Raw genomic sequence first — 72,089 nt, forward strand, 5'->3', positions numbered from 1 at the left:
CGTGTTGGTGGCCAACTGGCTGGGGTCACCTGAGAAATTTCAGGGGGGGGGGGTTCCAAAAATGCAGGGAGGGTGTACACCCCCCCTGGGGGGAGTGTAGGGAAACCCCTGCTTGACACCTTTCACATTTATACAAATCTTTCACAAATATACCAACGATTTGTCATGTAATTGCATGCGTACAGCGTGGGTGAACGGTGAACCCAGCTAATTAGAAGGTATGACAAAAATTCTTCGAAATCTGCCGAGCGGTCGCATAGCATGCTCTGCTGCGGTTTCTTGTGTTAACCAAGTTGATCAGTACATCATAACTTGTCACTTCTATCCACTAGGACGTCGGAACCATTGAGTTGATTGTTGCACTATGTTGTGCATGACACAGTGTTTCTCTCTCTCTGCTCTGACTGTGGCGTTTCGTTTTCTTTCAACGAGGGAACTCTGCTTCGTACTGCCTATCCCCTCCTTTTTCTTTCTCCTTTTTTGCTTTACGTAAGTGTACTGTGGCAGCCTGTCCGATTCAGTCGTGACTGTCCTCCCCATTTGTTACTTCTATACATTATCATCATCATCATCATCTGTCACAGCTACGTGGTATTGCAGCAAGAATTCACGGTATATAGCTCAGAAATGCTCTACACGAAATGAACAAATACTCAACGCATGCACATGAATACCTACCTCGGTATGACAAAAAAGGGAATCATAGAGTATTGGCGGAAACAATGTATCAAATATCAATGAATAGGCACATTACCGAAAAGCGGAAGGATCAAGAGCCACAACATCTCGGGAAAAGACGTATGATGATAGTGACGTGTACACTCCGTACTGTCCCAACATGCGAATTTATATGTAAAGGAATGAAGAGATCCTGTAACATTCTATTTTTTTTTTCGTCTGTTGTCAGCTCCATGCTGTAACAAGGAAAGGTAAGATTGATAGATCGTCCCAGACAGGATGCTCTTCCATGTATAAACTGAAATGTAAATCCTGTTTCAACTATGCAACAGAAAAGTGTAACGTTTAAAGATATCAATGCACATAAAACTGTGTGGACAAGTTAAACAATTAGGCAGGAAGAGATCACATCCGTTCCAGCATCTGTCTGTTGAAAAAGGCCGTGATCTTTGGTTCATTTTGTTCACCGAAAGAAAAAAAAAGATATAAAACGCTTCAATTTTCATTTGCATTGATCGGAAAACTATATATTCTGGTGCTTCCCACAACCGATATTCCCGATATCCGATCCCATAACCCCGATAAGTAATATTTCATTAATTTTAGTTGAAATATACCACATTTCTACTGGATGGATACGATCCAAGAAAGGAAAAAAAGAAGAGTAAATTGAGTGATCACAGCTCCTAGTCCCTAGATTGGAATTACTCCCCACTATAGGGCCTTGACCCTGAAAATTTCTCCCAGCACACCAACTACCACCCTAACCTCCCCAAATACTTCCCCGAATGGAGCAGTCTAAGTAAATACTCGAATATTCTCTACGGGGATCTGATGGAAGGGGATATAATGGATCAATCTTCTGCCTGAGTTTGAGGAGTAACACAAAGACATGCAGGTGCAGCTCATAATTCTACTAACAAGATCATTCGTTGACACGCTGAATACTCGATCAGGTACCAGACTGGTTCCCTGCACACGCACGAGGAAGGTATGAAATCTAGGAAGGTTTATTGTAAGAACTGTACTCTTTTTCTGGGGTTCGTTATATTTTCTTTATGTTCCCCTTGAGATTATCGGGGACATGTAGTCGGCTGCACTTACGCACTTCATTTCACCGTCATTCCGCTCATATATTATCCCACATGCACTGACGTATGGTACCGCTGTTGTTGCGGTGAAGCACCTCATCCCATCGTTATTCATGTAGTTGTTTCATTTACGGCTCTCGGCGAACGGTATATAAACGAGCGCGGTTCAATAAGTAACCCTAAATTGTTTACTAACGAGCAATGAAAAGAAATATTCTGGAAAACAATGTATCATCTTTTTACGTACTCCCCAGGTGCGCCACCGTTTGGGAAGCGCCTGTATTCCATCCCTCTCGGCGATGCACAGAATGAGAAAATCTTGCTCTACAAATTGTTCCACCTGTGACGTACTATCGGACACTGAGCACATACTCCTACGCAGAGCTGCATGTCAATGGCCGAGATCCTGTTCACAATAATACGAGAACCCAGAGACACACACACGATCTCAGACACAACAACCCTTTTACTGAACAAGCATAGAAAGACAAGTCCCCAACAGTGTCCGTATGGGTGGCAAGGGTGAGAAGGGTGGCAAGGCTGCTTGAACACAGAAGGAATGCGCTTTCACTTTCCGCGAACTCTGAACTTGTTGCCCATTTGAAGCTGTGTCACAATTGTGAGCCCCTCTTGGAAGAGACGACTGTCCTTTGGAAAGTGCTTGACCCGGTTGGCCGCCTTTTAGCGGAATACAAAGAGATTAAGGCGAGAGGGAACTGTGTTAGTGTTGCATCTATTTCACCCTTGCCACCCATACGGACACTGTTGGGAACTTGACTTTCTATGTTTGTTCAGTAAAAGGGTTGCTGTGTCTGAGATCGTGTGTGTTAGTGTTTTCTTTCCCTGTCTTTGGGTTCCATCGTATTCTCATGTACCAGCTCGCCTGTGCCGTTGCACTTCTTCCGATCCTGTTTACACTTAGATTTGCGAAAGATCACTATCGGCCCATTAAATTTGAAAGTTGTGGCGGCCTCTAACAATCCAGTACCTCAACGTTTTGTCATAGACACCTTAATGCGATTCCTGACGGACACGGGCTGAGTTGATCGTCTTTGGCTGTGTCGTCACCAGTCTATGGCCGTCGTCGCCTTTGCACAAAAAAATAAATAAATAAAAGAAAAAACACAATCTCAATCACAATCATCGCCAGTGTTCCAGCGACACATGCGCTTCAGCGATTACTGTCTGCAGCCACAGCAAATGAATGCAGGGTAGCAGGTCCTCATAACTGCGATCAAGCTCTCCGCGTAATTAACTTTACATATCTCCCCTCCCGCCGGGTCTGCAGCCATTCATGCACCGCTGTTTTCACAGAAATTGCATACTGCAGCTTTTCCCGTGTGATGTCTAATATCTATGTGGGATCTCAGTGTCTGCACCCGATATGACATCGACCGATAGGATATGACCGATATGACCCTTGACTTTGCTGACCAAGAACGAGGGAGGCTCCGCCTCCAAAATGCGTGCCAATAGGAGGACTCGGAAGCCGGAGCCCTGCGGCCTCTGCTCTTGCCTAACAGATGGCGTACCGGTAGCGCTCGGCTCGGGATATGTGAGGCGCTGTCGTCTGCTTCTTCCGGTAGAGCTACGAGCTTGAAGCTGACCCGCAGCATCTGCTCTCGCGACATTGGCGCTCGGTAAGGGCACGTGTGGTCACGGTAACCTAAATTCCGATGACGCGGCGATACTGTGTAGTTTTGACGATTATGATTTATGGAAATATCATTACCAAATTTTTGGCCAGTTCGACATTTCGCTCTGGTCTTATGCGTGAACATTGCCTCAGCCGTGTCTTCCCATTTTCCCTATTCCCATGCGTTTTAGCGGATTATCTCGCCATCCCTTAGCAGGTTCACCGACCTTGAACTACAGGGGGTCCCATTTGGCCTAATGTATGCTGCAGACAGTGCCCCTTCGCCTACTAATTCGTGTCACGTGAGGATAGAAGGCGGTCCCCTGACGTCCTGCCAAATGTCACTTTCGCATCTTCAGATAACTCTACAACCTTGTTGATTTTACTCAAGCACAGCCTTGCGTTGACTTTTTTCTTTTTTGTTTTTACGGAAAAGTGAATGTGTTATTCTATATCGGGAAGTCGGGAAGTTAATTACGCATCTCCACATAACAACTTTATCCCTTTGCTAGTTAATCATGGACGACGAAATTGTAACGGAAATACTTTTTCCCAGTACCACACAAACGCCGATTAAAACATTCGGGTTCAGTATCTCCAAGCAGCAAAGGAAAGCGCGCTGTGGCCACGGCTATAAAAAGCAAAAACGACGGATTGTCGGACATCTAAGAGTGTCATAATTTGCGTTATCGAAGCCATTACTTCCACCAAGGGAAGACCGAAACTGACCTTTTTTATATAAATATCAGCTGTGGGACGATGCTGTCGTTTCTAAAAGGTTCGAAAAATAAAATTGACCTGGAAAATACAACGCTTACTATAATTCACTGTTTTACACAGAGGGAAAAGATGAAAATAAATTAGAAAAAAATAAAGAGATGAACTCTCAGGGTGGGCTCATGGTAATAGAACGGGGTGAGCAAATGTCCGGTCTCTAGGTCTGAACTGGTGAGTAAATGTCCGGTGAGCAATTGTTCGCTTTCCATCGCGCACACCTTCATTAGCAAATGTAAAGGGTCCTTGTTTCTGGCGGCATAAGGTTGTTGTTGGACAAGCGCATTCATTTCTTACAGACGTCACCATCGGGGTGGGACGTGTAAGTAACGCCCACTTGCAGACAGTCCCGTTTCGCCTAATGAGATTGCATGGCAGTCCCACTCCGCCTAACGCCTGTTACCCCTCCGACCTCTTTAATCCGATAATTCAGATTAGGCGAAATGGGATGTAACCGCCTCAGCTCATGAAGAAGGAAAGGAATGTTGCTGCTTTTGTTCTGCTCCTCGCACTGAAATAAATCATATAAAATAATTGCACTGCGTGTGTGCGTTTCGTTTTTGTAAGTATTACGCAAGTATGTAAAAAGGAAAAATGTTGCTGCTTGTTCTACTCCTCGCACAGAAATAAATCATTTGAAATAACTGTGACTGAACACTACTCTAAACACTTCCTTACTTAAATTTAACTTCACTCAGCACGTACCAATGCACACAGTTGTACCATGTCTTGATATGATTGCTAAGTAACGTTTTCAATGAGAGCGGAGGGATTGACCATGAGCAATGATAAGCTAGCATAACCTCAGCACAGTGGTAACTGGCATTAATGAAACCAGGAAGCACTAAACGCAGTAAAAGCTTACGGTTAAAGCACTGTGTCGTGACAGCTAAAGGCATGGCAAAGGTTTAACCCGCAACCCGCTTGAGTCTGTCGGCCGAGTGACGAAGACAGTCCTTTGTAACCTTTTGTAGGCCGTAGTTTGTGCACATTGATAGCTGTTTCCGCGCGTGAACAGCACCTGAAAACGTTAGTGCATTTTTAGCTATCAGCACACCCTTGCATGTAAGGTGACATTACGCATTATAATGTTTGGCAGACGAAGGTCGCGGAACACATTCTTCCCCTCACGGCCTTCCCAGTTCTATTTTTCCGCGACATGGTCGGTCATGACGTATTCCAGGATCTGCATAACGGCGGCCTTAGGTGTAGCTCCATCTGGGAGTGTCAGCTCTTGCACTTGGATTATTCTAAAGCGTTGTATTTGCCAAGATGGAGTGTCGAGTGCAGGCATAATTGACACGGTGACCAAAATTTACAAATTGTTTCTCCAGGGCAGGGGTTAATGCGCTCTCAATCTGCTCGACGTCTTCAACATGACCGAATGGTTGTGCGATAAGCTGCTGGACATCACCGACAGGTTCCCTTGAAGGCGGCGTCAGTTGTAATAGCAGATCACTTTGTTGTTGTATGGCCATTTAGGCCTCGTAAGACCTGGAGTTGAAATTATGAAAACAGAAAAGACTATGTGAAAAGCACAAGAAAATTTTCGTGATGTTACACATTAACCCCATACGGTGTTCTGGCATAGCGTGACCAGGAGCTGCTTGAGTGCGCCTAAATGATGCACCTGTGAAATTTTGTGTATATCATGATGGAACTGAAGTTGTGCCGTGTCTTATGTGGAAGATTTGCACAACACTGGGTTATTGGGAGTTGGAGCGGAAGTATAGCAAACGACGGCACTGGTGCTGTCGTCTGCTATAGAATATCTTCTGACTGAACTGTTGGATATTTCGCACGGTTAGAACACGAAAAGCCACCACTCACATCAGACGACACCACTGGTGCTGTCGTCTGCTACAGAATATCTTCTGACCGAGCTGCAGGACATTCCGCGCGGTTAGCAGAACGCGAAAACGCATGATGCTCATACAAGACGACACCGGTGTTCCTGTCGCCTGCGAAGGAATATCTTGTGACTCTGCCGGGTATTTCCTGGGGTTGAACAGCACGGAAAGACATCCCGCACATCCCGCAGCTTAGTCACAAGATATTCCGTAGCAGACGACAGGACCAATGGTGTCGTCTGCCATGTGAGTCATGCATTTCGTGCTTTTCTAACCGTTTGGAATATCTTGCAGCTCAGGTGAGCCATGCCTTTTTTTGCTATTCTAGCTGTGCGAAATATCTAGCAGTTCAGTCAGAAGATATTCTGTAGCAGACTACAGCACCAGTGGTGTCGTCTGCTATGGGAGTCATACCTTTTCGTGCTCTTCTAACCGTGTGGAATATCCTGCAGCTCAGTCAGAAGCATGGAGGTAAAAAACTAAGGAGAGGGCTATAAGATCGGAGGGCCGTGGGACCCCTCTAGCGGTCGCTCCTGGCAATACCACGCCCATCTAGTTGCCCAGTCACGTGATCCCCACATGTTTCGGCGTTATGGCGGTCTGCGCGGAGACTTGGAAGTTTAGCAAACCTCATCTTCAGGAAACCTCTTACCTTCAAGAAGTCCATTCGCACAATACTTTGAAGGTTATGAGGTGTTTCAACATTCGCCGCGTGATAAATCACATCAAAAGTTGAGCAAAACAGAAGAGAAGCCAGGCAATGTCACGATGACGTACGTACGTCTTCTAGCGATTTAGTGATCCATTGCTTCCACACTGAGATGATCTATCTTGTGTTTCAACGGGTGTGATAACTTCTAACTCCAAAGATGTTATGAAAGCGAAAACAAGTTATTCGGCCGCAGCTCGTGTCTGTATTCAGGTAAGGTACGCCGCGGACATGGAGGACGCCATGTTTTATGACGTCTTGCCGTGACGTTTATGGGTCACGTGTGTGGGCAACTAACCACAATGCCATGCGCGGGTCACAGCACGCTCGCTTGCATTGGGAGAGGCGCTTAGGGCATCTCCTTAGTTTCTTACCTCCATGGTCAGAAGATATTCTGTAGCAGACAACATGACCAATGGTGTCGTCTGCTATGATTCTGCTTTAACACTCGATATTTCGGTGCCGTGCGAATGCTCAACCTAAGACGCAGCAGAATTTAAGTCCTGTCAGCAGCTTTTTACTTTTCCTTTCACTACATGTCTGTAGAACATTTTGCGGGGATGTACCTCGTGTGAGTACACGGTTATAGTGCTTAAAAACACCATGGATTTTTTCAGATGGCGCCCGGATTAAATTGAATGGCGCTCGGGTTATTTCAGTTGGCACCTTGGACTAGTTCAGATGGCACTTGGACTAAAATGGATGGGGAAACCTGTAGTAAGGCCTATTCGTCGGAACGCGTTCAGATTGTGTGGAGACTTGCCAGGCTTTAACAGCGGAATGACCAATGCCAACTTCCAGTCGTGTGGGACAGTGCCGCTCTGCCAACTATCGTTATAAGTGGACAATAGGATCTCATGAGCGATCGGAGGAAGGTTCTGGAGCGGCTTGTACGTAATTTGGTCGTGTCCAGGAGAAGTGTGAACAGGGGAGTTTCGGATGGCAGTCATGATATCTGTTAGCAAAAAAGGAACATCAAGGGCTTGATCTTCCGACGACTCGAGGGCTAGAGGGGTGTCACGTGGCAAAGCTGGCACCGCCGCAGACGTTGCAGTAAGGCGGACACAGTACTCCTCCGCAATCTCGACTTCCGAGCGCGCGGTGGCCACAGACAACGACCTGAAAGGGTTCCGCTGAATGACAGGTGCAGATAGGCCCTTGACCACACTCCATATTCGAGATAGCGCCGCCTGCGGAGAGAGAGAGAGGGCGTAAAGCTTCTCCAGCTGTCTCTTGCAAGCCTGTAAAGATGCACTTGAATAGCCTTCTGTATATGGCGACCCTCAGCGACATGGCAGGGAAGACCTGAACGACGAGCTCTTCATTCGGCACGACGACGAATTGCCCGCAGTCGCTCATACTTGGCGTCGACCGCAGTAAACTTTACAGGTACACGGTACTCCCTTGTGGCAGAACGGGTGACATTAGCGACGGTCTCACAGAAATTGGGCACGCAGTCAACTTCTCCTTGAACGTTTGCAACTTCGAGAGTCGCACGAAAATAAGTCCAATTTGTCTTCTTGACGCTGCGCGTGAGATGGGGACCCATGGCACCACGAAGGCGGACCAGGATGGGAAGATGGTCGCTTCCAAGGGCGTCCGCTCCGGTCAGCCATGATATGTGCTGCGCTATCGACGATGATACAACTATAAGGTCCAAGCACGATGACATACGGGTACTGAATGAACGTTGGAGAGACGTCGTTTAGACAACAGAGGTCAGTTCGCAAATAGCGCAGAAAGACGAGCACCTCTCGTGTCACAGCAGACACTGCCCCACATAGGATGGTGCGCATTGAAGTCGCCGCATAGTATGTACGGATGTTTAGAAGTGCTTCAAGGTTGTTCACGTTGCAGGAAATTGCAGGTGGGAGGTAGAACGAAATGATCAAGATGTCCAGGCGGCCCAAGCGAACGGTACAGCAAACGTACTCGCCAATTCCAGTCAGCGGGATATCTCTGCGAGTTGCAGCATTATCGGAGCGGACGAACAGAGCAGCTCGGCTTTTCGCACCAGGCGGTCTCGAAACAAAAGTCACATAATTGGAGAGGCGGAAGTCCTCGGTGGCCCCACATTCAGCGATGCACATAAATGGAAACTTGTGCCTCCAAGCAAACTGACGAAACTCCGACACCTTGAATCGGAGACCCCATGAGTTTCATTGGAATATAGTAGCAGACTTGTACTCAAGAGAACATGAGGCTAGCGACCCATTACCCGCCATAGAGATGCAAATAAAAGAACAGACACAGAGTCAAACAAACACAAGTTCCTTTGGAGTAGCGCATTGTGTACGTACAGGGCTGTGACTGTAGTCTCACTGGGTACTTGGCTCTGCCTGGGAAAGAGGCCCCTCGGCCCCACTCTTGCTTAGACGACCGTTTCTAGTGACTGCCGCGCTCAATTGGGACGCTGCTTTTTCCGACGCTTCACCACACGGTTCTAACCGACCTGGCTAGTATCCCTACGAACCGGCTGCGGCCGCTCCGAGGAAGCCTTTTCGTCCATGCTAGCGTCAGCCCAGGATCTCACATCAGCAAGCTCTTCGTTGTCACGGTCGCTACGCTCTAACGGTCGCCTTTATTGCTCTTAGATGTAGGCCTAGTCTCCGTGGCATGGCTTTGCGTTGATGTGCTACGACCTGTATATTTACAACATTTATAGGAGATGGAGCAACCTACCCTGAAGGACTCATGCTCAACAGCGCTGACGTCGATGCAGGCACAGTGATCTTTTCCATTACACCCACCAGCGCAGCGCAAAATTAGCTGTTTATTGTAAAATCTCCCGGAAGCCTTTGCTTTCGCTTTTGCTGAGCGCTTTGCTTTCGTCTTTAGCTGGCGCCATCTTGCTCCGAATGTGCCTATGTTCTCGGTATCTTTCTGCAATGTTGCAGTATGGGTCGGTTTAATTGAAATTCAGCAAGTCCTGTGTGTCACTTACTAAGTATACTATATCATCATTCAGTGCTGAATACAATAAGGGAGGTAGCCTTTCAAGAACTATTTGCTGGCAACCCAGGCGAAAATCTGGACTTGTCACAGAATGGTTTCAGTTAAATCTGGACAGGTTCCAGTTGGATATTTGACGGTCCCGGAATGGTTCCAGTTGAATGTGGATGGTCCCAGCTGGATTCCCAAGTGAGGTGGCTGGTTCCACTTTGATGATATCAGCGGTACCACCCTCTGGTCTCAGATGGTTCCAGAAGTTCGAACTGGAGCCTCACAGGTACCATTTTGTTTCCAGAATGGTCAATAAACCCACTTGAGATTCCAAGCTGGGCGGCTTCCCGGCTTCTTCTGAGATTTAATATTGTCCTCACTTGCCATATATCCTTCTGGTTTTGTTTGATCTATTACTCTGATCGATTTTAGCACGTGCATGATCTCTTTTTATCCAGGTGCATGCTTCTGCGATAAAATATACAGGGCGTTTCACTTTAGAGTGGCCCCTATTTATTAAAAAAACGTACTTGAGATAAAAATTTGAAACCTTCTGCGTCATACTGGTGAATGTTTTTGTCGCCCAAACAGGTGGTCTCCATCAGTATACCTAATTTGTCTAATTAGCTTAACTGAACTCCAAAAATTCTCAAGGAAAGGTAACTTTTTTGCGCTAATTAGAAAGCCCATGGCCACAACACCCCATTTTTACATGCAGGATCTTTCCACAAAAATTTGACACCCGAAAACACGTAAAAACGCCCGAAAAACCGTCGCTCGTCGAGGCGTTCGTTCGGCCAAATTGCTCCGCCACGTATGGGGAGGAGGAACGGACTGTTTTGTTTCTTCGTTCATTCAGTCTCGAAGACTGACGTTTCCCTTTTGATCACGGCGCTATTTTCTGCAATGCAGTATGTGCCAGCCCGCAGTGTATGAGTTCGCGACGTCCTGGTTCCATTATTCAATCGAAGAAAAAACGAATACGATACTGGCGCTTGGAGCGGCGGACATGAATCCAAATGTAGCTGCCGTTTTGTACAGTGAACGATTTGGAAGCGAACACCCTCCAGGAGCGAGTACGATCAGACGGGTGTATAAACAGCTCAGAGAAACGCCGGCGCCGGCAAAGTCGTATGCGGCAACTGTTCCAGCGTCCGACGCATTGCCAGTGAAGTTGGGGTTGGTGCTTCAACAGCGTAGCACATCCTCCACCGAGCGATGTTTCACCCTTACCACCTGAGTCTTCAACAGGCACTAAACTAAGGTGACTTTGCCATGCGGGTGGACTTTTGCAATTGGAGATTAAATATGCAGAAAGAACAGGACACCTTCTGTGAGCGCGTATTGTGGACTGATGAGGCTCATTTTGCACGGGATGCGCAGGTAAACCTACACAGTGCGCATTATTGGAGCACTTAAAACCCGCGTTGGATTCGTGAATCCAAGCACCAGGTGCAATGGTCGTTCAACGTGTGGATTGGAATCTTCGACGGTGTAATCATTGGTCCTCACTTCTACAATGAGAACTTGACGGGCCAGGAGTACGTGAAAGAGATCCTCACAAAAGTTGTGCTGGATTTTCTCAATGATCTGCCTTTATAGAAGCGTTCTACGATGTGGTTTCAGCACGACGGTGCCCCACCAATGCATTTAGTGGGGCAAGACCATTTCTCAAAAGGCAATTCCGAGACAAATGGATCGGTCATCACGGCCCTGTGCCTTGGCCTGCAAGGTCACCAGATTTGACCCCCTTAGACTTCTATCTGTGGGGCGGCATTAAAGACGCGGTTTACCAAAGTGAGTCCACACCGGCAGAGGAATTACAGGGGAGAATAACCCACTTCCGTCGTGCGATTTCTCAAGAGGAACTACGGATGGCCGCAAATCATGTATTGTACAGATGTCAGCTGTGCATCGGGGAAGATTGGAGGCACTTTGAGCACCTTCTTTAACTGTTACATATTTTACATGTGCTTTACGTGTAGTCTTTATGTGGAATAGAGAAGGGATTGAAAAAACACCCAGGAGGGGATAGCCGACTTCAGTGATTATCAGTAACTCACGGCTGCGAACAGATTAGCTTGTCAAGGCAAAATACGTGATTGCATCCGGTCCCCGCCCTCCCTGTTTTCTCACGCTGCTTCCGTGCGCAGTGGGAGTGTCTTCGGGCCGATGCGACAGTCCTGGCGCCGCGAAATCCGAAAGCGCGCATGCAGGGATGGCATGTTTTCGGGTGCCGAATTTTTGCGGAAAGATCGTGAACGATCCTGTAATTGTGACTGAAATGGGGTGTTGTGGCCATCGGCTTTCTAATTAGCGCAAAAGAACGTTACCTTTCCTTGGCAATTTTTTTTAGTTCAATTAAGCTAATTCACAAATTAATGAGGTACACTGATGGAAACCACCTGTTTGGGCGGCAAAAACCTTCACAAGTATGACGCAGAAGGTTTCTAATTTTTACCTCAAGTACGTCTTTTCTTTAATAATTAGGGGCACCCTTAAGTGAAACACCGTGTATGATTTAACTTCAGTTCGTGCACATATTCTCATCTTAAGGTGAATATCATCACGAGCGTAATAAATAAGTACCAGCGAAATGTCAAAAAATACATTTCAAAAGCGACAAAAACTAAGTTAAATAATTCGAAGAAAGAAAACGAAAAAACGAAGAAAAAGTACTTGCAGAGGCTGATGCAATGCAGAACCATGAAGGCGCCACGGCGGCTACAAATTCAAACGGCGAGAGCCGAGAGTGCGAGAGTGTGAGAGGCCAGAAGACTGACAGTTGGGAAGTGGACGCGTCGTAGCAAGTTGGTCTTGTCTTCGGTTGCTGTAGTAAGGATCGTATATCTTCTGTGCAGTATTGGCCTGCGTTTTAGTGCGCTTCCTAAGACAATGCGATGACAGTGGTTCCTGTTCAACACATTGTCGATTTCCCGGAAAGGTTTTGACGCTAAGAAGACGTACACTGCGTACGGGGAAGAAACGGACGGTGAAACGCCAACCGCACTGCACGTAGTGCTTCTTCTGATGTTCGCAGGTATGAGTAATGACCGTGATGTTTTGATTACTATTAATTAGATGTTTCATTTTAGAAACTTAGGAGGAAGAGAAACGGGATAAGAAGATTTGGAACGTATGGTGAAGAGGAAAGGGTTATATCAGGGGAACGAACGTGTAGTATATTTCTATTGTCGGGAAAAACTCACGTGACCTCAGACGTCGGGCCAATCGTTGGGCCTCGGTAGAGTAGTTTTTTGCTTTGTTTTATTTTGTCTCCATGGGTGACGCGTGACGTAAAGCGACGCTGCCGAGGGGTTCTCTTTCCCTTTCCCCTCTGTTCTCTCCCCGCTTTGGCGGTTCTGGATTTTCGTTCGCATCCAGTGAAATAAATAAAACGCGGAAGCGTTCGCTCTTTCTGTTGCACAAGGTGCTTTATTTTTCGGGATTGGTATTTCCAAATCACACATATGCAGTCTTCTGTATCTGCGCCAAACACGAACTTGACATGAACATTGTTTCTGAAGTTCGAGTAATATGCCGAAGCAACTTCACATTCATTGTTAGCTGATGTCTCAAGTGGAAGACTTCACAGTAGATCAGTAAATTCACTGCACAGGCACACACAATCACAAATCCAGCATAACAGGAAACATGTCCATATCCCATTGCTGCTTGTATAGTGTCACATGTCAAGGCTGGCCCGTCACAAAGGAACCTGTGCAGCTGCTAAGCCAAAAGATGATGTCCCAACCACTCAGGGTGGCATATCCATTCTATTGCGTCCATGCCGATGCTTTTCTGAAGCAGATATGAGTTGAGCAGTACCTAGTTGATACCTGAGCAAGAAAGACCAGAACAGGGATCAGAAAACGTGAAAACTAAAAATTCTACCGGCCGAAATGCTGAGTATATGCCACAGGTGCGTTGCTATGCTATGCTACGCTAAGCGGCAGAATGGAATAGGAACTGACTTACCTGCCATCGAGTGGAAAAACACAGTATTGATCCTTCTTGAATCGTTGTCGCGCCAAGCAAGCGAAGCAGACCTGCGCCTTCCCCTTATCTATCACTGAATTTACTTGCAGAAGTATCCAAGAGGATTCGAGTTTTGCAGAGTCGGTATCGACGGGCACTAAAAGCCATCCAAAGCGGTACCGGCAAAGATGCTTTGCGTGCGTCCCTGCTGCACCATATTTCGAAACTTTACGGCGAACTGCTCCGGCACCCCAGACACGGCGGTGCCCGCTTTCCCGCGCCACGAAAAGGTTATAATTTCAAACCGACCAATGAACGCTCGCATACCAGGGGAGCGGCCGCAGGAGCCAATGGGATGCTCTCGGTAGAGAACTCGCGCTTCGACGTAAAAATTTTGACGTTTCGTGACGTTTGATGACGCGAAAGGCTCGCAGCGCCTCACTTTAGTCCGCAAAGGAACTCGCGAGTTTCATCCCCTTGGTTATATATCGCGACCTGCATGGAGAACAGATGTGTCATGTGTCATCTTCTCTGAGAAAATACAAGATGTGAGGTGGCCCAAAGAACGTAAAGCTCCCTGTGGTCCATGAGTACATCGTAGAGTCAGGCATATGCCTTGTCTAGATACAGTGAGTGATCAGCCTTATACTACGTAGTACGTACTTATATAGAGATGCATTGAATATTTCTTTCTGATCAGTGTATTCTTTTAGCAGAATAAACAGCATTTACTGGAGCAATATGTGCTAGAAGTGCAAGGGTGCAGGCGAGCTGGTACATTGTAAAAACGACGATAAAAACCAGAGACAGTTGTCTTTTTCTGTTCCGTGTCTCTGGTTTTTATCGTCGTTTTTAGAATATGTGCATCTCTACGCTTTATTTTCCATCATGCATTCAGTGGTCCCAGCTGCTAAGTGGCCGGATCCCGGAGCACTTAGCAGAGGGGGCCACTCGGTCAGTTCCACCGGTTCCACTTCAAGTCGGACCATCGTGAAACTGTTTCCACTTTCAACTGGTCCCAGTCACTAAATGCTCCCACATTCAAAGTGGGACCTGTCCAATAAATCACTTTGAAGTGGTCCCACTCCAGATCATTGCCTGAGAATAAAGGGTTTAATGGAATGATATACAGGGTGTCCCAGCTAAATGCTAACATATTTTCTTAAAAATATATAGATCACTTTTTCCGATATTAAATCAACTGCAATATAGCATTTGCTGAATGGCACCCCTTATAAGGGCATTAGCAAACTCATAAGGCAACGTCTTAATTCACTTTCAATATTTAACTTTTTAATTATAAAAGCTACGAAGTTGTTCCAATGAGAACATCTGGTCCCCTCGGTCACATGTACAGGAGCCGTTTTCAGAACAAATCGTCTGCAAAAAATTCGTGAAGGAACACATTTTTTTCTTTATTTTGTTCATTGCGCATCTTCGGAGACGCGACTTTCCTTAACCCACAATGTGAGATGGTGAAAGAGCAGACTATCGCCTCTTGCGTCCTGGAAAAAGATTAAAAGAAAACAGAAAATGCAACCCAAGGTAAGGCCAGTTCCGATAGAGTCACCTGATAGATTTGTTTTTGTTTTGTTTCCGCAAGTTAAAGGTCATCTTCGACGCATGAGGCAGCACTGTGCTTATTCACCCTCTCACATTGGGGGTGAAGGAAAGACGCATCTCGGAAGATGCTCACTCAACAAAACAAAGAGAAAAATGGCGTTCCTTCACGAATTTTTTGCGGACGATCTATCGAACTGATTTTTGTTCTGAAAACGGCTCCGGTATAAGGTGACCGAAGGGACCAGATGTTCTCATTGGGACAACTTCGTAGCTTTTATAATTCAAAGAGTTTATTGAGAGTTAATTTAGATATTGCCTTAGGAGTTTGCTAATGCCCTCCTAAAGAGTGCCCTTCAGCATATGCTATATTCCAACTGACTTTATCTCGGAAAAAGTGATATATATATTTGCAGTTAGCTGGGACACCCTGTATATGAGTACAAAATCAAGCTTCCTTTCAGCACCAGTCTAATGGTCCCAGAAGCTATATCGCTACTTTTTGTGCCATTTAGTTGTGAACCAATGGATTGGGACCAAGACGCTCCCAATCCGACACTAATTTGGGATCGGGGCCTAGACGGGTCCCACTGAAATCCCATCCGTCAAGTGGTCCCACTTCCTGACTGGTTCCAGATCCCAAGCAGTCCCCATCCCAGAGTGGTTCCCTACTGGGACCACCTGGGAGTGGGGACCAGCATGAGACGTGTCTCAAAATCCACTTTGGACTGGTCCCACTCTAGATTTTTGTCTGGCGTGGTATGCCAGGGAGCAGTATTCTCAGAATTGACTCTTAGCATTCAGCAATGCTTGGCACGTTTGTTTATGTAACCACCTTAGTATGCTTGGGTATAAACATTAGGCTTTGCATAGGAAGTTTAGATAAGACTAGTTATGACACGAAATGCCGAACGGCACTAAAGCACTTCCAAATGACTAGAATGATATTAAGTATGTGATATAAAGGCTATATGACGGTAAAAACATATCGACTAGAAATATGTGCACTGGGGAGGTAAATAGCGATAAAGACAGTTCAAAATGACTAGAGGTAGAGTGAATAAGTCATAAAAAGGCTAAGTAGCAAGGTCTTGTGGTGAAAGCTCCAACGTCAAAGTATCACAAGTCCAGTTGCAACAGCAAGTTTGAAGCAGTCAACCAGGTAAGCGGGCAGAGTGCATGAGCGGTTGTTGAATATTATCAACCTTGACAATTTCTTTCGCAGATGAGGCCTGGCTGTCACCTTCTCTGTATATTCCTTGGCAAGGTGGTACAGTCCGATACTGCTGTACACTCTAATCCCGGTTCCGTCGAGAGATACATATAAGAAGCACGTGCCTTATGACTTATAGGGCACATCGCTGACGCGGTGCCCCATGCAGACGGCGCAATACATTTTCAATGGAAGAAGAAGGAATGTGATAAACGGCACGCTCTTGTAATACGGTGTACTCTGCTGTTTCGTTTTCTTTTTCTTTCTTAGTATACGGCACAGCGCGGCGAAGACTTGCCGCGTGAAGTGATCAAGGTCATACTGTTACGGATACGTGCCTTTGAAGCATACATGGGCGGATGCAATGTTTTTCTGAGAAGGGGGGGGGGCGCTATGGGCCAGTGTCAGGTGCATGCTGGGATTGGTCCACTAAACGTCATGTTAAAGTCGAGAATCGAGAGGGGATCAGGACATCTGGACCCCGCCTAAATCCGCTGCTGGGTTCATGTGCGGCCGCCTGGCACGAAGGGCGAAAACAGCAGCATTGTAAAGAACAGTTGGGAATGCATGAAATCAGGGAAGTATCTGCTGTCAAGGGCACAAATACTTCTGGGCACAGTGCATGTTGTTGTAACAAAAGAACGCTGAGACGCGGCTGCGTCGTGTCTCATTTGGCAACACAGACCACTTCACAAAGCGATAAAAAGGGACGCGCTATTATGGTGGTAATCGTGTTGGGAATGAGAGCTACATGAGAAGTTCCACCTGCTTGTGACACAAATGCCTCGACACACACACACACAAAATAGTAACACAGAAATACAGAAAAACGCTGCCGGTCGTCTTTCATTCCCTTTTTATGGCCTGTTTTGTTTCCAGTAACTAGACACTGTGCTGAAAATGACTGGAGAATTGTGCTAATGCATAATTCTGACAGACGAAACGAGGAAAGAAAAAAGAAGCAACAATCCGATGTCCAACACAAACAAATGCGAACAAAGGCGAACTGAAACGGTGACTTTGTGCGTGAAATGTTTCTGAACGTCAAGCTCACTCACAACATCTATCAGAGACATGCGAGTATGTACACGAGCTGTTTCCTCATAGGAATGACGTTCCAAACACCTGGATAACTGTAAGCGAGAAAGAATACGCGTTCCGCGCGGAGAAGGTTTCGCTTTCGCTTAACCGTCTACCAACACTGTGCGTTGGCGCCTTTTCGCTTTGGGAGGTGAACCGGTGAAAGCGTGCAGGACTGTTGCTTCTGTGGCCAACAGCGTTTTGAAAGCACGACACTGTTGCAGGTGAGCTGCTAAGCTAGCGTGGCACGTTTCAACACTGTGCACGGTGCAGCGACCGTCATGTGTGCGTTTATTTCTGTTACAGCACAGGCTCAGCCATGCCGCTGCCGCCTGGGCTAACGAACGTGGATCTCTCAGGAGGAATGCGGGGCACGTGTAGCCATCCAGACTGCACTTGCGGTGGATTCGTCACGCGCAAAGATGCATCGGGTTATCCAGAATGCCCGACGGGATGGTGTCTAATCTGCCGTCATGCCCCAGCGGAGCACGGACTTCTCAGTAGGTTAACTGAAAGCGTTGACGTAGCGTTCGTTGCCGTGGCTTACTGCTCTGTCTCATATCTTCCGTTGGAAGTTTTAATATTCTCGCTCCATGTAACTGAATTGCATTGTTTACATTTTACGCATTTTGCATGCGCAGTGGACATGAACAGTATGACGTACGCAGATCCCATACGAGGTACAGTTGACAGCTCTAAGTGGATGTGTTTGTGCCCCCCGCTCATATGTCGTTTGTTTTGTCAGATCATGAAACTGAGGCCGTGAGGTCAGATCATGAAATGGAGATTTCCTTCGAAGAGGAACTTGGTAAGACAATACCGAATAGGCGCTGTGCGTGTTTTGAAGGAAATGAATTGTGCAGTCAAATTTTCTAAGGGTAGTTTTCCCCGAGCGCAACAGTGCTATGTTGGGCAGTCCTGGTACTTCCTCCTTCAGGAAATTTGCCCTACATAAATTTTGAAATTTACCTCACATTTTTGCAATCAATAAGCTAGTAGATTAGTGCTACCAAACACATTGTGCTTAATCGGTTGTTGACACATTTTGTTCTCGAATAGGAGTTTCCATTTCCTACTGATGACACCAGAGTTGTATCGTTGCAGGTACGTCTATTGTTGCAACTACATCTTCTGACAACATACACGTGGACCAGGAGTCCTTTCACCCGACTCGGATCGTCCCGAGAGGTGTGAAGGCTTGTACATACTTGCCACAAACAATTGGATAGTCTTGTTACGTGCTCCTGAATCTGTTATGGTCACAGTGTGTGCTGCACTTGCCCTGCCCATGCTGTAGTTTGTTGTTTCACACCTTATTACAATTGCAAATGCTGCTACTGAAGCACAAGTATGTCCATCAGTGTGGGAAATGCCACGGTTTCTAACATGAGGCAACAATTGACAGTTATTGTTCTGCGTGAACCAGTCTTTTCTTGGTTTCAGCTTTGTTCAGTAGCGCAAATCCCACTACCAGGCCTCCTCCCTCAGCATCATGCACTCCACATACGAGTCTAGAGTTAAACACTCTAAGTTCGTCTGGGGGAGCATCATCATCTGGTATGCTCAGCATTTATTTCCGTGATTTCTAACACGAGGCAACAGATGACAGTTATTGTCCCGCATGAACCAGTCTTTTCTTGGTTACAGCTTTGTTCAGTAGCGCAAATCCCACTGCCAGGCCTCCTGCCTCAGCATCATGCACTCCACATACGAGTCTTGACTTAAGCACTCCAAGTCCTTCTGGGGGAGCATCATCTTCTGGTATGCTCAGCATTTATTTCCCTAATTTCTAACTCAAGTGTGAAAAATGAAAATAGAACCAGAAGACCCATTCTAAGCTAACTGCATGCCTTTGCAAATACTTGCTAGTGTCTCTTATGTATGGCCGAGCCTTTTTTATTTTGCAGGTACACGTGGTACGCCATTGTCTTCGCCTGCACCGACACCTGCAGTTACCGGTCAACCATCTGCACCTTCAGACATGGTGGGCCTTCACCTCTGTAGCCTTTGCGGTTTTGGTACAAACAAGTTTGGTGCCTACAGTGAACACATGCGTACATCTCATCGCGGTATTAGGCTGCATAAGTGCTCAAAATGTGACGCAGAGTTTGTGTACATGACAGAGTACAAGGAGCATTTTGGATGCTGTTTCTCCTTTAATGAAATGTCGAGTGAAGTGCCATCCAATCACCATGAGCGTGATAACTCTGAACCGTCTCATTATGACATTAATGCGCCAAATGCTGAGGCCCCTGCTAATGAAGATGAACTGCTGCGTTTGTGTCGATTGTTAGAAGGGAAACACAGGGCATCAAAGGTGCTAGTTGACACTGTCGTCGCATCTGTTAAGTGCATGTTTCAGAACACAGGCATAGAAATAGACGTGTCCTCCTTCGACACTAACAAACGGCGGATGAGGTACTATAAGGAGAAAGGCCTTTATGTTCCAGCTAAGCTTTGCCTGCTTGATGGTAGAAAAAAAGCATATTACGTGCCCCTGAAGGAGCTGCTTGAACACTTAGTGAAGCATCCCGACTACGAGCAAGCATTCAAGTCTCCTTTGCCTGAAACTAAAGCAGGGGTTCTCGCAGACTTTCATGATGGACTCAGGTGTCAGACGCACCCTGTGCAGGCCGTCCACAAGCAAAATGTAATTCGCATTATTATTTATTGCGATGACATTGAGCTCACCAATGCCTTAGGAATGAAGCGTGGCCTAAGAGGCAAACTGACAATGTTCTATGTGATGTTCCTCAATGTAGCTCCTCTGTATCGGTCAAGGCTGGACAGTATTTTTCTTTTAGCCGTGGGCTGCAGCAAAGACTTAAAAAGTACAGGGTCAAAGAAAGCACTGTTAAATGAAGCTCTGGCAACAATTGAGCAGCTTGGTACCAGTGGCATTACTCTGAGCACTGCCTCCGGGCCAGTGGACTTCCATGGATATTTGGTAGCCTTTGTGGGTGACACGCTCGCGTGTCATAGTGTCGCTGGATTTAAGCAGTCATTTGGACCGTACGTGAAGCGGCCGTGTAAGACTTGCAATGAGGAGCGTTCACGTTTCTCACGTATACTCTTCCATGGGCAGTGTAGCTTAAGAAGTGACCACCAGGTCAAACAACAAGTAAGAGAGTTAGAAGGAGCCCCAACGCTAGCAGAAAAGTCACGCCTGTCCTCCGAATATGGCATCAATGGTGACTCTGTTTTCTCATCTGTGTCGCACTTCTCCCTTACAAGGGACCTCCTTTTTGATCCGATGCATATTCTGCTCGAAGGTGTGATTCCAAAGGAGATTACACTCTTCCTTCAAGATGCTATTCACGTGAAACAGTGGTTTACACGAAAGCAACTCAATGACTCGCTAGCCAGCTTTGCATTTTGTGATGCGATAAGCACAAGCGATTACCCAAGAATGTTTGAGTCAGACCTCCGCACCATTACGTCAGCGAGTGCAGCTTGGGTACTGATTATTCACTTACCACTCATTCTTGAACGGTACCTGCCTGCCAATGAACCAACTGTCACCTGCCTTGTGATGATTTCTAAGATAACACAGGTTGTTCTGTCCCCGTTGCTAATGATTGACAGTGTGTCTCAGCTCGAAGAACTTGTTGCTGACCACAACAGCTTGTTCCGCGCTTGCTATAGTGATAGTGCATTTTTTCCCAAGATGCATATGCTTGTACATATGGCTGAACAGATCAAGCTGCATGGACCTGGTAGGCACCATTGGGCCATGCGCTTTGAGGGGAAGAATGCTCTACCAAAGTCAAAGAAGTTCTTTAATTTTAAGAATATACCTTTGTCCGTTTCTGAGCTATTCCAGCTGAGAACATCTCATTCACTTTGGAAGGGAGCTGGTGAACCCATACTTTTCTCTGAGCAGGAGTCACGTAACGCAAAGCATGTTGGCACCATTGCACTGGATTCTGCATTTGTGCGAGCCGGTATGAGCCCCGAACATGCAGGCAAGGTTGCCGACTGCATGAACAGTGCAATAGCAAATGACGTTATGCTGAAGCTTAATGACATTTTAATGAAAGGGACACCAGGTGATCCAATTTCTTTTGTGAAGGTCCAACAAATTGTTGAGGTGCAAGGTGAACTGTTTTTTGTTTGCACTCTACTTAGTCAGCCTGAGTACAATTCACAGTTGAACTTGTTTTCTGTCACTGAGTCATCCCACAGGACTGTAATTACAACTAAGAATTTATTGTTTCCATGGCCTGTTCCAAGGTACAACCGCAGCAGTTCAATTTGGTGTATCCCAAAGTGTTTGCACTTCGTTCCTCGTTGAGTATTGAGCTTAGTTTAATATAACTGGCACTGCCCAGTTTTTGTTGAGGAACTACTGTACATGAGCCTGCGTAGTATTGTCATGACCGAATAAATGCTGCTGTAATGTTCAGATTGTCAGTCTGGGAAAATATATCTCATTCAAAGATTGCACTAGGTTTTGCATGTAAATTTGGATGTAAGACGGTGTAAATTGCTTGTACAACTCCTCTCAGAGTTATTAATAACACAGATTTGCATCCCCAAGCAAGGCCAGAGACACACTTGTGGTCCTTGGAGAATGTTCATTGAACAGAACTTTAGAACAGGCTCGGCGAGAAGATTCTGTTCAACAAACATTCCCAATTTCCTCTGGGCTTTCCCTGACCTTTTCAGGTGATGCAAACCCATGTCATTAACTCTGAGAGGAGCTGTACATGGTTAGTGAATTGATCAGCTCAGTCAGTGTGCTGGAAACCAACTTCAGTTCGCACTGTAATCCCTGACCTGGTCATGCAAATTTACTGTGTCATGAAGTTTACAGATCATATCATAGTTTCCAAATCATACACATCATTTACCCTTGCATCTACAGCATGATCTAGGACCTAGATGGAAGCACAGTCTACCAAGGTTTCCTGTTTGCATGAACCCTCTACTCTACGGGGAGGAGCTGGATGCACGTAGAAGGAAGGTCTTAACAGGGCACCTGAGAGACTACCTCATTCGCTTCCTCGAGTACGCTCTGCCCAGCAGTAAACTGTGGAAGTCTTATGGGACATGATACAATGAGTTGCTTTTCTTTTGTGTGGGTATACTTGCCAAGAAAATTTTAACTTGTCTATCTTTCCAGCCGAAATGACCTTATTAACAACGGGACAACAGCTGGAAGAAGGTGGGCGTATAACGCTCTGGGGGAAGCGCTTCACCATGCCTACCCAGACATGATATTCGACAAAGGGAAGCCTGGCACCAAAATTGCTACACTCGCCAGCAGAGAATGGGCAAGAAACGCTTTAGTTCTCCCTATAGTATTGTTCCTGAATTGCCACAAAAGGCTGCAGTGCTGGTATTCATGCGCAAATTGCGTCATTCTGCGCCACATATAATTTTTAGTGCCAACTAGCACCTGAACAAGAAAACTGTGCCAACATTTCTCAAACCAGCTGTGTGTCTGCTTTATTCTCTCACTGGCAACCTTGGGGCCATTGATTTGCTAAAGATGCAATAAACCAAGGCAGATCAAGCATGCCCATGGTAGTAATTTGCGCCGAACTTGCAGAGCGTTTTCATCCACCGTTTGTCGCAAGCTAGAAAGATGCAGCGCCTGCGTCGGAAGAAGACTGTACAAAAAGGACGTGGCAAAGCAGTGTCACCAGCGAAGAAATCCCCCACTAAAAAAACGCCAACAAAGAACTCGCCGGCAAAAATGACATTTGCTGAGGCAGCTGCTGAATTGCAAGTATGTTTCTGACTGTTCCTTTCACTGTCTATGCACCACCCACTTTCTTCTATGTTTTTATTGCATTATTTAGATGCTTGAAAACTCAAGGGGCAGTGTCATATATGAAACAAGCCGCATGAGGTCCCTTTTCCGCGCCACCCTATCACACCGCCGGCAGCATCCCATTGACGTGGTTCCGTTGTACTTCTTGCAACAAGATATTGTGAGTGCATGGCCTTTCGAAAACGTGCCAGCTAGTCAGTATTCTTACATGTTTGTCGGGAAAAAGAAAGCCATAAGCAGCACGCTTATGTATGCAGTCATTGAGGTCTCCTACAATAATGTTTTTGCAGCTGACAATTGAGATGGAGCTGAGGTTTGGGTGTAAAATAGAAGCACTGGTTGAGAAGATGAAAGTGATACTGCAGATCTTTGCAGACGCCTATTCCGTACAGAATGCTACATTCGTTGATCTCGACTCACACCTGCGACCAAGGGGATGCCGGTACCAGCTCATATCTTTGGTGAGTGGAGCCATCTGTTTTCTAACCCCAGTGGAATCGAATCACCATAATTAAAGGCCCTTCAACCGGGTGTGTAGTTGCTGAGAAAAAAAAATGAACTGCAGCCTGCATGCTGTTTGCAAGGCTACAGGCTTGAAGTGTCCGACATGGGCAGCCTGACCAAGTCAAAAACCGATAAAAGTAGTTTCTGTCATGAGTGGCATTATCCAACTTCTGTGTGTTATTCCCTGCGCATGCTGTTGCCTCGAGGTTCTCACCGACGCCTACTCTGACATTTCGTCTCAGCGTGCGATTTCCACATCACTGCTGTTTTGAGCACGCCAAATGTGCAGACAAAAAGCAAATTGACACGTGCCGTTACTTCACATGGTTTACTTTACATGGTTTCTCTTTTCGGCGGTACGAGAGACTTCAAAAGTGAGAAACTTAAATAAGACCAGCGGCATAAGCACAACTGTTAAGCAAATTGATCGGGTCTGGCAGCAGGGGCCCGTGCAAACACATGTTTGGGATCAACAAGAACACTTGCCGCCCCAAAAAGGAGGCGCGTTTCATCCTTGTGTTGTTATTTCCATAATGTTCAGGCCTTGTCGCTTGTTGTGAGATGGGAATGGTACAAGTGAAAACCGAAACCTTCCATGATATTTTACACAATAACTTGCAGTTTTCAATTAATTACTTTCGAACAAGTCCTCGCAGCTACGTATTTTGCGTTGCCATATTTCCGAATTGTCGGAAGCTGCTCTCAAGTGGATGGCTATGCGGAGATGTATCTGCTCGTCGGCGACGCTGAACCACGAACATTCTCACCCAGATGCGAGCATTGAGAGCAGTATGCAATGACTCCGGATTAGATGATATTTACTGGGTTCCTCTTTTCATGGCTCAGGATGGCTTTTAAGGGGTTACAATTCCACTGTGTCTGTTGTTCCCCAACCTTGTGTTCAACCACCGGTTTGAATTTAATTGACGATTTAAAAAGCAACAAGTGCTAATGCATGAGACAGGTAACTTAGTATATTCTGTTTCTGCAGGAAGGTGGGACTGCTGTGCCAGGACCTATGGTGGTGTATGGAACAGACAAGCTTATCCGTTGTGGTGGAACGCCGGAACAGAAGTTACGTCTGACTGAGACAACAGCATTGGAAGAGGCGCTCATCCTTTGTTTGGGCGTCTACTACATGAAAAGTTTAACCTACCCGTCTGCATTCGCTCAGCTACTTGGCCTTCTGCAGATCAAGGTGCTTAGGGACCGGAACTTTCACAAAGGTTGGATAAAGCCACAAATGGCAGCCTTGTTAGACATAATTCCATGATAAGTGCCTGTGGTAATCTCAGTGCAAATGCGCATTCATGTTTGGCCATGATGCTCCTAGTGCCTATTGCGTGCTTTTGTTATCTTCTATATACAGGGTTCGTCATTAAAAACCGACCAGAGCACTTCACAAAGAGAGCTGTAGGTGGAAAGTGGTGGATATCTTTGTGGTGCTTGAGTTAAGAACGTGCTACTTTTGATGCAGCATGTCTTTCTATAACTCAAGTGCCACAAACATAGCCTCTGATTTCCATCTGTCAACCCGTTTGTAAAACGCTCTGGTCAGTTTTTAATAACACACCCCGTGTAGACTTTCGGGTTATATTGACGCTCGACATACCTTTTATGGCAGTTTAAACACAGCTGCTTCTGTGATAATGGACGTGCGAGGGACAGCCCATGTTCTTTCCATTTTTGAAGATTCTTTTTAAGTTAGAGAGATACATATAGTATTGCTCTGTTACATATATTGCTCCTCATTTTATGTCAAATGTGTGCTATGTATTTGATTTCTTTTCTTTTTTTTTTTTTTTTTGTGGTTCAGCTTGCGCTAAAAGTCCATGGAACACGCAAACGGCATCTTTTCCCGTGCCGCAACACCGTAGCGGTGGCCGGAAGTTGACGAAAGCAAGCGGGCGGGCTCGTTCACATTGAGGGGCGCAGCACGGGCAGTGGCCCACTGTGGTGTTCGCTGCAGTTACCTCACCAGAGCAGGCACGAGTATTTCCCCAGATAACTGTCTGTCACAGTGAAGAACTGAAAGATAGCAAGAATGACTAAGAGCGAACGCAGTTGGGCTCTGCATTTTGCTTTTATGTTGCTTTTAATGTCTTGTCCTTCTATTTTGGCTGAGGATTCCAATGTTGTCACTCCGGGTCATTCCTGTTATCTTCCAGTTGTGCACGTCGATAGGTGTCTGGTGAAATGCTCGAGGCTGTGGTGTGATTACTGCTGCGAACACCACGGTGCACCGCTGCCTGTGCTGTGCTCCTGAAAGTGAATGAGCCCGTCTGCTTCCGCCAACTTCTGGCTGCCGCTAGGGTGGTGTTACGCACAAAAAAAAAAGAAAAAAAGAAACGCTGTTCGTGCGTTCCATGAACTTATGACACAAGCTGTACTTGGAAGAAAATGAGGTTCTGTGATAATGAATGTGCAAGGGGCAGTCCATGTTCTTGTCATTTTTGTTTTTTTATAAGTAAGGTATATATACTCCTGTTCATTTTATGGCTAATGTGTGCAATATATTCAACATGTTGACATTTGATATGCTTTTTGTGCTACTTGTGGTACCTTGAACACAAGTGTTACGGTGATAATGGACGGGCAAGTCCATATTCTTGTCATTTTTGAAGGTTTTTGTAAATAAAAAAATATATATATGCTGTTTATTTTATGGCCAGTGTGTGCTATGAGCTTCATAACTGCCCTTAGTATGAACAGTATATCTGCTTCCAGCTCCTGATAACATTTTCCCCCTTTCTTGATAATGGCGGGCAATTTTGTTGGAGGCGAATTTGCTTCACCGTATGTTCTCCATGCCAGCATTCCGAACTGGCCATACATCGGGCGTGATGAATACAGCACCTCACTGTATTCGAGGACAGCTATACAGCTTGGGACAAAAGTTTCTGAAATACGAGAACTTTGTATTTAACATCTCCTGTCCTTCCCCGCGGCCTTTGGGGAACAGATGTTCAGCAGAATCCTTGGTATAGATCAGCTCAAGGAATCTGTTCAACAAGTGTTCCCCTAAGTCCACAGGGGGGAATGGGAGATGTGAAATACAAAGTTCCCGCTGTTCACAAGGTACATCCATCAACCCAACATTCACGTGGATGCACACTTTCCTTCCATTGCAAAAATGTTGTCGTCGCTACCGATGTTTTACATTCCAGCTGAGCGCTGCTGCGAAGAATTTACAGTGCTGTATCATACTGATTTGCCTTTGTCATATGCAGCTTTGTACAGAAGCTGGTGGAAAACGCGAATTTTGTAGTTCCATTCTCTCAGCCTCTAAAGAATGCTGCTTGAACAGAATTCTTGGGATTGGCTGGCTCGAAATCTCTGTTCAACTAGCACTCCTGAAAGGCTGCCGCGTGGCAGAGAGAATGGAAATACGAAATTCGCGTGTTCCACAAACTTCTGTCCAAAGCTGTATACCATTTCAGTCCCGTACCATATACACGTGGTACCATCTACGCTTCGTGTCTTCTAATCGCGTGCCGTCTAATTGCGTGCCATCTCCGCCTTGTGCCATCTGTGATTTGTGCCGTCTGCGCGGAGTGCCGCATAACGTGCCAAATAGCTATACGGCAAAGAATGCCCCCTTTTTTGACTTATATAGTCGGCACAGTAGATGGAACCGGGATTAGAGTGTAGCACTGGGAAACTTCTTTGATCAGACGGATGACATCGTTTTCATTTGGGCTGCATTCAAACATATGTTGTCGCAAACTTAAGCAGGGAGAATAAAGAGTAGACATTCGGAGGTTGAAAAATTGTTTATTGACTCTAAGTAAAGTAAACATGCTGGAACGCACCAAAGAGACATGTGGCTGGTGTGTTTGTATGCCCCACTAATACGAGTTTGTATGTTACGCAAAATTTTCATGTAATACCTTTTTCTTTATATACTTTTGCCCATCTTAGTACTGTCCTATCCAATATGGAGTGGCTTTTAACTGCATATGAATGTTCCAGCCTCAGAACATCAGTTCTCTCATGAATGCATTATTCAGGAGTGTTTTCATATATAGGACTAGTTGCAGCTTTAAGATGCCTTTCATGCAGTGCTGATTCCAATCATCAACCATCGCTTGAAACTCTTAGCTAGGGAACTTGATTCATAGAGGCTAGATTTTCATGCAAATACACACTTTCAACCAGAGTTCGAGGCAACTCATTACTGTAACTAAGTTCTTTTTTTTTTTTGGTATCTTATAATTTAACTCGCTACTTTTGTGCCGTGGTAACTTTCAGAGGAACTCTTTTCTTTTTCAGGTAACTTTGCCAAAGTAACTTAAGCTAAGTTCCAAGTTATTTTTAATTCGCTTTTCACTCACGTCCACTTGTTTTCTTGCTTTCTCTCCGGTTCTTCCATGGCATTTTATGTCATAAAACGTGATGTTCAGTCAATGACAGTACTCTGTTCAGGAAGTAAGAACCGCTGCTATTGAAATGAAGCTGAACCATTGTGTGCCCACAGGGAATAAGATGCACAGCGTTCGCATTGTTGGACATAAACGAAAACTCAACGCAGGCAACTCAGGGTCAAACTCAACTGCTCACACGCGCTGCACCTGTGTAGTGCTATTTTGTGTCCGAAGTAACTTGGGAGTAACTTGTTCTTTTTTTAAAGTAACTTCGTAACTGCGAGTTACATCTCTGGCTGAATAACTTCGTTATTAACTTAGTTACATTTTTCACATGGTAACTTCGTAAGGAGTTCCGTTTGATGGGTAACTTCTCGATCTATGCTTTCAACTTTGCATGCTTTTTGTACACTGCATAAAGTAAGATAATTTTGCCCCAGTGAATTTGTTGCGTGTTTTAAATGCATGCAAGTGAATTTCTAGAGGTGCATATTTTGAGCAAGATTAATGAATTTTTCATGCATGCGTGTTCAACCAGCTTTTAGTGCATATAAATCGAGCCTCAACATATGACGCATGCATTATTACATTGGTGACCGTACCGGTGACCGGTGACCGTACGGTTGCACGACCTACTCTATACTAGAGACTAGAGCTCTACATTAAACGTTTAAACGTCAAAACGTTTAGACGTTTTCTTAAGAAACGCGTTTCGTAACACGTTTCACAGATTAAACACTTTCTTAAAACACGTTTAAACGTGTTCTGTTAGATAAGCGTTCAACAGCACGTATACGTATTTAAACGTTTTCCCAGGATACGCTTAAACGTTTTCGTTTGCATAAGACGTCTCACGGTACGAATACGTACGTAAACGTTTTCTCAGGAAACGTTCCCTTTTTTTTCTCTCTTTTTTACACGTGTCTGTCACATTTCCGTGTTTGACACGTTTCGGTCCGAATCTGACTGTCAAACCAGTCCTCTGAGTGATATCGGTGCATGTCTTCCCAAGCAGCACGATGTACTGAAAGTCGAGTTCAATAGGGGTGGACGGGTAGGTGGAAGGCCTTGAACACGCTCATGAAGCTGAAGAACATTGTTGTAGATACATACCGTCCACCCCTATTGTACTCGACTTTCAGTGTATTGTGCTGCTTGGGTTGTCTACGTTTTTGATAACCTAGATGACCGCACGCAGTGTGCGCATTCTCCAATCGGACATAGCTAGGTGCGTCGTCTTACGCTGAGCACATTCGTCGTTTGCTGGCACCTGGGTGAGGCAGGAACTGCTATTGAATGTTTTCCTGCTACGTCTATAGCTCAGAGCTTTTCCAACCCTGAAAGGTCTTCCTGCCTTCCCAATTTCCCTCAACCCTATAACAATCTAACAGACGCTCATGGGGCGATCCTGGGTGTGGGTCTATGCGGAGCGATATGGTGATACGGCAGTTTGCAAACTTTGCGACAAAGGAGGCAACAATGCATTCTGCTGCACTGGTGGAACAACAGGCTCCATTGGAAACCACTTGAAAAATATACATAACGTCTATCGGGCGAGCCTACAACACACAGGCGAGAAGAGAAGGTAAGGAAACGCTAATTCAGCAATGTTCAGTAATACTATTGAAATTTTTAATTCAGTAATATTCAGGAAAGCAAGCTCATAGCTGGAACTGTTGTTTTTGGTGTGGTCACTTACGACCGAAGCCGCACTTAAGCTGCTTAACAGCGTTACGTTGGTCATTTATTGATACAAGGGTGTAAATCCGATTGGTGGGGTATTCTACTAGGAGAAAATAATAGGATAACAATTAGTAGAATGTGTTCATAACTAAGTGCTCTCTATAAAGGTAATTACACCATTATTATGTCCTGACAAATTAAAAATTATCAATGGTAAACGCGAACAACTAAAGTAAGTAACAACGCAAGTAAGTAAAAATTTCTATACTTCTGTTAAACAATTTCGGTTAGTACTAAGGCTAAATCTGTAATTGATGACATTATAATTATAGGATAATTGTGGGTTTACAGAGAAAACTATGACCATGAGCGACGTCACGGCGGATAAATTTTGGACATCTGAGCGTTTTTTTAATAAGCTTAGAGTGACTCTTTTGGCTTACCGCAAATACTTCATTTGGAATTTTTAACAGGAAAAAAACTGGAGAAGTGACTGATGAGCCCGATGACGCACACGCAAGTACTTCAACGGCCTCGCAAGATATTCAGACCGCTGAAAACGTCACTCCTCATAGTTCTTTCGAGGGCAATGCATGTTCACCGTCTCCTGCAGCGGAACCACTAGCGGAACGTGGGGCAAAGCGTCGTCGTTCGCGTTCGGGCCGCGGTTTGCAAAATGACGAGGGCATCGTGGGCTCCATCACACCCCAAAAAACAGAAGCCCTTCACCAGGCTGTTGCCAAAATGATCGCCGTAGACCAGCTGCCGCTTTCTTTTGTGTCAAATGAGGGGTTTACTAGCTTCCTGGGAACGGCTGTGCCTGGATACAGAGTCTGCAAAGAGACTGCGCTGAAAAGTCGACTGAAGGCTTTATGTAACAGTGTCGGGGAAGATATTCGACGAGACCTTCGCAATTGCACGTCTGTTTCATGCACCTCTGACTGCTGGACGTCCATTGCTAACGACAGCTATATGACGGTCATATGTCACACGATCGACAATGAGTGGGTGCCTAAAACATGCACCTTAGCTACGAAGGCATTGGAAGAGCGCCACACCGCAGAGAATTTGACGGCAGTTCTCGAAGACGTATTCACTGAATGGGAGATTCAGGGGAAAGTGAAGGCCGTCGTGACAGATAACGCAAAAAATATTGTTAATGCAATTAACAGTCCGATGGTATCGGAACAAGGCCTTACGTGTGCGGCGCATACTCTTCAGCTCGCGGTGAAAGAAGTCATGCAGTACCCTGAAGCAGAAAAAATTGTTGCAAGAGCCTCAAAACTTGTTGGACATTTTAAGCATTCTACAGTCGCGACTAAGGCTTTGCAAAACGAACAAACTATGCGTTCGATGAAAGTACAGAGACTGGTGCAAAGTGTATGTACGCGCTGTAATTCAATGTACGAGATGTTGCAACGCCTCCTCACTAATAGGTTGCCCGTGTCTAGCGTTCTGGCAGACCGGGCAGTTACCGCCGCAAGTACTGCCCTTAGACTCGAAATCAGAGGAGCGGAGTGGGAGGCAATGCAGGAACTGGTTAACATTCTTAAGCCACTGCAAGTAGCCACGACCTTAATGTGCGGAGGCAAGAACTCGCCTGCTTCGATGGTGCGACCGTTGATGAAAAAGATGGTGGATGAGTCCTACTGATACTGATTCCCCATTTGCACAAAATGTAAAGGTCATCGTCGCAAGCGAACTGGAACGCAGGTTCAAACTGTATCCAGATTTATGCGAGTTTAGCGAAATCTCGGCCCGACTGACAGCGTCTTTCTTGGATCCGCGACCTAAAAACCTAGAAGATGAGACACCTGAGACCAGGAAACAACTGCATCAGCATATTTTGAGTGTACTAAAGAACGGGATACAACCAACGTCATCTGAAGATGTAGCACTGGAGGAACGCAGAGAGCGCGAGGCGGCGATCGAGTTCTTGTTCAACAAGCCTACAAATTCAGGTAGAACTGTGGAGGCGCAGTTGGAAAGCTATATTGCAGAGCCGCAGCTACCCTTAACTTTGGATCATTTAGAGTGGTGGAAAGCTCGGGAAACCAAATTTCCAGCTGTAGCTTCTCTAGCCAAGCAATGGCTAGCAATACCAGCAACATCTGCAAGTGCGGAACGCACTTTTTCGACGGCGGGCAACATCGTGACCTCCAAAAGAAACTGTTTAGCACCTGAGAACGTTGACACGCTTGTCTTCCTATACCAAAACAGACATTATGTTATTTAGGGGCTGCGCCAATTTGCGATGCTGTCCCTGATTCGAAAGAAAAGGGGACTGTGGAAGTGAATATCACAACAGGGGGTAAAAGTTTTCGTTAAAGGCGTGTTTTTGAAAGAATGAACATAACAGAATAACACACAAAGACATCTCCTTTTAGTCGCTAGTACAGAACTGTAGTATGTTCATGTTTTCCATTAATAAAGATAAGAAGTTGCTTAAATAGCTATCCGTTTCGAAAGGCGTTGCGTTTCGTATTAACAAGACGTTTGAATGCTTCACCTTGACATAACGTTAAACCGCTTCATTTTAACAAAACGCTTAAACGCTTCACATTAACGACACGTTTAAACGTTTCTTATTACCAAAACGCTTAAACGTTTCGCATTCACAAAACGTTTAGACGTTTCGCATTAAAGAAAACCTTTAAACGTTTCATAAGGAAACGTTTTCCAGACTATACGTGAATCTAAACGGCGTATAAAACGTTTAAACGGAAACGTTTTAAACGAAAATCGGAAAAACGTGTTAGATCCCGAGCCCTACTAGAGACCTGGACAACTGGCAATCGCCTATGGGAGAGCCGGGTCATGGGATAGTTACGGTAGTGGCCACTGCAAGCGCCACATAGCATTATTGGGGAGAGGGAATGTTGCTGTCGCCCTTGCCACCGTCTTTCGTGCTACCAAGCTGTTGCTAAGCACGCGCTATTCTCTCTCTCACTGCTTCGTCGCCGTTGTCAACACAGCCCACCATGCATTGCCGCGGTTTCGGCAAGTCACGTGGTAACGAATAGTGCGAACTAGCGCCAAATCCCATAGCCAAGCGGCGGTTGCCAGAACTACTACCTCAGCGCTGGGAGCTTTGCGGATGTCCAGGTCTCTAGTATAGTAGTAGGTCGTGTACGGTTGCACCATCAATCCGCTATCCAGCCACATGCGTCTAGCCGCAGATTTATTCCGCTCTCCAATTGGATGCCAATGCGCAGGCGCACTATGCGTCTTGGAGCAGACGATTCTCTCCTCTCCCGGTCTACACAATGGTCTACACCTCTTTTCCTCCCTTCTGCGTTGAAGACTCCCATGCCTCAGGCGTACCAGACAACCATCAACGTCCCGAGGACATCCATGTTTTGTCATAACGTCCAGATCCATGATGGATGTCCAGGTGACATTCCATGGATATCCAAAAATATCCATAAATTTCCTACATTCATCCAGGGGTGACGTGGCAAGAGGGACGTCCCCTGGATGTCCTGTAGATATATATTTTGGACGTGTCCTGAAATTGACAACGAGGCTAACAGTTTTATGTTATCTATGCTAACAGTTAACAGTTGTGCATTCTGGTCACAGCTAATATTAACTACATGCCTGAAATTACATAATGTAACATTTTGTTGCCCATATTAGCAGCTATGTTCAGTTTGGATTGGCGTCGTGCGAGAAATACTACTCCAGCTTCATTTATTCAATACCTCCATAAATGAATGTGCATACAACTGCGACAGTATCAAATCGGAATACACGCTAGGTTCGCTGGAATCAAAGAGCAAGAAACGTTGCCTGCTGTCCACTGCTGAGCGTCCTCTGCTATACTAACTGCTAGAGCACTGCACGGGCCGACTTTTCCGGGCCCGACCCGGCCCGGGCGCATCGAAAAATGGCCCGGCCCGGCCCGACCCGGGCCCGGACCTTCATATTTTTATGCGGCCCGGCCCGGCCCGGTGACCCAGTGACTAGAGCCCGGCCCGGCCCGGCGTCTAAGCAAATAGAGCCCGGCCCGGCCCGTCCCGGTGACCCGGCGAGTAGATCCCGGCCTAGTATTTCCAGCCGCGACGTACGCGTTTCTGGCGATTATCAAACAAATTTATAAGTAAATTTATAAGGAGAGAAGACAAACATACAAGTGATGGCGGTTTAACACCGTAACCGCACGAGACCAAATTAAATCCAGAATGCACGGGGCGTTATCGTTACACTGTCAAGATTTTGCGGAGATAGAGCATGCTGTCGACAAACTGCTTCTCCCAGTCCCTATCCCTCTCACCAAGCTTTGCCAAAGTGATTGTGAAATATGTGAGGAGCAATGTAAAGTGGCTTGGAGAATGTTCTAGAGGGTCGAATCATATGCATAATGCAGTACCCTTTGCTTGTCTTTGCAAAATATGCACAGGAATGACGCAAGCGCATGATGATATGAACTAATGCGTCTCCAATGTGTGGAATTAGCTGCGTGGCCCGGCCGGGCCTGACTCTCGGGAACATATTTGTCGGCCCTGGCCCGGCCCGGCCCGCGGTGGTGGCGTATTTTAACGGCCCGGGCCCGGACCGGCCCGCGGTGCTGGCGTATTTTGTCGGCCCGGGCTCGGCCCGGCCCGGAGCACACAGCCAATAACAAGCCCAGCCCGGCCCGCGGGCCGGGTCGGGGGCCCGGGCCCGTGCAGTGCTCTACTAACTGCACCGCCGCGACCAAGGCAGAAAGCGCCATGGATATCGACAATAGCGCCGACATTCATCATCATCATCCGCTCGCCTGTGCCGGCGTGCTTTCTCCAGTAGCTCTTTCCGTTGTTCTGTTCCAAGTTTGAAGATGGGCTTATTAAATGTGCACGAAGTTGCCGTGATGCCGAAAGTTAAGGGTAAAAGGTGTGTGTACGTGAAGGCACTATACGGGCTGAAAAAAAAAAAAAAAGGCTCCATGCGATTTCGGCTGACGCCCTGAATACGCTACGCGAGCAACACGAGTGTCGTGCGTCTTGTTCACGGGATCAAAATCAAGACCTTTGTGTACGTGGTGATTGAAAGTGATGAGAATTGTGTTCTCAGCAGTCCCTCCAGTCGCCGAGGAGATTGAGGAAACTTATTCGTCGACGTCAGAGAGTGCTGAACAACAACTTGATTGTGAGATGATGAATGGCGTCCGAACAGTTTGCTGTTCAACAGTTTGAAACACAAAGTACTCAATGTGATTTCCAAGGCAGAAGAGAATCGAGCCCGGCTGTACATGGTACGTTCACGCCAAATGTAAATGAAAAACCGCATATTTTGACTTCCTTGAGGAAGTGGGCCGTTGAGTGTATAGCATACATGCTTTACATTAAGCATATGCTATCAGTGCCATATCAACTCGAATGATATCGTTTTCGCTCGTGACTTGGTGGGAACGGGAGGCGTACGCCTTTTTTGTACCACTTACCAATTGCATAATTGATACAAAAAAGGTCACGCCTCCGGTTTTCAACAAAATCGGGGGCGGGAACGCTGTCATTCGGGATTAGCAGGCTATGAGGTAAAGTTCGTTTTTAAGAGTGTGCTGGTAACAATCTTGTGTCAGATTTACTTCAGTCTCCTCAAGACAAATTATTGTTGATGTAATATTGTAATAATGTTTTGAGCCGATATTCTGTGAATAGTGGATTGAAATTTTTGACAAAATTCAGTTGGAGCCTGTCTAGGCAAGGGAGCGTGCTATCAAGCGAAGTTTGTACCGTAAAAGTTGATTTGAAAAATTCATTTGTTACACTCTAAAGACAGAACTTCACCACATAACACGCTCTGCGCCAACCATGACCACGAACGATAGGGCTAGCCTCTAATTCCAAGAGAGAGGAGGGCGTACGCCTTTTTGTGTCAATTATCATATATCCAAATTGACACAAAAAGGCGTACGTACCGCTCTGTCCTCATATCAGAAGCTACAACCCTATCATTCGTAGCAATGGTTGGCGCAGAGCGTGCTACGCGGGGAAGAGATGTTTTTCGAGAGCGGAAGGGAGTATGTCTACCAAGACGTGGCAAACATAAAATGAAATTCAACGGTGTCCACCCTGTGTTCCTTTCTACTGTGGTTTTTTGTGTGAAATTTTTGATTTGGAGTATTATTACACGTACCAATAAAAGAGAGAATGCTATCTTGGGCTGTAGAGTTAAAGAAGCAAATGACGTAGGGTACCGTCATAGGGTGGTGATTTTCCTACACTCTTAGAAATGAACTTCACCGCATAGCACGCTGCTAGCCAACCATAATCTCGAACGATATCGTTATCTGCCCTGATTTGTTGAAAACGGGAAGCGTACGCCTTTTCTGTGACAATTATGAACATCATAAGTGTCACAAAAAAGGCGTACGCCTCCCATTTTCAACAAATCAGGGCAGATAACGATATCATGTGAGAATATGGCTGGCTAGGAGCGTGCTATGCGGCGAAGATCCTTTTTAAGAGTGTATATCTGTAAATATGCTCACATAATTTCAACTTCTTTTTTGTTTAGCGAGCTGTGATAAACAAGCTACAGTGCATTCTGCACTATGTTACAGTTACTTCATTGAAGTGTTCCTTATGATTACAATCTCTAAGAACTTTATTTATTTATTTATTTATTCATGTTAGCACAAGCTGTGATATTTACTCACTTCCATGAAGTTTATAGAAGTATGTCACAAGGCTATAGTGGCATTCCTAGGAATGTGATGTCATGTGTTTGCTGAATAAATTTGACTACATTCGTTAAATACTTTTGGTGTGTCTTGTACTACCAGTTATATTGCGAAACATATATTGCAGACATTACAACATTATACACAGAAACATGATTGTCTGGGAGTATTCCGATCGGCAATTGTGCATTGTTTCAGGATATGCATATAAGGAGTGTAATACTAGAGCATACTTCCTCGAATAACCTAGGTGTAGTTCAGTGGAGCCAGCATGTAATTCGGCAACATACATAGGTTGATAGTCACTGTAAATCCCATTTGTGAGGGTGGGCTAGGATGACCGTACAACATCCTTGAAGCGTCAGTGAGGACATCCACTGGACTGACCTGGGACATCTATGGATGCAACTTTGGCAGTAAATTTGACGTCCACGAGACGTCATAGGGATTTCTGTGGACATCCCTAGGATGTCCAGATGTCCCAGAACGAACGTCCACAGGATGTTCCTGGAACGTTGGTGGTTGTCTGGGGTGTTTCTGGTTTCTGGTGTATTTTACCTGACGGTGCCCTAAAGACAATTCCTGATGAGAGTTACATTACTCATAACGCTATCGACTGATAAGCGGTGAAATGTATCGGGGTTAACCATGTGACAGAGTGTGATCAGTTGATTTTGTTTGCTGATAAGAAGTTACTGACTCATGAGGGTTGATAATGAGCGATAAAGGAAACCGATAAGGTAATCGTTTTATACCCTGTAACGGCTGACAAGATCATTGATGCAAAAGATATGCCGATCGTGACTGTCAACCTGTGTGCGCAAAGTGAGGGAGTACAATATATCTGCTCTACGTACCGCACAACCATTCTTACTTTTCGGCACACAGCCTAAATGTGAATGCCGAAGAGATAGTATACGTATGATAGCGAGACGCTCTTCCTTTCGTTATCAAGTTGGAAAGGAAAATAATTATAAGCCGCCAAATGCAAAAATTAGAGTATATAATTATAGTATAGTACTATAGTTGTGAATGCATGCATGGGCAGGTAATTGAACTATGGATGCTCAGGGAAGCTGTGCTCACAGACGTGTAAGAAACGGAATAAATATTAATACGAAGTAGAGCACTGCACGGGCTAACCCGAAAGCCCGAGGCCGGCCCAGTCTTCCTTTTTGCGGGACTGGGCTCGGGTATGACCATTATGGGCCCGGTTCGGGAACGGGCCTGAACCTTGCCGGCCCTAGGTCAGTCTAGAGCCTCCTATGTTACCCCTATGTTAGGTACACCCAGTCAAATTTTACAGCCTGATACACTGGGCCGGGTATCCTATAAATTTCTTGGGTTTGGGCCGGGCCAGGTATGCAGCCGTCAAGCCGGGCCCGGGCAAACATACACATACGCAACATAATTGCTATAGGGAATGATAATCCATTAAAACGGTGATCTTATACAGAAAAGCTAAAGACATATAGCTTATAATGTTTGCTTGAAATCCCCATCCAGTGATTTAATGCATAAAAAACCAAGAACTCTCAGAACAGGCAGCTCGTTGTTCTTCTAAATCAGCTTAATGAAATCTGCTGAACAGCGGCCATAGTTGTACCGTTCAATACTCATGATCATTCCCACTATGTATCTTTAGAGTCGCAACCCCTGGGAAGGTAAGCAGCGAATCTCTGATTTCCTCTTTTTGCCGTAGTGTGGTCCTCACGAAACGAGAAATTGACACCGGAGCATTGGTCGCAACTAAAATTTTTGCGAAACGTCTGTACGACGCCGTGCACGTTCTTAAAATGCTTCACTAAATTGAACTTTGCACGGAACGCTTTGGAGCAGAAGGCACAAGTGCGGTCATCGGTACTCTGCCCCCGAACGCTGTCATCGTGCAGCGATGCCATTCCAATCACACACCCTTTGGGCACCGGCAGGGAAAATGCGGCAGAGACACGCGTGGACAACGCATGGACCACGGTGGACGATGGACGTCTTCGGCTCTCTAAGTCACGCTGGCGTGAACTCAAGAGAAGGAACGGAGAAGAAAGGAGATGGAGAGTGGGAGAGGACAGTCGTCTGCTCGAACGCGCATAGTGCGCCTGCGCATTGGCATCCAATGGGAGAGCGGAATAAATCTGCGGTTAGACGCATGTATCCAGCCTATTACTATAGAGATCAGTCGATGATGATGATGTACCTTTGGTCACAATGGCCATTACGCTCGTTCCATTTGCAACTGATTTCTCGATTATTGTAGTGGCGGTAAAGTAACATGTTGGTTCCCATTAATCCAATTGGAAATACACAACACATCGGAGTCGGCTTTCACACGTTGAACGAATTGTCAGTCTGATTTCCCATTGAATCAACCAATGTGATTCCAGTAGGGCGTCTTCCACCGGCTGTGGCTTTCTCGATATCACTTCAAGCGCTCTGAGCACAACACATGTGCAATTCGTTACCGCTGTGTCTTCGACGTACACAGTCAGCGTTACTATGGTGAGCTGTAGCGTTACTATTCAACTTTGACGTGAGACGCTTGAGCAGATGGTCGTAGCAGACGACGTTTCGTCATCATAATGTTTTCTCTGATGAACATATAAAAAGTAACACAAGTTCAGTTACATCGGGAATTAAATTCTTCGAAATACGTGTTACACACAGCGATTTTATTGTTCTTGGACATATCATTATATTTTATCTCTTTTTACACTTAGCGTCATGCACATCATGCATCGCAACGACATTGACACCATTGTTTCATTCTCATTCTTCCATGACATGGCGGTAAGTAAACGAAGTAAACATGAAAGAAAGAAGTCACTGAAAAGGTACAAGACGCTAGATCCTGAGGGGTATCATTGCCGCGTCACTCACTCTTCCAGGTGCTTCCGCGCAAAAATGTAGCTGCTACTTCTCATTGGCTGCTGTGTGGGACGCCTTGCATTCTAGCTGCCTCCGCGGGAAAAATGAAGCCATTATTTCAACATCATCTATTTTTGTTGTGCTGTTTATTAATAGGCCTGTTCTTTCACACGAGTGTTGCACGGACGATCTTTTTCGCGTTGTTGAAATACTGGGAACATTTTGCCTGCTTTGTAGTTTGTTGGGTTTGTGTGTTGAAGGTTGAAGTCATTGAAACCGGTTGAAGCCGTCATGGCTATAGAAGCCCGCTCATATTCGAAACGTTGAAAGTGTATCTGAAGCATGCGAAGCACTTTGTAATTTGTCAGGGGTACTGTGCATCACCGCTATGTTTGTCATGGGTCATCATGAGGCACCTCACGCCAGTGATATGAATTTGATGAAACAAATGGGATTCAAGTCAACTCTTTTTCGAGAAGCAAATGAAATCATTATGTATCCAGAGTTATAGTTTTTTTCTGTATTTATTTATTTCTGCTATTACGCAACAACGCCTTACGACATTACTGTGGCGGGGATACATACAAATAAAAGTAAGCAATAAGTACAGCATACAAAAAGAAAAACTGAAAAGCACACATGTGTAAAAGAACACGTACTCAGGTCCCGAACAAATCAGCTCTCTACATCCGTTGGGCTAAATTTTCCTGTGATGATCAATCTTGATTAGATGTACGATGGAGGTTCCAAGTAATTAGAGGAGGTTCCTTTGTCATACACTAATTTTATAATTAGTAATCTTATCTAAAAATTGCAAACGTAACTGTTGTTTCCTTGTCGACAAACTATCCCAACCTAATCTTGACTTTATCTCGCTTATACTAACATCTATGCAACTCATCTAGCCGCAATATTCTGAACCCTCTCTAGTTCCTGCATTTAAAATATTTCGGGCGGATCACGTACTGTACATGCACAATCCAAAGTAGGGCGAATCTGTATGCACCCCTTTTAACTCGAGTACTATGCCCGTTTAATATTTTGGAAAACAAAGTGAAAGCATCTTTCTTGCTTATTTGCCGTTTTTCATGCCAAATCAAATCCCATTTCAAATCCGGGTTTGTCAAATCCTCTGCAGAATCCAGAAATTTGGGGAATTTGATAGAAAACATGGCCAGGTGGTCAACTTAACAGCATCCTGCTGCTATTCACTGAAAATATATCGTGTCAGGTTAGCCTGAGAGATGAATGACAGTTAGTTAGAGATGAATAATGAAGCACACGAAGTTTCAAATTTACAAATGTAACCAAACTAACGCAGACACTTGGGGTAGATGGTACGGTGTAAAAACAGCACAAAGAAAGAGAGAGATACACACCATGACGCCGAACGTCTAACCGATTTAATAAAAGGAAAAATATACATATACAACAATTATTGCCATTATCTGATTCTTCCCGCAATTACAATTTTCTGGCATCTTCCACCAAACTACGCTTTCCTATTGGCTTTCCTACGCTTGGGAACCGGTCCTGCAGTAAAAATGTAAAGATATCAAGAAAATATGAGGAATATTTCAGATTTCGAAGAATACAAGTTGACACCTATGCGTGTGGAAACAGTCTGGGTGCAATATGTCACGAGGAGCTTTTACAATTTCGCTGCAACACCACACTACTATATTGAAAACAATGATCATGTATGAACAAACTAATATAGTGCAAGAGAACTGATGTACTCTAACATTTTTTTTTAAGTTCGTATTTGAGTCTTGTATCGTCCTCGTCGTCTTCTGTGTTCTTCAAACTCAACGGGAGGGGGGGATATGTTTACTGAGGAAAAAAAAAGCAAGGAAAGGAATGCTACATGGGAATGTTACATCTTTCAATAGCGTTGTGTCCAGCTAGACAAAAAGTTCAAGTGCAAATTGCCGAAAACCTGCCGGAGATCGGTATTTGGTTGGCACAAGTCGCTGCAACTTGGGCTGACGTCGTCATAATGTCACCTGCGAAGGCAGTTCGTAAACTGCGTTGGGCTCAAAGCAGTGGCCTGGTCCAAAAATATTTCTGGAGGAGTTCTATGGGGATTTTACATGGTGAGGAGGATTTCATTATCATCTCTTCCAAATGCACTAACCAAACCAGGTCCCCCAAGGTCGCCATTTTCCCATGTATTTGTTCCTATCCCGATGCGTGCAATGCCGGAGGCCGCCCTTAGATACCCCATTGTTACCAGACGTTGGCTTGCGTTGAATTGTAGCGCGCTAAAGATCCAGTTGAAGCACAATCCAAGCCAGGCCAAGTCACCGAAGGAGAAATGGACGACTGCGCCTGCGGCGCCTGGTACGACAGGTACGCTATGTGATGCACGTAGCCGTGCACTAGATCCTTCCGATCGCTCAACACGTTTAAAAACGGGACCAAAACGTGAAACACGACACAGAAAGTTGTTATACGCGTTTTATTTGGACATATAAAGACTAGATTCATTCGCAGAAACAGCAAAAACATTTTGCCGCTAAACTTAGCGCGCTGAAGTGATCCGGAACGGCAACAGTGGGGTATCTAGTGGCGGCCTTCTTCGTTGCACGCTTTTCTGAGGTGAGTTTGGGGGACCTAACCAAACTTACAATTGCGGGGGGGGGGGGTAAACCCCAAAACCCCAAACAGCAGCTGCTGCTCGAAACAACAAAGCAACGATGCTAGTCTATGTAATTCAATTCGATGTACACAAGTCCATTTCTACATTTTTTCTTCAGCTTGCAAAATTATTTTCAGACAAGGTGAAAACCAGCTTCATACATTGAGCCATAGTGACAAGGAGAGCATTACTTAAACGAGTAGGAATTTCCATTTCCTACTCGTTTGTAATGAGTATAACCTTTGACAATAACAGCTATCGAGCAGGTTGGTACGTATATATATCTATTCCAATAGCGGCAAAACGATGTTAAGACAGGCCACACACGACCAGCAGCAGCACTTTCAACCTTTGGATTTGATTTTTGCAATATACACACCTGCCAGATACAGTTGTAAGGCACACTGGTGTTATAGAATAGAACATCGCGTAGAGGGGTGCAGAAGCTGCATGGGATACCTCATAACCATGCTTGGTTGAGAATCTTATTAGATTTGGACCATACTTGGCCCATCATTGCTGGTGCCTCATGGGACGCTATCTAGCCAACTAATGCCCGACTAGAAACCAAGATTGGTTCTACAATGGCCCCAACGGCATTGCATGCTGATCCCCGTGTTTGTTAGGACGGTCTGTCACATACTGGCCCAAAGTTGGCGGTATTCAGTTGGCCAGAGTAAGGCCGATGTCAATCAAAGCTTGGCCGAACCCTCTATTTCGCAAGCTCGGCCCAACTGGGCCTAACAACGTTTAGGTGAAAGATGAAAGTCACAGAAGATGTGGATTCGTGTCCTAAAGCTAGCTAACCTTTTCAGTGACTTTCATCTTTCATCGTTAATTTCTTAGGCAAATTGAAGCTTTGTATGTATTTGTCCCTTCTATGTTGTTCCAGCCTCAGAACATCAGTTCTTTCATGTTCAACGTTTAGGTATAGGAATGTCGTTTTTCTCCATGGGAAGTACATTGTTCTGCTTACTGCTATCAGGTTCTTCATCCCGCTCTGCTTCATAAATTTGGTGCCCCGTGTGTTTCTTTTAAATCCAGACAGGCAAGCTTTGTGCTGATGGCATGTATATAGTTTCCCTTCAGTTGACGATTGAACCCCTGTATGCAAGAAGGGGATAAGTCGAAAAATCTCAAACCGAAAAAACTTCAAGTGAGTATTTAGTAAAGTAATTGCAGCCGGGTTACCTCGACTAATGCAATGGAAATTGTGTAACATATATGTTTGTGTTTTTTTGGGTCTGTGACTTAGCAGAAATTGTCCGTGAGCATGATATATCATTTTTCAATGTATCACCGCATGCACACAGGGTTATCGCGCAAATACAAGCAGCTTTCAGAAGTCGTACTTTGATTGCTGAAGAACCAGGTAGGGTGAAGTCACCTATGCGTTGCAGAGCAGTCTGGGTCGAGCGTATCGTGCTGCTAAACGAGCACAATCTTGAAAATATCTCGTAGGTGACCAGCATAATATGACTTATTAGCTTAGTGCTCATGTTTTTTTCTTTTCTTTTTTCGATTACAACGCCCAGTATCACTGCCGACACAGTCGTGCTAGTTAGGAAGAACGTGTTTTTCGAGTGGAAGCCGCCGTTCAATTTAAGCTATCATTTGGATGCGTGTCTAGAAAATGGGCAAGATCTGACTGCCCATCCCATTGACACACAAGTAGTATAGATCTAGGTCCGACAACGACGTCCTTTTTCTAATCCAATTCTAGGAATTCCTGTTCTAATCTAATTCTAAGCCAAAATCCACTTTTAAGCCAACAAAATCCAGTTCTAAGCCAATCCAATCCAGTTGGAATCCAGCACAAGCCAAATCCAAAGCCATCTGATTGGTCGCCATTAGCTCTGCCCACTTCACGTTGATTGGCCCACGCTAAGCCTACTGATCACTGAATGGTTGACCATAGTTCCGCTCCTTTATGCTAATTAGTCAGCTCAGCTCCGCCCGCTTCACGCTGATTGGCCCATGCTAAGCCAACTGAGCGTTGATTGGTTTACTGTAGCTTCACCCCTTTATGCTAATTGCTTGGCTCCTCCCACTTCACGTTGATTGGTCCATGCTAAACCTACTGATCCTTGATTGGTTCATCATAGCGCTGCCCCTTTATGCTAATTACTTGGCTCCGCCCACTTTATGCTGATTGGCGCACGCTGAGCCTCTATACTAATTAGCCAGCTCCTGATTGGTCCGCGCTAAGCCTACTCACCCCCAATTGCTCCTCTTCTCCACAGACTTCTAAGCCCCACCTGATTGGCCCACGCTAAGCCTGCCATAATGGCTAGCGGGTGGCCTACTCAACATAGCCTTCACCGGCGCCCTCCAGATGGTGCGCGGATCGCTCGGCGGCGGCTTCAGATGGTCCTAACCCAATTGGGTATCTCTATCTCAGATAGCTCTACGAGATCGAACAGACAGGGAAAAAATACCTTTCAACGTTTATTGAGTACATGTTTGAGGAAAAGCATGGCGGTCTTGGAGAGGTTGATTCCTTTGTTGCTGGGCGTGGTTCCACGGAAGTGACGGATCATGTAGACGTCTCCGCGACAGCGGCTGAGAAAAATTTTGTCCGCCGTGAGTTGGCACTTCCGCGTGCACTGGATATCTTCGTAGCTGTCGCTCACGTCCAGCGAGTGAAGGCACGTACGCAGCGATCCAGTGGCGTTCCTATTCAGGTTAATGCCGGACCGCATAGGTACCACGTGCCACACTCTGATGGCCAAGATATCGCCAGGGCATTCGTGCGCGTACGTGTGCTTATCCTTCTCTAGCTTGATGCTCGCCGTACAGTTGCCAGCGTCCAGCGCCAGTGCGCACGAGACGAGGTGCCACATCCTTCCAGTGACGCAGGTCAAATGATGCTACTTCTACTCATCCACTGCATTATCTGTGCGGCGGGGGGAAAGAACGCCAGGTGAAATCTCGCTATCTACGTCATCCACTCGAGCTTACCATATTCGCATGTTCTGTACGGGTAGGAGTCTACGTCATTATAGAGGTATCGTTTGTCGTTGTATGCCGTCAGACTTCTTTTCACATTTCTGATGGTGTACATGCACTGTTTCTTTCCCACTATTGACACCTGTTCGTGCGATACGCTAGCGTGCTTGAATAGGGTATCGCGGTACGTATCATGGAGGAGGTGTTTGCGCACAATGTTCTTTTTGACCCCTTTAGCTCTTGCAATTTGTTTTCCCCTGCCTAATTTGATAGAATACATTTTGGCTTTCAGGCATATTACTTCCTGAATGGGTATGCTACCCGTTTCACTTTTGAACGCGCGAAGCCTACAGCGATTCCTCTCGCTGTACAGTGGACGATCACGATCGAAGGAAGACAAGTCTAAATGGTCGTCGGCGATCGCACGTAACTTATCTTCGTAGTCCTTGCAGAATAGGCCGAGGATCAGAGAATCCCTGTCAAAGTAGCACGTAATTACCGGACAAGTGAGCTTACTCAGCAGGGTTTCATAGTAGAACGAGTACCATGGTTAACTTACTCAGTTCTAAAATTCTGAAGTCAATCTGCAGCGGGAAATTGCATCACACTTTTCTTTTGCGCATTTCGTACATGACGCAATCGGGGGACAAAATTTCCATTTGTACACATTCCGCCTGACTCCCGAGGCGACTCGCCGTCTCCTCATCGAAGGCTACTCGAATATCCCGCATATTAAATTTATTTAGTAGCGTACGCCCGGAGACCGCATTATTTGAGATTTTATAGAAATTTTTCTCGAACGTCGTGCTCGAGGCGACGCGTCTGGCAACATTGTCCTCGAGGTAGGGACGCAGGAATGGTGCCTGACAAAATTTTAGAATTCGGTGAATTTTCGTCACCCTCATGCCCAGTCTACAATAGAGCGCGAGCAGCGCATAATGAACGAGGTACTCGACCTTGTCCTTGCACGTGAGCAGCAGCTTTTTGCTGTTCGCTGGGTGATACATTAACTCTTCGAGGAGCCCCCGCTGAAATGGTGAGAGCCATTCCTTCGGGACGACCGCCTTCTCGGTAGCCAGGGGGAAGTACCGCGTCAGCGCGTGGATAGGTTTTGGATACTCCAAGTCGCACACGTACACGTATCCCACGTCCGAATTCGTGGGGTGACGCATAAAATCCACGGAGCTAAAAGATTGTTGCAATCTATGTACGATATGTACACCTCCTCTTTATAGGGATCGTAGCCACTGCACAGCGGGTCGTTAGCCCGTAAATGACGCCTGCTCGCCTGACAGAGCCCACCTGTAACACCCGATTCAATGGTCCGGTACATGTCATCATCGATGATCAGTTCCAATTTTGCCCGCGTGTAATTTAGAGCGCATTGCCACGAATAGGATGCCAGAGAAACGCAATGAAGCAATTCGAAACCGCGCGCGTCGTAGCACAGGCGTCGGAAGTGCTGCATTACATCAGCATGTAACAGGGCATCCGTTTTCAGGTACAATACATTATAATCCCTCAGATTCGAGCATCCAAAACGTTCAAATACGTGCTGCGCGTACTGATAGTCTTCGTCGCTTATATCCTCCCCCGTCAGATCGTTTCGGAAGGCGGATTTTGCCGGCAGAGCCAATTCGTCGTAGACCGCGAACGAGCTAACGTGGCTGTACGGGAATACACCTTTACGAAGCAAAAATTCGTAGTCGTCTCCAAATACCTGCTTCAGGCATTGGAACGCCTCTGCGCCCCCCATGGATTTGACGGTTTCCACGAGCTCTCCCAGCGACGAATTTAGGTACTGCATGGTATCTCTGAATAGGAAGGTGCGAATTTCGAACGATCGGATTTTTTCCATGGAACTGGCCACGATGAAGGGAGCTCGCTTCCACTCGAGAAGGTGAAATTCCCGCAACAGCCCGGCCAAATCGTAGGCCAGATTGTGCACCATGATGGGCAGTTTTTCCCGCGTCGTGCACGCCACGTTACAGGGGTTGCACAGCGTCGCGATGTAATTTGTCTCGCCGGCAGTACAACGCTTAGAATGGTCATGGTGCCGGACACAGGGTAGATCTTGCACGAACTCCCGCCCGCAGTACGCGCAGTGGGTGGCAGCTCTGTGCCGTGCTCGTTGCTCATCATTCAGCACCATTTCGGCGGGGCAGGCATTCAGGACGATCATCTTGTCCCACACGTCCATCAAAGCTCTGACGCACTGCCTCGCGGAATCTTCACCGTGGTGCGTCCACCTTCGAGTCGTGAGTGCGCACGAGCACGGCGCAGAAGCTCGAGGTGACGTGACGATTTCGTTTACGTCCGCGCACAGGCGACGATGTTTCGCCATGCTCTCTTCCTTGTTAAAAGAGTGCGTGCAACGCTCGCATACGAAACGCTTATTTTTCCTAATCAGTAACCGCTCGAAGGACTGGATTCCAAAAAAATGTTCATCTATAGCCAATAAGTGAATTTTCTTTTCATACTCGAGTTTTGGTGGTCGCGACACGTGCACTCCCTGATCGACGTAGTCGTATACGCGCACTGATATCTTGTTTTTGTCTTCAAATTCGTCCAGATCAGAGTAGGAAACGGGGAAGCGATTAGGCCACCAGTACTCCGCTGCGTAGTTTTCACATTTTTTCCATGAATTCCTTTCCTGCGGGTGCAGGAGGGCGAGCGTGTTGTATTTAAAACACTCACCCTCCTTACGTGCCGGTAAATGAATATTCGTCAGCACGTTCCTGCGTTTAGCCAAATGATCGGGAAGTGCCCCATTGCATCCGAATTTTTTAGTTTTCACTGCGGAAATACATATTTGAACGTTTTGGACGTCGGTGGACACGAACCCACTCCCTTCCCGCTGATAATTTTCGACATGTCCCGTGGACTCCTGAACCACGTCCATCAGGGTATTCGCGATGGCTCCGTCGCTGTGGACTTCGCGAGCAAATGCCATAAAGTGGGCTATGTGCGCGATTATCTCCCCCCGAGTTTCCTTCACCATTAAAACATCCGAACAAATGCAAAACCTAAAGGGTATTCTTTGCGCTCTCAATATAGGATGCATATCGTGAAAGTGATTCATTAAATATTGTCGCAAATCCTCTACTCCCTGATCGTGAACAGATGCCAATAGCATGAATCTTTTGACGGTACCTCTAAATGCAGTGTCAGTCTGGAAGAAGGGCAGGAAGGATGTATCCACGTCGGGGTGCGATCGCATCACGTGAGCAGACAGTGTAGGAGGTGCATCGTCCCGAGAATCGTCGTCCGATTCATCCTCGATATCGTGAGGATCAAAAAAGCAGAACACACACCGAGGCACTGAAAATAAACGGATCCGTGAGAAACGTGCAACAAGTAAAGGGAATAACTTACTTCTGAAGCGAGTGAAAGCAGACTGTTCCCCTCCTGAGGCGATCGCGCGGCTTATAAACCAGCAGCCATGCTGCATGTCAGAACACGTTGGGGCCATCTGTTTTATATCAAAGCTTGCGTACTCGCATGCTTTGGCGGTCGTAAATCATGTGTTCCGAGAAATAAGGTCACGGAGCTTCATCGGCCACTCTCCATGTCAGAAGACGTTGGGGCCATCTGTTTTATATCAAAGCTTGTGTACTCCCGTGCTTTGGCGGTCGTTAATCATGCGTTCCGAGAAATAAGGTCACGGAGCTTCATCGGCCACTCTGCACGTCAGAACACGTTGGAGCCATCTGTTTTATATCAAAGCTCGGGTACTCCCATGCTTTGGTAGTCGTAAATCATGTGTTCCGAGAAATGAGGTCAAGGGGCCTCCGCAGCCGCGGTGCACGTGTCGACACGTTGGGGCCATGTGTTTTATATCAAAGCTCGCGTATTCCCATGCTTTGGCGGTCGTAAATCATGTGTTCCGAGAAATGAGGTCACGGAGGAGGAATGAGGTCACGGAGCTTCATCGGCCACTCTGCACGTCAGAACACGTTGGGGCCATCTGTTTTATATCAAAGCTCGGGTACTCCCATGCTTTGGTAGTCGTAAATCATGTGTTCCGAGAAATGAGGTCAAGGGGCCTCCGCAGCCGCGGTGCACGTGTCGACACGTTGGGGCCATGTGTTTTATATCAAAGCTCACGTATTCCCATGCTTTGGCGGTCGTAAATCATGTGTTTCGAGAAATGAGGTCACGGAGGAGAAATGAGGTCACGGAGCTTCATCGGCCATCCCAACACGTTGCGGCCATCTGTTTTATATCAAAGCTCGCGTGCTGCCATGCTTTGGAGGTCGTAAATCATGTGTTCCGAGAAATAAGGTCACGGAGCTTCATCGGCCACTCTCCATGTCAGAAGACGTTGGGGCCATCTGTCTTATATCAAAGCTTGTGTACTCCCGTGCTTTGGCGGTCGTTAATCATGCGTTCCGAGAAATAAGGTCACGGAGCTTCATCGGCCACTCTGCACGTCAGAACACGTTGGAGCCATCTGTTTTATATCAAAGCTCGGGTACTCCCATGCTTTGGTAGTCGTAAATCATGTGTTCCGAGAAATGAGGTCAAGGGGCCTCCGCAGCCGCGGTGCACGTGTCGACACGTTGGGGCCATGTGTTTTATATCAAAGCTCGCGTATTCCCATGCTTTGGCGGTCGTAAATCATGTGTTCCGAGAAATGAGGTCACGGAGGAGAAATGAGGTCACGGAGCTTCATCGGCCACTCTGCACGTCAGAACACGTTGGGGCCATCTGTTTTATATCAAAGCTCGGGTACTCCCATGCTTTGGTAGTCGTAAATCATGTGTTCCGAGAAATGAGGTCAAGGGGCCTCCGCAGCCGCGGTGCACGTGTCGACACGTTGGGGCCATGTGTTTTATATCAAAGCTCACGTATTCCCATGCTTTGGCGGTCGTAAATCATGTGTTCCGAGAAATGAGGTCACGGAGGAGAAATGAGGTCACGGAGCTTCATCGGCCATCCCAACACGTTGCGGCCATCTGTTTTATATCAAAGCTCGCGTGCTGCCATGCTTTGGAGGTCGTAAATCACGTTTGTCAAGAAATGAGGTCATGGAGCCTCGGCCGCCGCGCTGCATGTCTCAACAAGTTGGGCCATCTGTTTTATATCAGCAAGCTTTCTGTAACCAAAAACAAAGGGTTCGCTTATTCGCTTGCAGTTTCCACGAAGTTCCAAATGTCCTTCGCGCGCATCATATATCACATGCTGTTCCTGCGTCATTGTGTAAACAGAATCGCACCACCCTTGTGCTCCTCCAGGGGTGCTTTATATAAAAGTTGCGATATATACAACTCATTTGAGGTCTGTGAAGCTACTTCCGTCGGTCAACTCCTGGTGAAGCGCACAAAGAGAAAGGTATGTTTCACTATTGTCTTCAAGATGAGGAAAGTTAGGTAATAGTTGTCCTCATTTTCAGTTCATTTGGCGTGCGTAGAAACTTGCACTGAGAGATATGTCATCTATTTTCGAGAAGCTGGATAAACTAAAGGAACCCGGTGATGCGGACATTCAGAAAATGAGCATTGTTCCGAACAACAAAAAGCTCGACGTGTTGGACTTACGCAAAGTGGATACTATGTACGGGGAGTCCGTGTACGTGGAACTCCTGATGGACAACGATAAACGCATAAAGGTGTACCTACCCAGTCGTTTTAAGCGACTCACGGATGAAGATTTGCAAGAAATGCGAGAATTACCAGATCTGAAACTAGAGAAGAAGGAGAGATTCAGGGATGGTAAAAGAGTCGCATCGCCAGACATCATCTTTACTCACGCGAAGAAGAAGTGACCGCGAGACCAGCGAAAGTCTGGGTCCCTTATGTAATCAGCAGTAAAATAAAAATACATCTATTTCTAATTTTAAGAGAAAAAAATGTTGCGTTGTTGTGATGGATTAGGAAGATAGGCTGATATGATGGGAAGCTCTATTGATAGAATGATATGATAGGGAGCTATAGCGCGTATTCATTGACTAAGCAAGTATAGTTTGCGGGGAGCTATAGAGAATAAAAGACGCCACACTTTTTTAAGCGACAAACAACTTTTCTAGCAGCTTTATTGATTTTAGGTCATTAGCGGCAAGATTATCGGAAAACAGGAATACAATGCTCTTCAGTGATTTCCCTTTCGCCAACAATGTCGCCACGATACAACAGTACACACCACACATTGGAGAATATAGGCTTTGAATACAGACATCATTATATTCGTCGACGGTGAGGCGTTTCAACTCGGGTTCGATGGGTGGCAATCCGAAGAAATCAAAGTAGATGAGGTCATTCTTCATTTTCGCGTACAGAATCCAGTGCTCCCCAGCTTGCTGCCGTCGATCGGTGTTTACCACGATTATACCCGGTCTATCCAGCGCGGGCAGACGGTCGTCTCGAGCGTATACACCACGGAAGAGTGCCGAAGTGTAATCGTTGTACTTCAGGAGTCTCTCGATATCTTGCTCGAACATCGCTAATCCAGTGTGACGGTCCTGTTCTTATCGATGGACATAATTCGCACACTCTCGGACAGTATCAATACGGTCGTGAGTTCGGCCAAGACACGTCGGAACTTGAGCTGCAGACGAACGTTTCCACGCCTGATCGGTGACAGGTGGACGGAGGATTGATCGGGATCCAGGTCGTAGTACAGTAGGAAATTGTTTCCAACGTAGTGGTCGTATTCGTAGGAGACGTGTTTCTCACACAGCTGCTCCAGGAGGTTGAAGTAGCTTCGGTGGTTCAGGTTATTGGTGAAGTCGAACGTGTCTATTCGCTGCGTCCCGTTCACGGTGAGCGTCGCCGACTCAATGTCGCAGTCTACAAATCGGTACGGGTCCCGATTGAATGCTCCCTGGTAGGCTAGGGTGGGCACGAATGCGACCACCACCTTAGACGGTATCTTCTCTGGAAATAAATCTTCCAGGCATGCATCCCGGCTGCCAACTGGTAGCGAACGAATACGTGATTCACTTCCGGCCAGTGTGTAGAGAGCCTTGCGCTGCAATTCCGTTTCGTGCCCGAGGAATAGGCTGGGAGACACGGTGATTTTATTTATGTGCAAGGTGGCACTCATGATTTCCACTTTATGCGTGTGCTGCTCCTGATCGGTCTTCATAATGCGGAACGCGTCGGAGCCCTGATAAAAAACAAGCCTAATTTCCACTCCCGATATGAGTAGCTTAGGCTGCAGGAAAATGTCCGAGTTGATCTTGGAAACCAGGTCGATGGTCTTGCCGCCACGTGTGAGGTTGTATCGTTCGGTCGGTCCACGAACGCGAATGTTGTTTTCCAATTGACGCGCTTCTTCTTGCGTGTACAGACCTGCTTTATGCATGGTATTTTGCTCCGTGGTGCTGGCGTGAAGCAAAATATCCAGGTAGCTTCTATAGCTATACAAATCATTATTCGTAATCATGGTCTGATTCAAGAAGACGGCTACGTTCTTGAAAAGCGAGCTGGCGAACGCGTTGACGGGGTAGACCTCGTCGTAGGTCGTCCGATCGCCAGCCTGTGTTTCCGGTAGCGAACCATCGTCACGTACGATGCGGACTTTCGTCACTATGTACGCGGAGTTCAAATCGAGATAGTGGTGCCCCAAATTCGAAAGCTGGAACTCTATGACGAAGGATATGTCAGCAACCAGGTAGAATACCTCATATTCCCCCTTCAGTATATGTCACTGCGTTCCTGGCACGGAAAATAACTGTGTTTCCGACTTATCCAACAGAGGAGTGTCGGGATGTACGACGTTAATCGTGTCCATCTCGCAACTAAATTGTGGCCGAGCAAACCAGCGTGATTTATGCCGTCGAAGACGTACGGTTTTCTCCTCTTTCTTCGCCCGCGAGCCCCTCCGAGGTCGCGGAGAATTTCACGGCCCGTATCTTTCGCCGATCTTTTAAGCACACTTCGGAAAGAGTCTCCCTCTGACAGATTTTTGGCTACGCGCTTAGCGGCCGCAACAGCCGTCTTTTTTAAGTAGGGCGATACGCGTTTAAAGAGTGGAATAGCGAATCGCCCTAGCTGAGAAAAGAAATTGCCTTCCCTCTGGTACAGGTGCGACCTGTATACCGTCGGAACGCCAAATCCGTAGATTGGTACCGCTTTAGTATACATGCTTAAAGTGCAGCGTCAGCGTCGATCTACCGCGATTTTGTAGCGGTAGCTTGCGACCCGTGTCGTCGCGTATAGAGACGGTGATTGAGAAAATTTCGCGCTGCACTAACTTAAAATACTGAATGGGTAGAAAGCTGAAACTCAGTTGTTCTTTCGTTCTATCGTATATGAATGGAATTAATTTCAGTATCGGATGCCGCCCGTTTCCCACTACGGAGGGCGTGACAAGATATGTGTATATCATAATACAGTTAATGGGAAGATCTATGGTCACTTCGTCGACGCCCGTATCGTTTTCGGTAAATACGGTTTTCGCGCCGAAACCCAGTAGGTACACAAAGTAATCGGATAATGTAAGCGACACGTTTTCCCGCAAGCTCAACGAACACTTCGTCGCCCATGCATCGTACGTGAGGGAAGCCTCCAGCTGCAGACGCTCATGGATGGCGCTCACGAGAGCTTCGGGTGTTTCGTATTAATTTGGTGGAAGTGAAATGCGCCGACTTTCCGTCTCTCGAGTGTTTATGTGGATGCGGTACGTCTTCACTATGGGATTACACGTGATGCGCTTCCGGGATCCTTCAACATGGATGTGCTTCACCTGAATGAGGTCCAGGAACTCGGTCGACAAGTCGAAATTTGTCGGGAGAGAGAGCGAGTAAGTGTTGTCTTTGTATTCCACCCTTGATTCTGTATCGTTCGTCGCTCTGAGGAATTCGTTGAATGTGTCGGTAATTAGCGATCGGGGTTCTAAAATTAGATCGTTATTGATCACTATCACCCGGCGAACTCGCATCATAATGGCTCTTCCCTCCGCGAGCAGTAACACGTTTGGGACAGCGCATACTCTACCGCCCTCCGGGTGATCTCCATCGATGTCGACGATTCCAAAGGCGAGATGCAGCAGTCTGTTGATTAATTTCACCGAGCGCAAAGGCGACGGTAGCTTAAACACGTAGTGATCTTCCTCGTAAGTCCACTCTATCCCATATTCGGGGAATATTTTATTCAATAGCGTGTCCGTGTCTTCGAACGTGAGCTGTTTTGTTTGCCACTTCTCCGTTGATAGCGTTATCAGGTTATCAGGCGCTTGGTTCACGTTCAGGAAGCTGTTGGGAATGGAAAATCCCTCTAGACCGACGACGTACGAATCACCCAGGTGTAGCGGCTTATCTAACGCGATCGTGAAGTCATTCAGCGTGTTGGACGGGTACAGGTCCATGGTGGCGTTCGAGAGCAGATACACGTAAAATTCATTTTCTGACATCGCTGGCGGGCACCCAAGAATCGTGATCTTTGGCGTATCCGAACCAACGAACCAAGTAGTGCAATACCCCGTTAATTTTCTTCTTTCTAATCACCGCGGATATGAGTCGCTTATCGTACGAGGAAAGATGGTGGACGGGCTGCAGCTCCTGTTCGCAGAATGATCCCAGTATTTCTTTTCCCGTCGAATCTTTCACATACACTACGGGCGGATCGGTCTTTCTCGTTCGCGACACCTCGGACACTTCGGCCATCCACCTTTGATCGTAGCCTTTGGCGAATACGTCGCGATCTAACGCGAGCCTCACCTGGTCCCCTGCTTTATACTTGCTCTCGCGCGGGGTCGTCTTACGATTCAATCTGTTGAACAGAGCTACTTCATTTCCGGCGTTCACGTTTTCGGCTTTTCACCCGTGACTGAGTGTACCGAGTTGTTATAGTCGGCCACTATCTTCGGCAGCGCGTTGTTATAATTAGACTTCCCCGTACTAGTGAAATGCCTGGCTATTCTTTCTCTAATTGTTCTCTGCACGCGTTCACAGGAGGCCGCTTTCATTCCGCTTTGCGTGCTATAGTGATTAAGTAGCGACTGAAAATACTGATGAACGGGGGAACCCCAAAATTCGCTTCCGCGATCCGTGAGCAAATTCTTCGGAATTCTGTGACGGAAAACTCGTTGGAAAGCTTTCTTTACGTCTTGTGGGCGCTTTGTGCGAATGGGGACCATGTACAGGTACCTCGATAGCGTATCTATGACCCTTAGGATGTACCTGAAGACCTTACTAAATTTCTGATATTTGCGCATATCCAGAAGGTCTGCCTGATACAAATCCCGCATGTGAGTTGCGATGATGGAGCATCGCTTTAATTTTTTCTTCACTGGCTTGTGAAGGGTGTAAGCATCTTATTTTTTCAGCTGTTCGACGGCTTCTGCGCGCGTGAGCTTGTGATAACGTCGGTACCGATCCACTCCACCTAACCCTTTCTCCTTGATCTTTCTATAGGGCCCCATATTTGCTCCAGCGAGCAATTTGGTGTATTTTCAGAGTGCTTATAATTTTCGATACTTTTTTTACCAACTGGGTTTCTTGATGAGCGCGCTACGACGTGCTAAGTAGCTCACGAGAGCCACAATGTTTGAGCGATTGATTCGCTTCCCTTTATATACTAGCACATTATCCGCCTGCCAGGTGAAAACTTTCTTCAATTCTTTTAGCACAGATTTTGCGCGTGCTTTATCAACGCCGGAGGGTAGAAGATTAAAATCGAATTGATTGGGTTCCGGTTCGGGCTCCGAATGGACAGGTTCCGGGGGAGGGGGAGGAGGAGGAGGAGGATGATAGTCAGCGCACTTCAGCAAGTAATAGAGGGCTTCCAGTATTTTGCCCACTTTTACGTCGTCCGAATCGTTAGATTTCAGAACTTCACCTATTTCTATTCTATGAGCCATGACCGATGGCTTTGGATATCGCTCGCCCGGCGACTCCCGCCACGAGACTTGATAGCCCTGAGAGGAGCAGGGAAAGTATGGGCATGAGACCACCTCGTTGTCCTCTAATATATTTCTTCAACTGCCAGGGGCACTTATGAAGTGACTTGTAAGCGAGGAAGCGGAGGATTTTTTGTGTTTCTTCAGGTTTTTATGAAGTTCCGTCGAAAGTGGGATATTTCCGCGTAGAATCTTCAAACAGATTTCCGAAAGGATTCGAATGTCGTCGCAGCTGAGTCTTTAAGTAACTCTGCATGGTGCGTCGGTTTGCTGGCGGCCAATACTTTGACGAGCGTGAGATGTCTTCTAAGATCGGTCGTCATTTCGCGGGCGTAAACAGCAACTGCCGGTCGTGCGGTAAAATACCCGTTCGCAGGCTACGAGAGGGAGGTGTTTGCGCGTGCAGATCTACAACTAAATAACCGTGCGCCTTCTCTGTCGCCTGGTTATATGCGTCGAGAAAATAGGAGAGCCCATGTTTCCCAAACACCTGACGTCCGAAGGTTTCGATCTGTTGTACGGACCGAGCGTTCCGGAACAATACGATATAACTGGCGTTCAGCGATATCGTTCGAAAAGCGGCGTTGTGACAGAACAAGGCTTGTGTGATCAGGATCACGGACGCATTCTTATGGTGCCTACCACGCACAAACAGCGACTCTACCTCCGATAGAACCACCTTTTCCGTGATTTGATCGTCAATAACTATGAGAGCGGGATATCGCTCATCCCAATCTGCGGGTATCCTGTCCATAAACTCCACACTGTCAAAATCCTTTTCCCAGCCGGCTGCATACTTTCGTACGTAAGTATCTTCTGCGGTGGAACGCTAAATAACTCGGGGTGTCTCACTATATTGTGCGTGAGCACCGTCTTCCCACACATGGACGCGCCGGAGATCAGGATTCGAGCGGGGTGCTGGAACTGCATGCGCATCGTGGAATAACTAGAGCAGACTGTGTAGCGAGGTGTGATGCATCTTTATTTTCATCCATAGCTCCTAGCGCGATTGATGATCGTCTCCAGGACTCTTATTTCTTCCTGACATAGTTCCTGAAGCTCGCGCAGTGATTGCTCCCTGTAAGCCGACAGGTACTCGTCCAAGATTTCGCGTATGATTTCCCGCAACTTGTTTGCTGTGATACGGGAGCGCAATATGTGGCAGCACATCTCGACGAAGTTCTCTCGCTCGTGTGACGCCTCAAAGTGGAACAGCGCGGAGTTGATGCACCTGAGTCGCGCCATCTGGTGGCACGAGGTAAGTTTGGATGTATGAGATAGAGACACCCAATTGGGTGTCTAGGCTATGTTCAGTAGGCCACCCGCTAGCCATTATGGCGGGCTTAGCGTGGGCCAATCAGGTGGGGATTAGAAGTCTGTGGAGAAGAGGAGCAATTGGGGGTGAGTAGGCTTAGCGCGGACCAATCAGCGGAGCTGGCTAATTAGTATAGAGGCTCAGCGTGCACCAATCAGCGTAAAGTGGGCAGAGCCAAGTAATTAGCATAAAGGGGCAGCGCTATGATGAACCAATCAAGGATCAGTAGGTTTAGCTTGGACCAATCAACGTGAAGTGGGAGGAGCCTAGTAATTAGCATAAAGGGGTGGAGCTACGGTAAACCAATCAACGCTCAGTAGGCTTAGCATGGGCCAATCAGCGTGAAGTGGGCGGAGCTGAGCTAACTAATTAGCATAAAGGAGCGGAACCATTCAGTGATCAGTAGGCTGAGCGTGGGCCAATCAACGTGAAGTGGGCGGAGCTAATGGCGACCAATCAGATGGCTTTGGATTTGGCTTGTGCTGGATTCCAACTGGATTGGATTGGCTTAGAACTGGAGTTTGTTGGCTTAAAAGTGGATTTTGGCTTAGAATTGGATTAGAACAGGAATTCCTAGAATCGGATTAGAAAAAGGACGTCGTTGTTGGACCTAGATCTATACTACTCACACATACATTCCTCGTTTCTTACCCTCCTGTAACAGGTCAATAAATTGCAATACGGTCCTAAATTTTCTATGGCAGGTACATGCTGGTATGTGGACATCATTGCAGCAAAAATACACGAAAGGGGATTGCATTACATGCATGGATTGCTTATTGCATACAGAGGTTCAATTACCTTATGTATGGTTATCTCGAAATTAAAAACCCGAGACTGGGGGACAAAAAACGACAAGCTTGTCTGTGTTATGGATCTATACCACCAGCTCGCTTGCTACCTCTCTATCCTCTCGGTACTGTGCATATATTTTTGTCATTTTCTTTGGGGACTGTGTTGCACGATTTACCCTAAACATACCCGATCATCGTGATCATTTTGTGACCTTAGTATCAATAAAGAAGTATCCTTGATCGAAGACAATTTGTGGCCTTCTCTTATGTTTTTGTCATTTTTATCTGCCTCTCTTCCTTTCTACTTAATCTGCATATCAATATACTTTGGTTATGGACACTTCACTTTTTGTAACCAGTTGGAAGGAGAAGTGGTCACGAGATAAGGGTATTTCGAGGCTGTCGGGATCCGGGGCCCAAGAGCAGTGGCAATCATATAAGGCCGAAAATCATGAGACCGAACTATCAGAAAGCTGGAAAGTCGGAAGACAGAACTATCGAAAAACCGAACAAAGAGGAGCCCTAAGATATGAAAAGCATTAAAAATTACAATTACTACATAAAGTATACTTTCACTAAGACGATGTTATATGTGAATTGCTGTAGCAAATGAATCATAAACAAAAAAAAGGAAAAAAAAAGGACAGAAATCACGGGACCTGCGGTGTTGGATATACGTATATAAACTCAATAAACTGCAAACTAAATTTTGAACATCTCTCAAATAAATTCTAGAAAAATCTTGGGGGCGACACATGATTCACATTTACCACCTGCACTTGTGTGTGTTTTCCCACGGTGGTGGTTCCTCGGAAAAACCCGTTCATGTCTTTGGAAGACCTGCTTTGTACATGAGCTATGGTGCTTTTGCGCAGATATAGGACAGCGTTACCTTTCTGATCCTTGTTGTTTAGTTTCGAAAGCGATTGCCCTATCTACAGGGATCTCAAACACGCGGCCTCTTGGCCACCAAAGAGAACGAAGCTACCCTCTCGTAATTTAAAGACGAATTAGCAGAACAGATTTTCAGGCATTGTTTTCAGCCTGGCCCGCCGTACTGCTGCTGCGCTGTCCATGTTAGGTAGAAATTCTACCTAACTGCTCGCATGCAGTGTATTCTACCGTAGAATACACTGCATGCGAGCAGTTCTTGTGGCTCTCGAACCTCACAAAATTACGGACACGGCAACCTGGTATTCGCGTGCGGTATGGTACACTAGCACACCGTAGCTAATGCGAAGATTGAGTCGATCTTCTGTCCATCCTAATTCTTATACTATATCAAATAGTGACATTAAAACCCAGCTTTTGAAAGAACTCAGCCAAAAAGAAAAGCAAACTGTCAGTTCGAAAGAGAGGTAGTCGAAGTGGCTGAAATAAGAAGTGGCTCTTCCAGTTGTACTACTGAAGCTTCTATTTGTCTGATGGAAAAGGAACTTGAATTTTTATTCAAATCATAGGAATTTTTTTCACTTGTGTCACCCCTTATCACTACGGTGGATTTGTTTGCACATGCCTAAAAATGTCATTTTGAGGGTCTTGTCTGATATACTTGTGCAGACTTCGACTACGGAGCTATGGCAGACAAGGACAGCAGGAAAAGATCACCACTAGGTGTAAAGTTCCTTTTTAATCAGGTCGTCTCAAAACCCCCAATCCCAACGTTCAACCTTCCTTTTCTCTTTTTCCAGAAATAAACCAGTTGATTGTGGAGTGGTGTATTGTCCTTGTCTGCCGTAGCTCCATAGTCTGAGATGTCATACCAACTAGCCCACTCTACATTGTTAATCAGCTTTATACTTGTAAAGTGCTGGACAAAAGTTTATGGAACATGCTCTGGCACACTCCTCCCTCCGAGTCACAAGCTGGCGGCGAATGGTATCGTACGGACTTGCATATAGGTGACTGGGCTACCTGTACGCGCATGTCTAAGTCTGCACGGTCCCATTTGCTGTCACTCTGAGGAAGGAATGCGCCGGAGCGTGTTCTCTAACATTTGTCTAGCACTGTACTCGTTGTTTTGACATGGTGGGATAGCAATGCACCTGCGCACATGACTACGTCGGGTTTCTTATCATTATATTTTAGTTGTAAGCAGCTCTGTCCCTCCATTGTCCCGTCTGTACACTCTTATTCCCTTTTGCAGCTATGTACCAACTGGCACAAATTTCTGCACTTCTCATTAAACACAACATAGCAAACCTGAAGCCATAACCCACCGTGAATATGCCAGCTAGCTCTTTCTCTTTGATTTTCTATACTTATTTTTCCAAATGTGAGCTGAGGCAGCAATACAGTAAGTAAATGGATAATTTGGAGTGCTCCTGAACATTCTCCTAAGCCTTTGTTAAGGTCGAATAGCTTCTCATAGTTTCAGCACTCTATTTGAAAGGCCGCCCATTTATTGGCGTTAGCCTAGTAAGCCCATTAATTTTTGGTGTTATCCACTATCCAGCTCCACAATAACTATGTCGGTCCTGCTTTTGTGTACAATGTTATGTATGATATACCAAAGTTTTATGGTAACTACAATCGTTTCTTTTCCTTGTGGCCCTCCATGATGTGGTCTAAAGTCAATGTGCCCTGTGGCTCCAATGCCGTTCTTCGGACCCAAATATACTGTCTCGGTAAAGTTTTGTCCTCAGTGCCGCAGGGGTTCAATGATATAGACTGGCACACAATTATGTCAAGTACTACACCCAAAGGCCTTTTTTCAAAATCTCGTATTATTGGACTACACAAAAAGAACTACCTTTATAGTACGGAGAGAAAGGGGGAAAATGAAGGCGTCCAGTATATTCTCCACGTCACTTTTGTCGAGAAACGTTGATAGCTTTTGCAAAAGACATAGTACAGGTCTCTCGCAACAACCTCGACATTTTCTGCTTCATATTTTCTGTGCGAATGAATAACAGGAGTTATAGTCGGTTCCACATACTGTTAACCTTAGCAATATGTTCTGTGATGCATACTTTGACCATCCAAAAACTGGCAGAACATGACTCCTTCAACTCTAAATATTACTGTCATCAAAAATACAGTGCTTAGTGAAATGTATGCCATTTGCAACTGCAATGATTGTTTTCTATCAGCACTGTTGTAGCCATCATGGTTGAGTTATGGTTAGTTCAGTGCTCTTCTATCACCATCAGGGTTTCTTCTATCAGCATAACGCTAGCCATTGTGGCAGACATATGGTGGCCCTGATAAGGGCCGTTTGTTTACTTCGTCCAGGTCTGCTGTTTCTTCTCCAGTGCACCATGAAGCTACTGAAGAATTCCTTAGCATGTCCACAGTCCATCTTCTAGTGTCTATAGCTCCCTACGGGAGCACGCTGTTGGCATAAGACAATCCGTGGGGTGGGGCATCGTCACGCAGCTGGTGCCTGTGGGATGCCCTGGACAGCATTCAGGCATGAATTCAAAAGGCCAATGCAATAATCCCGTGGGAGTGGCGCACTTGATTACAATATGCCACCAGAGGCCTTCTGCTGGGTCAGCTCTGTTTGAAGAACTTGAACTGAAAGTAAAACATAATTGTGAGTAGTGTAAAATTACTGAGAATTATAGTAAACAGTGTCAGTTACAAATCAGTCAGCTCAGCACGAGAACAACTGTGTGCCTGCTTTGGTTGGCCTAGTGAGGACTAGCATAAGCAGGGGTATGCAAATTCTCCAATAGAATCCCAATACTTCTCTCTCTATCCCATACCCAATTCATGTATGGCACCTGACAGTCCTGGCCTTTCTGGTCAGCTACAGGGGTTCCACCTGGTAACAACAGAAAGAAATGTATTTAGGCAACAAAAAGCTTCAAGTTTGCTGCTTTTAACATGCTGGATAGCATTTCACTCTCCGTAATCATCATTCACAAGCCTTAAATTTTGGCAATGTCATTTATAAAATCATCTACAATTTTTGAAAAGAAAACCATCTGATCACTCACTGTGGCATTTCTAAGCTATCAAAGGCCATATGAGGACAGGAAAACGTTGTTTGGTTGTTCAGATCGGGTCGGAGCTTAATACCTGAGCGGTATCATTCGACACCGCTGCTTGATTGCGGGTTTCTGAGCCTTAAATTGTGACTGTATCACATGTTACATCACTCACTGTGGCCTTTATAAGCTATCGAATTTAGAAAACAGTTTTTTTAGTTCCCACGCCCGGCCGTCAGACCGTCGGCAAACCCTGCGCACGGGCGCACCGACGTCACTGGTCTCGGTTTATCTGTCTTTGGCTTGGCATGGACTCTTGGCTTGGCTGCTTGGCTTCTTTCGTTCCCTCCTCTGTGCATCGTACATAAGCGAACAGCTGTTATGTTGTTGCTAAGCCGGAAACAAAGCATGTGAATGTTTTTTTTTTTTTTTTGGCACAGCGTCGTTTGGAAAGTGCACTTCCTTGTTCTGACCTTGCCTTTTATGGGCTGGAGCGATATGATTCGTGAATATGCCACGGCGAAGTTGTCGAAGATGCGACAGTGCTACGCTGTTAGAACAATTCATCGGAGCATTCAAGTGTTACCTATTATAAGCTGCCAAAAGACCAAGCAGTGCGAAGCTCTTGGCTGACAGTGGTGCCTGCTAATTTCCACTGCAAGGATTTCGTCCACGATGTTATCATAGGTTACGCGCGACTCCAGAGGCAATTTGGAATCTCGGCACGAAATCGTCTGATGAAAATCTGAGGTTCCCGACGCATAACATTTTGAACGTGCCACGGAGGATCAAGGCAAAAAACGAGAGCAAAAAATGGTAAGTCGAGGTTCAGATATAAAAAATAGCAAGCTTAATGAATCGATTGTGCAGCTGTCCTACTGCGCTTACTTTGATATAACCTCGATTAACAACACAATAGATTGATAATCTAACTTCTGAATTATCACAGGTGCACGCTGAAGGCGGAAATGAAGCATGATGTGGCTTGCATCTGGTCATGAAGAAATTGCTGACACGTTAGTTGTAGTCCACCTCCACCAACAGGTATGACAATGTGATGTTATAATTTGAGTATTCATCTATGTTCAACTTTTCATGTGCACTCGCATGCAGACATCTTGACACCACTTTTAAATCTGCCCTCAAAGTTACAACCTGTGCTTTCAGGGTGGAAAACAAAGGTCGCCATTACGATTAGCTGCTATCTCCCAGTTCAAGCACTTTTGTGTCTGGACACTGGTTCCTGTGGATGGGGTGTTACAAGCTTCACTGCCTGATATAGAAGGTACGTTACATTAGTTCAGGTAATTTGTCTTTTGCACATTTTTGTTACTGTTAGCTGGATTACTGTTGGACATACAATCCTTTGACACACCGAAGCTGATGTCGCCTCTGATAACGTTTTATAATTTTCAGTGTCATCAACGTCCATTGAGGAAGGTGCCTTTACTATCTGTGAATCTTCAACTGAAGAATAGCCCAGAATTCATGTTAACATTGTCTACTCTTATTAATTCACTGTCTGTTTTCTGAGAGCTAAGAAAAATGGAAACTATTTATTTGTCACAACTTCACACTGGATACTGGTGTGGTACTGGCTTGACATGTAAGCTAAAATACCTGGATTCTACAATAATTGTGTTCAACTTGGTGCATTACCGTGGGCAATGCCACATTCACTACATTTTTAGTGGGTCCGGTGCACAAATACTGTGTGCATACTGCATACATACATACTGTTCGATAGGCAAAAATACCTGAGCAGTGCTGTGTAGTCTTTTTACCCAAAGTCCATACTCTTACTGCAAAGTCACAGTACGTAGAACAGCAATGTGCAGGTATGCTGCGATAGAGATTCACAACAGAAAGAAGACTGTTGAGAGCATCTAAATTTTAATGAGAGGAGACTTTCGTGCACAAGGCTGCTCTTGTTAATGTCTAACATGAAGTTACAAAATCCCAGAATATATAAAACATGTTGTAATGTAGAGAGCGAGGGGTGGTACAGACATAAAGATAATTATATAATCATATATAATAAAATAAAAAGGCGGTACAACTCCCCCCTCAACTCACCTCGACAACTCAATAACTCTACTTATTCTCTACCTTACAACATGTCATATATTCTGGAATTTTCTAACTTGATGTTAGACATCAAGAAGTACAGCCTTCTGTGCAAAAGTATTCTTTCTGTTGTGCACAATCATTATACAGTAAATGCGACTATCCATTTCTTGTCATTAAATGCTTTTCCTTTCTTTCTTCGAGTTTTCGTATCGAGCCCCCCCTACCTTTGTGGTCTGGCTACGCCGCTGGAGATGTTACATTGCAGGCGCTCATTGACTTTTGGTGAATTACTTGTTGACTTTGTCCCAAGGTGGAGCTCGCCACAGCTCATTCGCCTATCTGTTAATGTTGTGGCGTGTGTTGCGTTTTTCTCTTTGTGTGTTCCAGACTCAGAACGGTTAATTTGGATCAGGTCAGGTACGTTTCATTTAGACATGGCAAACATAAAGTGGTGTTTCTCAACACAACTTAGCAGTAGGTCTTCATGCATTACTGCTACGGCCATTAAGCGTGAATAGAAACCTGCACATTATCCATGATGTAAAACCCCAAGACTAGGGAACACGAAGGGACAGACACAAACATGTCCCTTTGTGTTCCCTAGTCTCTGGGTTTTACATATGCATCATCTTCAGCTCGCTTGCTTGCAGCCATTTTTTCTGCACGTTATGTTCACTCTACTTTTATCGTGTGCTATATAATCTTGTTCAAGTTCTGTCAAACAACCTGTAATGCTATAAAAAATTCAGTACACTGTTTCTGTGGGTTGAATGGTAGCGCATGAATGCAGGAAGGAAACTGTCATGTTATGGCAAGTGTTTACGTATTGTACATTTATCTACTAATTTTATTGCTTAGCTTTCGCTGGCGTATCATGTCAAGCCATGTTATATTAATTTGGAACATGTTCTTCTTAGTAGCCGGAGCAGCTGATACACAGAGAGAACATAGCCCGTGTGTGTTTGTCTTTTCCACCGCAGCCCTTGGGTGTCCTCCCTGATGGCTACACATGTCAGGGATAGGTTTCAGAACCGGTAGTTCCCGCCAAGTGTGAATTGCTTTTCAGGGGATCATCACGCTGGCAGATGAAACATATGGTTTAAATTATTTGCAGGACAGGAATTGCGCAGCTTCACACAAATACTACTACTACGACGTAAGAGTGGTTTCAAATCTAGCTTTTTTGTGTTGTCCTGACATTATCGCACAAGATGATCCACTATGATCCTTTATGTGTGGGGTATGTACAGTGCAATCAACAGATGCTATTTACAAATCTGTGTTTTCTACTGTGTTGAAATGGGGTAGTTTGTATCTGAGAGCCATAGTGAAACACAGGCCCTCGAGAAACATGGCAACACATTGCAGGGACTCTGGATGCTGCCTAAATTTCCAGAACACACAGCTCAAGGCAGCGGTTAAATACCAAGTGGTTAGAGAAATCCAAGATAGTTGCATCCGTAAGCAGTCCGCTGTTGGATTTGCTTCTGTCAGAGATACGTTATCTCAAAGGGAACGCACGGACACACTCAGAATGATACTAGGGCTGCCTGTGAAATAGAATGAGGAGAGGGGAAGATATATAACCCTTTTTCTTGTCTGTTATTCTATTGGTTAAATTGTCATTTTCTTAGCAGCATATGTGTGTATATTCCAGAGTCTGCTAATAAATATATCAGTTTAGAGCTAGCAGTCGCATTGTACATGTCTCATCCTGCCCTTGGTTGCTTGTGATTTACTATGGCCATGCTTGCTATTGCAAAAACAGAAAACAAAAAAAGACAATAGAAAAACACGGAAAGAGCGACCTAAAAAGCTGCCTGTTCTAGTGCTCACATGGAGGCAATGCAATGAGGTAACATGTTCCATTCATGAACTGTGCATAGTAGTACATATCACAACGGCAAACGATTATTCAGATTTTTCTTGAAGTACTTTGTTTTTTTTTTAGCTTTGTTTGCACAGTCTATTATTGGAGCTTTATGTGATTCCCCCTCTTCAGATATTTTAAGATTGCTGATGCTGTGCAGTTTGTTAATTTTGAAACCGTACCGTGCTGAGGTACAAAAACAGAATTGTCATATCTGCATTTGAGCACATAGGAATAATTTGTAAGTACTTTACTTGTTGACATTAATATTTGCACCAGGTCACAACATTGTTGATTTATGGAAAATGTAAATAAATATATTCATTTGCTTGCCAAACAATGCACAAATGTCTTCTTTTCTAGTGAGATATTCCCTGTTCACCAGACATAAATGTGGAAAAGTTAAAGGGGCACAATGATGGTAGAGTCTAGCGTTGCTTTTTGCCACTTCATATATATGCACTGTTATTCGTGTGCACATGTAGGAATAGGAAGGTAGAGGATGCGCATACAAAATTTCGTATGCAGCCGCACATATGGTTCAGAAGATTAATTAGATGATGTCGAAGCATATATAATTGTGCTTCATGTGCAATGGGTATGCTAACGGATTGCTTCCATGAAGCCTTTTTATTTATTTTTTATAAATTCTTTTTATAAATGTCATTTTTGATTTTATATAAATTTCATATTACATATTGTATACTTATATTTTTATAAATTTTATAAACTAAAAACTCAAGTTACACGGCCCCTGTAAGAGTGCCCTTTGCAAATGGTTTGGTAACGTGTCTCGAACTGTAAAGGTAAGAGGCAATCGAGAATGCTGCAGACAAGGTTGCAACTTACATATTGCTTATCACGTCCTACATACAAAGTGATTTGTACAATAATTCCTAAGCACGGCATTAATCCCGAGGCTGGCCAGTGATGTCACCCAGGACGACAAGTCACATAACTGCCTTTAACACTTTTACACCCCATGGGCTGAGTTGTGAATTGAAAGAGCACTCTACAGAAGGATAAGGTGCACCTGATTTCTAGGATCTATGCTATGCCCTAACTCTTCAGACACCACATTTCTAAGTGGCAATATGTGCTCTGGTACTTCTTTTGCGTCTGCATAGTGTGCAACCACATGGCCACTGGAGCTTTCGTGGGCATGTTTTTGTGCGACGGTGTTCATTACAAACAATATCCAGATGTTAGACATAAAATGCAGTAGTTTGTAGCGTACCACACAACGCAGCGTGACATGGGAGTGTGTGATTCAAAGAAAGCTTCTGGAAAATGCACAGAATCCCACAGAAAGTTTAAAATGTGATTTGTATTTCGTTTTACGTCTTTCGTCGTTACATACCATCGTCGACGCTGTTGCACATTGATAAATCGTACGTAAAACTTGTCCCATAGCAGTATGCGGTTTCTCAAATACATAGCACAGTTTTCCTGTAGGAATAAACTCTGTCGGCATTTTCTTGCTAACACGGCTGTCGAAACGTCAGTCTCTACAATGGGCAAGTGCTGTAAAGGGGCTAACGCAGACGCGACTTGATACAAATTGTACGTGCTCACAAAACACAAACGACGAATTCCAGTCACAACATTGCACAGAGGTTGGTTCGCGAATGAGTTCGCAGCTGCTGCACTGTTTACTTATCGCGGAACGGTGGAACCCGGCTGTCCGCCATCTTCAAGCACAGATACGTGAAGCCGCGAGAAGCCGTAGCTGAAATCCACTGACAAGTACGAAGGCGCGTACACGTCACAATGCCCGTTCGGGTGTATCTACGTCATAAAAATGGCTGCGCCCATGTGTGTTTCGGAATGAATTACCTATTTTTTTGACATGGTACTGTACCGAACTGAGAGGATGAAGGTGTATTTTGGGGAGAGCTGGATGTGGGCTTTCAGAATATCACAACCGTTTCGACTATTTGGGATATCGGCATAGCTGACCTTTAAAACCTGAGGGGTATCATTCGTAACTGCTGCTTGACCGCATTCTTTCGAGCCCTAAATTCTAACTGTATCACACGTTAAATCACTCACTGAGGCTTGTATAAGCTATCGCAAGCTGCACGAGAACAGGAAAACGTCGTTCGGTTGTTGTGATTTGGTCGGAGCTTAAAACCTGAGGGGTATCATTCGTAACTGCTGCTTGACTGCAGGGTTTTGAGCCCTAAATTCTAACTGTATCACACGTTAAATCACTCACTGAGGCTTGTATAAGCTATCGAAAGCTGCACGAGAACAGGAAAACATCGTTTGGTTGTAAAATTTGATCGGCGCTTAAAACCTGAGGGGTATTATTCGTAACTGCTGCTTCACTGCATGGTTTTGAGCCCTAAATTCTAACTGTATCACAAGTTAAATCACTCACTGAGGCTATTTATAAGCTATCGAAGACTATATGAGAGCAGATATACGTTTTTTGATTGTCCAAATTTGATCGGAGTATCATTCGGCACGGTTGCTTGTAAATCTTCCGAAATTGAACCTATTTAACGGATTTCACCATAGCTGAAACAGGGCGCGAATGTTTCACTAAAATTCGGGAGTACAAACATCAAGGAAGTAAAATTACTTACCTCCATGTGGTAATTAGCATTGAACAAGAAGCACAACACACACACACATCCACCTACAACAGCGCGAAACCGACGACTGAGAACAACTGATGTCTTCATGCGCTGACCAGGGCACTACATTCATAGCCACCGCCGCCGAGGCGTACGAACACAACGAATGATACCCCCACGGAGGAGAAGTAAGGAGACCGAACTCCGCTGAAAAACGACGTCCCAATTTATCGAGTCAATTGTTGGCCGCGGCGCGGCGCTCGCGTTCCCTCCGGTACTAGCTCCGCGAAATCGCCTGCACGGCTATGCGCCGTTTGTGCTCGAATACTCTACCAAAAAGCGTTCAAAACGAATGTTTCTTTGATAAGCATAAACAACGGTGTCTCCAGTAACGAGTTAATATTTTCTGGTCAGCTACCATTATTTTTTCTTTTCTTTTTTTCGGTTTCTGCTACCTCGTTTTTGTCTCATAGATGGAAGCTACCTGTCCGATAAAAATGGAATCGGAAATAAGAAGAAAAAAAAAACGAAACTTTAATACGTAAGACAAACGTCTTACATTGCCAAAGGTGTAGTGTCGAATGCCTCCGACAGAATCCTCTGTCGCTTCTCCCCGGCCGTCTCGGGTATCGCCGCCTTCTCTCTGTGGTGCGCGCGTACTTTGACCGCTGCGCTAAACGCTAACATACCCCAAAGGAAGCAGACGTTGTTCCGAAAAGCCACATTTGAGTGGTATGGAGGAAAGAAAGTAAGGAGGGAAGAAAGAAAGTTAGAAGCTGTGTAATCGAAAGTCGCCGGATGCGATCTTTCCGGAATCGCGCGTTATGTGGGTCGTTGCATAAGCTGGGACTGAGAAAGTTTTATCTCCGTACGTGTCAAGCAGTTAAGAGACCTTTGTGTGTGTGAGTGCAAGGAGGGGCGGGATGCTCTGATGATGGGACACGGTGCGGTTCCGAAGGTTCTGGCACTTAGTTTCTTAAATCTTGTCATGCATGCCAATCGCTAGCTTTTGGGAACTGCAAAATAAAGTCGGGATCTAGTCTCTAATTTATGTTGACGAACACTGAAATCTTGAACAACACATTACTTCTACATTATACACTATCGCTTTGGTGTTCAGTTTCAAGTTACTTCTGTACAAGCACGCTGCTCAAAGTGTTGCACCGGATATTTTACCACCACAAAAAAAAAAAAGAACAATAATGCAAAACCACCAATATATACCTGCGGGAAAAGCTAAAAAGCCCTAATTCCAGTAGATATGGGATTTACCCCCCCCCCCCCCGGTACACCAAGATGAAAATCGTCTTCGAGAAACAGGAAGTGCATGCACTGAATCCTGTACCGCGCGTGTGCACAACCTTGTGTTCTGGTACCTTGGTATGAAATTCGTGTATGGTGGCATGCGAAATATGTAACTCTCTATCCCAGCGGATGCATCACAATTACGACAAAAGGCTCCTGTTTCCCAAAGCGTTGTGCATTCGCGACAAAGCTCTCGTGCAACAGCTAGAATGCAAATGCGGATTAACCAGCCCAATGACATCATTACCATACACTGCGAGGTGTTCCCGGGACCTAATACTGATCAATGCAAACCATTATCAATGGTGGTCGTGCGTTGGCGGTGATGTAAATACGCGTACCATCCTGTACGATGTCGGATAACAACCTTTGTGCTTCTTGGGGTGTCGTGTTTTATCACAAATAAAAAAAAAGAGAATAGCTTCTTGACTGCAAGAGCGCCACGCTTACGGAGACATTCAAGCCGTCCAGCCAACGCGGAGCCCCCTTCACGGCGGCTTCCCCGCATTCTAAAATAAAAGCTTCTCGCTTTGCACTAACAAAAACTGTAGGCGAAAAATTCACGGAGAGATCGTTCCTTGATACACGATAAGCGTGTTTACGTATCAAAATATTTTTTTCTGCTTCCACTGGACACACAAGTACATCTGAAAGAGTGCATTGCAGCAACCTTATTTCAGAGGAGCAAGTATCTGACGGAGCGCGAGCGCCGCGCCGCGGCCACAATTAGACTCGAGGAATCGAGACCACAGATCAGCGCCCACACCAATCAGCTCGATCGCTCTAAAGCACTTGGTCCTCTCACGTGGATTGTCCGTCGCTCTTTCTGCGCTCGAAAAGTGCGTAGCAAATAGTGCATTTTGTGTGTGCCGGCGAAAAGCACACAGTCAGAGAGGGTGTTTTCAATCGAGGAATTGTGGGGCTTATAATGCGCGCGAAGCATGGCAGACTCAACCCACTCGTTCTGGACAAGTTTATACTGTAAAACCCTTTAATTTTGCGAGACCTTAATTTTCGCGAATTTTGCGAATCGAGAAAATTCGAGAAACTCGTGGAGTGCGCGAAATTAAGTTGTTGCGAATATATCCCTACTCGATTCGCGAAAATTTAGGGTTGCGAAATTAAATGATTTTACAGTATTTATTCACGATAACTACAGCCTCTGCAAAAATACTGTTCAATGACGTGGTGGGTGCGCCTTATGTCATATCGTTTGCTAACGTTCGCATATTTATATGGTTTCCCAAAAAGAGCCACGATCAGTAGACAGAGCTTTCACGCGTCGCCGTCCTGTGAACATTCGGTCAGCACTCGCTATAACTGTTACGTGTAGTTGCCATTAAAGGGATGGCTCGTCGTTCTGATTATATAGCTATGTTGTTTTCTCCAGCGCTTAACGCGCACTTAATGCGCCCAGTCGAAGTTCTTGGGCGACGACCTTCTTGAAGTGCTTTACTTCTCCTAATGTTCCTTTGTGTGTTCGGTTTTCTTTCATAATACTATCCAGTGCTGACGCACTTGTTTTGTGCAAGGTACAGTAAATACTGCCACCGTCGCGTTGACTATGATGGAGAAAATACCCCCGCTCCGAGGTGTTCGTGCGTCCCCGTTGGAGAAGAGAACATATTGACAGCCCACGGGGCGCACGCCGATATGACAGCATCGGCGTGACGCCGCCGCCGCTGGGCCTTCAACGTGCTCTCCGCCGCCGCCGAAAAAAATGCCCACGGCGCACACCTCTAACGGCAACACAGTACACATTCGGCTCCTCTGATTGCAAAACCCGCAGAGGCAGCTGTTGGACTGTTGTTTTTGAAGTGGGCGTTTGTCAAGCACTGAATCGAGAAGCTGCTCGAACTGACGAACGGCGTATGATCGTCGCGACCATTTTCGTCTCGATATCTCTAGTGTCGTTGCAAAGGATCCGCAGAATACGGATCATTGTCCTCTATCTGCATCACTTGTACTGCATCACTGCTGTCCTCGCGAGGAAATCTCTGGATAGCGACGACAGATAACGTTCGCTCGCGTCGGACATGTTGACATCCAAATGCCTTGCAGAGCTTGAAGAGACGGCGGATCAAAGGCGTCCCGGTCCAGATTCTGGAGGCCGTGCCCTGATTGGTTCTTAGATAAATACGTTTCCGCACTTTTTGAGAGAGAGATCAGCGGAATACAACAACATCCGTCGTCTGCTCTTGTCATGTATTCCATCGAATAACAGCCGAACAACGCCACTATTTGGTGTGGGGTCTCCGATGGCGTGTTCAGCAGTCCATAAGGAATAAAATGACACTAAAGTTACGAAATCGCCCGAAACGGATGCGACTGTCACTTTAAGTCATGTGCTTGTAGCTCTCAACGCCGTGGAAGCTGTATATGATGAAACGTTGAATTTTCATGGGTTCTGGAGCG

General features: G+C 45.7%; 2 protein-coding genes across 2 annotated transcripts; both read left to right on the top strand.

Moving 5' to 3' along the window:
* Positions 1–17,876: 17,876 nt before the first annotated feature.
* Positions 17,877–22,910, top strand: LOC135380117 (uncharacterized). Its single transcript, XM_064612493.1, has 10 exons — positions 17,877–18,012; positions 18,154–18,192; positions 18,258–18,320; positions 18,617–18,700; positions 18,956–19,069; positions 19,160–19,273; positions 19,420–19,496; positions 22,380–22,522; positions 22,638–22,788; positions 22,842–22,910. The coding sequence occupies exons 1-10, from the start codon at positions 17,877–17,879 to the stop codon at positions 22,908–22,910; spliced, it is 990 nt and encodes a 329-aa protein (XP_064468563.1).
* Positions 22,911–23,588: 678 nt separating this feature from the next.
* LOC135367107 (uncharacterized) lies at positions 23,589–25,121 on the top strand. The gene is made up of 2 exons (XM_064600224.1): positions 23,589–23,752; positions 24,787–25,121. The coding sequence occupies exons 1-2, from the start codon at positions 23,594–23,596 to the stop codon at positions 25,066–25,068; spliced, it is 441 nt and encodes a 146-aa protein (XP_064456294.1). The 5' UTR covers positions 23,589–23,593; the 3' UTR covers positions 25,069–25,121.
* Positions 25,122–72,089: the final 46,968 nt, after the last annotated feature.

The sequence above is a fragment of the Ornithodoros turicata genome, chromosome 1, assembly GCF_037126465.1.
Source record: "Ornithodoros turicata isolate Travis chromosome 1, ASM3712646v1, whole genome shotgun sequence".
NCBI lineage: Eukaryota > Metazoa > Arthropoda > Arachnida > Ixodida > Argasidae > Ornithodoros > Ornithodoros turicata.

Excerpts from the sequence above, each read along its gene's own strand:
- LOC135380117 (XM_064612493.1), top strand. The coding sequence starts at position 17,877 with ATGCGGGGCACGTGTAGCCATCCAGACTGCACTTGCGGTGGATTCGTC. Across the intron at positions 18,193-18,257 it reads GTACGCAGATCCCATACGAG|ATCATGAAACTGAGGCCGTG; the intron begins GTACAGTTGACA and ends TTGTTTTGTCAG. Across the intron at positions 18,321-18,616 it reads TTCCTTCGAAGAGGAACTTG|GTACGTCTATTGTTGCAACT; the intron begins GTAAGACAATAC and ends GTATCGTTGCAG.
- LOC135367107 (XM_064600224.1), top strand. The coding sequence starts at position 23,594 with ATGGAGCTGAGGTTTGGGTGTAAAATAGAAGCACTGGTTGAGAAGATG. Across the intron at positions 23,753-24,786 it reads GGTACCAGCTCATATCTTTG|GAAGGTGGGACTGCTGTGCC; the intron begins GTGAGTGGAGCC and ends CTGTTTCTGCAG.